The sequence below is a fragment of the Pyrus communis genome, chromosome 4 (genome assembly GCF_041283825.1).
Source record: "Pyrus communis isolate YQ-2024b chromosome 4, ASM4128382v1, whole genome shotgun sequence".
Taxonomy (NCBI): domain Eukaryota; kingdom Viridiplantae; phylum Streptophyta; class Magnoliopsida; order Rosales; family Rosaceae; genus Pyrus; species Pyrus communis.
The window spans coordinates 8,271,133-8,342,969 of NC_142568.1; the positions used below are offsets into that span (position 1 = coordinate 8,271,133).

General features: G+C 38.8%; 4 protein-coding genes, 1 long non-coding RNA gene, 1 other non-coding gene and 1 pseudogene across 8 annotated transcripts; 4 read left to right on the forward strand and 3 right to left on the reverse strand.

Moving 5' to 3' along the window:
• Positions 1-4,777: 4,777 nt before the first annotated feature.
• On the reverse strand, positions 4,778-11,948 carry LOC137723353 (uncharacterized). Its single transcript, XR_015961547.1, has 13 exons — positions 11,770-11,948; positions 11,558-11,657; positions 11,355-11,433; positions 11,181-11,256; positions 10,991-11,074; positions 10,793-10,897; positions 10,371-10,451; positions 10,191-10,255; positions 9,610-9,679; positions 9,453-9,530; positions 8,948-9,045; positions 8,702-8,837; positions 4,778-5,091 (listed from the first exon to the last, which is right to left on the reverse strand). It is a non-coding gene; the product is annotated as an uncharacterized LOC137723353 (transcript).
• A 7,254-nt stretch (positions 11,949-19,202) lies between these two features.
• On the forward strand, positions 19,203-20,816 carry LOC137723322 (putative xyloglucan galactosyltransferase GT19). Its single transcript, XM_068462486.2, has one exon. It carries the CDS (start codon positions 19,283-19,285, stop codon positions 20,705-20,707), a length of 1,425 nt encoding a protein of 474 aa, XP_068318587.1. The 5' UTR covers positions 19,203-19,282; the 3' UTR covers positions 20,708-20,816.
• A 1,782-nt stretch (positions 20,817-22,598) lies between these two features.
• Positions 22,599-28,814, reverse strand: LOC137723347 (beta-ketoacyl-[acyl-carrier-protein] synthase III, chloroplastic-like; annotated as a pseudogene). The gene is made up of 9 exons (XR_015961548.1): positions 28,255-28,814; positions 27,105-27,252; position 26,789; positions 24,843-24,979; positions 24,026-24,142; positions 23,839-23,955; positions 23,519-23,583; positions 23,197-23,428; positions 22,599-22,977 (listed from the first exon to the last, which is right to left on the reverse strand). The product of XR_015961548.1 is annotated as a beta-ketoacyl-[acyl-carrier-protein] synthase III, chloroplastic-like (transcript).
• Positions 28,815-41,715: 12,901 nt separating this feature from the next.
• On the forward strand, positions 41,716-54,840 carry LOC148697394 (pentatricopeptide repeat-containing protein At4g18975, chloroplastic-like). The gene is made up of 6 exons (XM_088691914.1): positions 41,716-41,862; positions 42,944-42,980; positions 47,965-48,047; positions 53,969-54,112; positions 54,283-54,495; positions 54,640-54,840. The coding sequence occupies exons 1-6, from the start codon at positions 41,716-41,718 to the stop codon at positions 54,838-54,840; spliced, it is 825 nt and encodes a 274-aa protein (XP_088548040.1).
• On the forward strand, positions 43,372-44,952 carry LOC148697395 (uncharacterized). Its single transcript, XM_088692443.1, has 2 exons — positions 43,372-44,461; positions 44,782-44,952. The coding sequence occupies exons 1-2, from the start codon at positions 43,372-43,374 to the stop codon at positions 44,808-44,810; spliced, it is 1,119 nt and encodes a 372-aa protein (XP_088548569.1). The 3' UTR covers positions 44,811-44,952.
• A 1,406-nt stretch (positions 54,841-56,246) lies between the features above and the next one.
• On the forward strand, positions 56,247-57,541 carry LOC148697396 (uncharacterized). Its single transcript, XR_015961549.1, has 2 exons — positions 56,247-56,503; positions 56,694-57,541. It is a non-coding gene; the product is annotated as an uncharacterized LOC148697396 (long non-coding RNA).
• Positions 57,054-60,784, reverse strand: LOC137722822 (flavin-containing monooxygenase FMO GS-OX-like 3). Of its 2 annotated transcripts, XM_068461921.2 has the most exons (7): positions 59,991-60,784; positions 59,180-59,250; positions 58,867-59,019; positions 58,651-58,733; positions 58,415-58,550; positions 58,143-58,316; positions 57,054-57,526 (listed from the first exon to the last, which is right to left on the reverse strand). In XM_068461921.2, the coding sequence occupies exons 1-7, from the start codon at positions 60,571-60,573 to the stop codon at positions 57,320-57,322; spliced, it is 1,407 nt and encodes a 468-aa protein (XP_068318022.1). In that variant the 5' UTR covers positions 60,574-60,784; the 3' UTR covers positions 57,054-57,319. The 2 variants fall into 2 exon arrangements, with proteins under 2 accessions (XP_068318022.1, XP_068318023.1); XM_068461922.2 differs by lacking the exon at positions 58,867-59,019 and having other exon boundaries at positions 59,991-60,696.
• Between the last annotated feature and the right edge of the window lie 11,053 nt (positions 60,785-71,837).

A 71,837-nucleotide genomic window follows, 5' to 3' on the forward strand; every position in this document is an offset into this window, starting at 1 on the left:
TATTATTTCAAACTAATAACGCTATGTCATGTAAGTTTTTGGCTCAAATAAAAACATATGCAAAAATTTAAATCCTTGTGATTGGTTGTTCAAACATGAAATAAACATAGACTTGAGAAATTGGGAATCATGTCAAGGACACTGTTGAATTAGTAATTACTAAACAAAAGAAATATATTTTTATAAGAAAAATTTGAACAATATCTACGTTAAGAGGGAGGGAGTGGGCTTAGCCTCGTAATGGGCTAGCAATAATATGGTTTAGACTCGCCTTTGGCGAGAATTAAACCTAAGACATCTCACTTACAAGCGAAGAAGAATACAATTAGTAACTACATTCATTTTCATTTTCATAGACTTGAGAAAATATATGTAAAAACTGGAATTGAAAGATTTCTTTTTGGGTTGACTGGTTGATGTGTTGACTTTGAAGTCTTGACTTCTTATCGAGAAATTGTAGTCTCCTCACTCCTCACTGAAATTTTTGAAGTCAATAACGTAGTTTAGATTCGCCTTTTATCTATACTATCTGCAAGCTTTTATAGCTATGAACATGTGGCTCATTGGTTAATAGGAGTTTTGCAATTCCATTTGGCCCTGGTTTGAGACGTGCTGGCGTATGCCAACATCTTCCAAAATCTTTTTTTTTTTTTTATTTTTTATTTTAACTGGAAGGAATGAAAAGAGTTTAGGCTAAGTTTTTTTTAACAAAAAACCATGCTATAACTTTATTTAATGAAAAGAATTAAAACTTACTGAAAAATCCTTAAATTTTAATAAAAATGATAAAAGAACTTAAATTTTAATGAAAATGACACAATTTTGATATAAAAAAAATTAAAAGAAAAAAGACTTGACGTGCAAGACCGGTGCGTCCATCATTGACACTGTTTATGAAACTGAATGATACTACACTATTTATTGGTCCAGTTTCATAAATATTGTCTAGTTCTTGGTCATGTTTCATAAATAGTGCCTAGTTATTGGGTCCAATTTCATATAGTGTATAATATTTGGTACAATTTCATATATAGTGTCTCTTTTGTGGTCTGGTTTCATAAATAATGCCTAGTTATTGGTATGGTTTCATAAATAGTGCCTAGTTCTTGGTCATATTTCATAAATAGTGTTTAGTTTTTGGTCCTGTTTCATAAATAGTGTATAGTCCAGTTTCATAAATAGTTTCCACCAATATCATGAAAAGGGATTAGGCTAAGTTTAATTTAACCAAAAACCATGTTATAACCTCTCCGACTACTTCACCAATAGAAGACTCAAAAGTAAAGGCAAGCAAGTTTTCCGAAGAAATACAGAAGGTCTCAAAGTCTTTATCAGAAACTCAAAGTCAGACAGCCGCCCAAAGAGATGGTCTACATAACCCAGCTTGTAGAAATCGGATTGACTCTGAGTAAGCGAAGCCTCAAACCCAATCTTCTCACCCTTCAACTGCTCATTCTCCTCGAGCAAACAAGCACGGACCCGCTGTAGCTCATTCATTTCTTTCTTCAGACTGTCATTGATCTTCAAAGCACCTTGGAGTTCCAACACTTGAGGCTCAAGCCTAACAACGACCTTCTTGAAGTGGATCACTTAGTTGTAACCAACAATCAGTTCTTCATCCTTTGCATAAGTAGCGAAGTGGAATTCAGATATGGCACACTCAAGATCTTGAGTATGTAACACCCGATCTCCTTCTCTGCACTTCCATACTTTACTTGGATTGCGTCAAGCCTAGTCTTTAAATCCATGATCTCTTGGCGAGCAGTCTCAAGCTATAAAGAAATGGAGGCAGAAATATTAGAGCCCTTCAAAGCAGCAAGCTCGGATTCCAACTTCTTAACTTTCTTGGCTAAGGAATAAGCTTCGGTTGCCATAGTTCTTGCCACCTCCTTGGTAACCTTGGTATCCTCTTGTTCAAGGAACATACACTCGCCTGCCAGAATCACCGTTTCTACATCATGGCCAACAGAGCAGTCCTCCTATACTCAGTTATATGTTTTGCGAAGGAACTTGGGCCAACAACCCCTTTGATGCCATTGACAAATTTGGTGAACCATACTTAGCCCCAGACAGACGTTTTAGCACAAATTTCGGCACTGGAGGCACGGAGGAACTTTTACGCTAAGCAATCCTGTCAGCAATCGAACTAGTAGCCTTCGGAACAGCAGGCATCACCGGCACAGATCTAGTAGCCTCCACTTTCTCGCCCTTGGAGGAAGTCAAGTCAATTACGAGCTTAGGGGCAACCGATGATTTAGAAGCAGCCAACAAACCTTCACGAGTAACGGAATAAGTCTTAGGTTTTTTTTCTCAACCGGCATCTCTTAGGCAGGCGGGTAAGATCTCTTTTTCCCACCTTTATTTGCAGCAGGCTCCACAACGGTGATCGAGCGAGCCAACGCTTCTACCTTTATTTTTTTTATCCTTTCTCTTGGGGGTAGCCCACCATTCTCCCTACGAAGAAGACTAAACAGCTAACGCCACTCTCGGTACTTAGAAGGGATACCCAGAGCAACATGCACTTTCTTCATGCCGGAGAAGTCTTAAGAGTTGAGCAAAACTCCGAATCTACAAAAGCAGCGGGAAACAATCAGAAAATTAGAAGGCAACTTAGCGCAAAATACAAAGTAGCCGAGAGATTAAGCAGCTTACTTACCAGATATGAAGACTGTTGGAACACGTAGCTCGGGGGAAGAATCAGACTCCCATTCTCCACTTATCTTTAAAGTCTCCTTGGCCCAGTCATGATCTCCCTTGCTCGAATTGTCAAAAAGCCTATGGCGGGATCGCAGCTGCCTAACTCCCTCAATGTGGCCTATATCAAAAAAGTACCAAAACTCGTTGACAGTTAGATCCAAGTCAAAGAATTGGCTTAGATTGTGAAACCCTACCATCACATGGACCACGTTCGGAGAACATTGAGCGGGAGTACACTTCATGGAATAGAGTACTTCTTGGAAGAAACACGGCATAGGAAAAGTGAACCCCAACACAAAATAGTAGAGGTGAAACTTGATGAAAAAAAAAAAAAAAAAGGGAGGTGCGGCAAACCAGGCCCCTCGGCCTAAGATAGCAATAAGGGGACATGCCCCTCAGCCTAGCAACTCTTGGCCTTTCTCTCTTTCCTTACACACACAAGCTTAAGCCTAGTGAAAAAAAAAAAAAAAAAAAAAAAAGAAAAAGGAAGTAACTGTCGGCCCAAGACAAATCAGGCGGGCTAAGCCCAACTACTCGCAGCCCACTCTCTCTCCTTTCAAGAAAAGGCTTGAGCCCTACAGAAAAAAAATATATAGATATATAGCAGAAATGAGGCCCGAGCCTCGTCGGCCTAGACCACTGCGCTAGGACCAACAGCGATTAGCCACCCACAGCAGCCTTGCTTTGGCCGCCTCCCACCTACTTTTGCACATCCTCAACCCCTGTTGAGCCAAGTTGCAAGCCCCGAGGCTCCCAAAAAATTAAGAAGGTAAGAAAAATTATTTTTTTCTTACCTTGAAGTGGCGTGAAGACGAAGCAAGCAACGAAAGACGATCCTTTGCACGGGTAAGATTTAGAAGATTGCTAGAGGATGGGAACAAATATCCTCTAAGCTTTCTCTCTCTTGTAGGAAAAATAAATCGTTTTCCAAAGTTGATTTAATAGTCCACTTAAGGTAGACTTAAATAGGCTTTGAGAGAAATTTATTTCATTTTCCTAGAAGGATTTAATTTCCAATTAAAGAGGGAATCTAAATCAAAATAGGAAACAATCTATATATCCTAAAGCAAGAAAATCTATACACCTACTGCCCTTTCCTGCGAGCAGCCCAACAGGTGTGGGGGCATTTGTGGAGCTAAAAATAATCAAGAAAAATATGAAGGTGACGCATGGATTCTAGGGTAAAAAGGATAAAATTACCCTTGAGGAATACCGGAACTCCTACGTGCGAGCAATAGACAATCATGATTCAATCAAGGTCAAAAGTACTCAAAATAGGTAATTATTCAAAACCTATTTCATCCATCCTCATCAAATCCCCCCATCCCAATTTCATCGTGGGTGCATGAGGCTCTTGATCTTGACTTGTCCAAGAACAAGAAGGAAGAAATTTGCATCCACATGCATGAATTAGTTGCAACAACTTGAAAGAATCCTAAGTTGTGTGCTCGACACCCAAAATCTGTGGTTTATGCCACTTAGTAATACAATCTAATGGTATTCCTTCACTTATAGTGTGAGGTCTTCGGTTTTAGCGAGAATTTAACCACATTATTGCTAGCCCATTGTGACTCTAAGCCCACCTCCTCCCTTAGTGTAGATAATATCATTCAATCAAAAAAAAAATCTATGGTTTCCCCACGATTTGTGACTCATGCAACTCCGCCGAGGGAAAATTCCAAGCCCCAAAGGAAGACAACTGGATGTACACATTTTGGTGACCCCAAGCATAACGGTGATATGTGCTTCATGTGCTTCAAACTTCATGATGATGGGATGATCATAATGCAAGGGTAAAGGGGAGAAAAACCTCCAGTTTGACCTGCCTTCGCATCTCTTGCAATTCCTTGGTAACTCAACCGTTAAAGGATGGTTTAGGCAAGCCACTGGAATCGGCCCAATGGTGAGGGTGGGCGTAGGGTAATGGATAAGAGTAGGCTAACTTCAAGGTTTAAAACCCGTCATTGTGTCCGAAAAAAGATTGTATAGATGACCACATGAGCAACATGGTTTTGTTAAAAAATAAATAAAAATAAATAAAACAAGGACCAACTTCATGGGCATTATCATCTCATGAGAATAAGATTTAATTCGCATTTTTATGATAAAATAAAGCGTTTTTTGTGAGATTTAAGTGTTGTTGGGATAAACGTAAAACTGTACAAGAGAGGAAAAACAAAAGCTAAACCGGTATTTCCCTCTTTTTCCACGAAAGGCAGGATCCGCTTAGCAACAGAAGAAAGAACTTCATACATTTGGGGGTGGCCAAATCTTCTCAAACAACTCCTCAACGCGATTTGCTTGATTAGCATAACCGTCCAGTCCACTGGCCAGAAGTTCCACGGCCGCAGGTCCCACAGATGATGCAAAGCTTAATTGATCCCACTTGGTAAGCTGGACACAAGGAAAAGATTAGTTAACAAATGCAAAACTAAACGAACTTTGATAGTCTGTTCAAATTATATTTTCCACCAGAGAGGCATCTAACTGACAAAGATTATTCAAAACCCACTCCAGAACTTAAATTCTAATAACAGAAACCAGAATTTTGTTGAGCATTGAGAAATTATTCTTCAAAGTATGAGAAGCTTCTTATTCACCACTTTGCACTTTTTCAGAAAGGCTATAACAAGAAACGTGTCCATGCAAGCTGATCTAAGCTCCAGCAATCCAATCAACGATAATTACCTTCTACGTGAAAGCAGAAAGCATGCACCACACATATTGTCTTCAGCACAACTATGGTGGTGCTACTAAAGGGTCATCTGTATTCGGTGGTAACGTAGAAAACAAAGACATAGAATACAAAACATATGTTGAAGTGGTTCCAGTGGCAAAAGCGGTTTTACCAACGAGTGACCAGCCGGTGACAGAAATAGTGGTCTGCCTGGTGGCAAACATGGATAATAAATTTCATTCTATTGAGTAAATAAGTGCATGTAATCATAGAAGAAAATGCTCCACATCATTTTTGCACCAGAAGGATATGATGAGAACACCAGTTGGTGCACTAAAAATATTTTCATTTGCTCACTTGTTCCCTATTAAAGGAGGAGAACACCAAGAGGAATGGAACCAAGAAGTAGAATCCAAAGAGTGAAGAGAATCACCAAACACAACACCCACATGTAGAATCCTTCAACACCAAAGCTGAAGATTACTCACCACTTGACACTTCTCTTGGTCTTGACGTGTTCAAGGTCATCGCTTGACAGCTATTGGCCATACCCCAATTCCAATTCAAGAACAAGTGCTTGCCACCCTTGAATCAAACTCAAAACCGGAGATCACAAATCTGGCACGCCTGGCGGGACAGCTCTGCCTCTTTTCTCTTCCTGCAGTTCAAAATTGAAGGGTCCCAAGAAAAGTCAAGCCATTCCCTCGACCATGGACAGGAACATGAGTGCCTCCACCACGAGCAAAGACTATGACGGTGTTATCACTCATAACAAGGCAAAGGCATCATCCTCAACTCAACATATCAACTCCTCGCCAATTCGGCCTGAGTCATAAAGCATGGACCAAAAGCACAGACCAGTCATCCATCGAGCTTTGTAGGGGGCAGATAGCATGCCTTTAAAAAGAACTGGATGAGTTTGCATGAAAATAAGAAGGGTTTAAAGAACTCAACGCACCGATCACTCTCACCAATTTCAGAATCCAGACTTAAGCACAGGGCCATACCATGAATCACTGACTGATGACCAAATTAGGGAGTTTCCCTTGATACCCCTGGTATCAATTGGAGGTTCAGATTCCAGGCTATACAGCAGTTTATGTTGACAGGGTTCATTTCTGTTGAAGAACAACTAGCCAAGAAGAAGGAGATGATTGCCAAATTAGCAAAGAAGCTCGAGGAAAAAGATATCAAGATCTAGAGAAGTGTGTGCTGAATTACTCTGAATCCAGTAAGAAAGAGTCACACCAAGAAACTGAACCTAGCAAGAAATTGAAGTTAAAGGCCGAGACTTCCCCAGTGGGTTCCTTATCTGTCCAACAAATTCAGGACGTGACTATGAACAACATTAAGGAGAACGGGTTTCCCTCTCAAGACATGGAGCCTAAGTCTAAATCTCGCTTCCATAGCACTCAAGGGTACTGTAAGCATGATGGAGCTTGTGAATACAAAATAGTGGGAGGATGAACTGGTCATGGATTGCATCTAATGATGGTACTCATTAAGCAATAAATGTAAACACAGGCTTTGCAAAGTGTCAGCGGTTGAGATGTGCAGGCAAGGTATGCATTGGGATTACTCAACATCCTCTAAGGGAATAAGCCCCAGACTTTGAAGAGCTGGCCACTCATGTGCTTGACATGGAGTTGAGCATCGCCATCCATGGCAGGAAGAAATACTGTATCACCAACCATTGTAAAGAGACAAGGTTCTCAGACATAAAACGGAAAAATACATGAAGAAGCTTACCAAAGAAGCACTGACTATCAATAAAGTTGTTTTCACAATTTTTATTTCTTCTAATCAAAACAAGAATGCTCTCTGTGGTTTATTCTTTTACAAGAAAACCAAAGAGGAAGGGGACCATGAAGTAGAAGTCAAAGAGAGAAAGAAGAGGGGGAAAATAAGAAAGAGAAGAACTTCAAAAGAAGGAAATCCCAAAGTGTACCCAAACCAAACACAAAACACCCAAAAAGAAACCTCTTGTATTGTGTTCTTCATCAAGCTTGCGGAGAATCACCAAGCACAACACAGGGCTGCTGATTCCTTCACCACCAAAGCCGAATATGACTCTCCACTTGATACTTCTCATGCTCCCGACGGGTTCAAAGTCAATCCTCAACGACCCCTGACCATACCCCAATTCCTATTGAAGAACAAGTGCTTCCCACACTTGAATTGAACTCAAGACTGGAGATCGAATCAAATGAGTATTCTTGTAAAAGAAAGAATAGACCACAGAGGTCGAAACTCACAAATGATTTTAAGTACACAAATTATTTTTGTACATGTGTTCCTGTTTGATTTGAAGTAGGAAAATCATGTCCGCAATAGTGACATTCCTATCTATGGGAAGGACGATGATGGTGCAGCCATAAATTGGTGATTCTAGAGGTTTCGAGTTATTCCATCTGCACGTTCATTCTATTTCTAGTAATAACAATAAAATACCGTCTGAGCTGTAGAGCTTGCCTCCAAAATGAAAGACTTTAAAATTTAAAGATACCGTCATGGGTAACTAAGCATTCTCTGTTGTGATTCTCTATTTTGATCTGGTGTTGTGATAAAATTGAAGAACAAGGAATTGAAGAGATTAACAATGGAGGAATTTCGAAAGGATTGTTGCTCTCTGCAAAATCTAGCGGGGCATATTCTATTGCTTCTCTCTCTTCAAAACTCACACACTCGGTGCTTACATAACCGTTAGAGTGGATTCTCACTGAATACAAAAACAATCTCAGCCCTTCATCTAGCTAGTTGCTAGAATTACAACACCTGGCATTATTTGCCTTACTATCATATAACTTCTACTTTGTATTTTAACTCAAGTGCATACACACATTAATACACAACTTATTCCTAATCAGCTATAGACTTATAATTCAACATTCTCATCATCAATTGGCAAGGTTTATTAAAACTGACAGCTCAAGAAGAAAAGAGGTTCAACAACAACAACAAAGCATTTTCCCACTAAGTGGGGTCGGCTGTATGAATATTTACTACTTTTGACACTCAACATCTACTTCTCAAAGGAAATAGAGTCGCTCATAATCTTACCACTATTTGGTTTTTTATATTTAGCTCTATCAAAAACGGCGCCATTTTGGCCTTCTCACATGAAATAAGAGACTGATATACAGGCAACAGCAATACACACAACACGCAGGTGAGCCTATTAACCTTATTCATCCTTTGCTTCACGTATATTATAGAGGAACCTTGTAAAATTCATTTAATTTTGTCATGTACTACCCCCCACCAATAGGTTAGAATGAGAAACTCCTGACGCAGAATTAATAAACCGAGCACAGGGAGAAAGCATACCTCTTCTTCATTGAACTTGTAGGTGGCAGCGGTTTGTGGAGATAGCCTCCTGATGAAAGAGTACTTCTCTTCAGGGGTAGTAACTGATTCTTTGAGTGCCTGCAATACCTTCAACGGTGCAATGATGTAGTCAACCCTGAACACATAACAGACAACATGAGCAGGAAGTTCATGCCTTACGTTGATTTTTGTAAGACCTCATAGCTACATAAAAATACAAAATTAAAAAGTGGGTATATAAATTACCCCAAGAGACTGAATAGATCCTGCTTATTCCGAACTGCTGCTGCCATCAACTTAGATTTATGTCCATATTTGTGAATGTAGTTATATGCCTTTGTCACCTGCAAAACCAGAAAACATCTTATTATTATATAGGAACAGTTTATATCCAATATCTTCCTTCACAAAAGCTCCATTGTCACATGAGTAATTCTTGGCAAATATTCTTTAGGCTCATTGCTAATTGGGGAAAGAGAGTTCAATCAGTGATGCAGAAAGAAAGTTTGAATAAATTCTTTACGCTCAATGCTAATTGGTTATGACTTATGAGATATAAGGATATGAAACTATAACTTGAAAAACACAAAAGTACACACCAGTTTATATTTGGCAATCAGTTGTAACTGAGATGAATATAAAGGTCAAAAATGAGAGATCGAAATAAAAGTTTATTCGTTTAAGGACCATGACAAATAACAGTGCACAATAAAATATAAAAAAACCACAACATGAGAAGTTTCCAACTTACCAAAGCTAACCCAGGATCCTCCCCTCTTTTGAGAGCAGCTTCTATCTCAGGGTCACCAGAATGGTTGCGAGACCAATCCTGAATGATAAATTTGACCTTTAGAAACTAAAAGTTGAACTAAAAAAAATTCCATTATGCAATTGTGATTGAACATTACCCTAAGACGGCCAACAAAAATCTGGATAACAGAAGCACCAGCTTGGGCTGCAGCTGCTGCTTGAGCAAAGCTGATGAAAAATGACCCAAACCATCACCAAACACAACTTAAGAATTAAAATTGAATTCATCTTAGAAGACCATAATGTGTGTTTAAAGAGCAAGGGTAATGGCAAAGTCGCCTTACACAAAGTAACTTTAATAAACAAAATAACAAGGCAGCATTCTGATTTTGTTTTCATCATCAGAACCTAATAGCTTCTGCTATAGAATTTTAGATTGACATTCACGCAATTTTTATTGCCACAATAAGAAAACATGTCATCCACATAATAACAATAATGGCACCTTTAGACATCACCAATGGTTTTGGACCATTTTCAACACATTGGCAAGCTATTTTGTCTCCCAACCAAAGAGGAAGAGAGGCAGAAAGGGAGGGAGAAGGTAGCATGAAAAATTATATCCGCTAAAACTGTATAAAATCGTGCCTTTATAGAATTTGGTAACTTGGTACAACACCAAGCATAATATTTCAAACAGGTTCTTCAAGCTTACACCAGTTAATTGTAAGAAGCTTACCTGTACACAAATGTCAAATGTGTCTGTATGCCCTCAGATTCTAGTAATCTTGAAGCCTCTATTCACTGTACAGAAACCCAACAACCAATGAGCAACAAAAAAATGCAAAACAATCGTGGCCTTATTGTATCGTGTCAACACAGAATGTTCACTACAGGCATAATTTTATCTAACACTTACTTGCCAAGTTGAAGGAATTTTGAACAGCAAACGCTCTGGAGGAACGTTAACTTGATTGTACAACTTCAGCAAGTCATGCACCTGCATATTATAGAAACCAATTGTAACAGACTGCAACGAAAAGATACAAAATAGTCTAAACAGTGCTCTGAAATGAAAAAGTCATCTAGTTACAAACTATCAAATCTAAGCATTTTATAGGAGTTCTGAAACTTCAATGCAAAACAATTGCAACAACCATTATCACTAACAAGTCATAAAGCTGCTCTAGATACAACTAAGAATGAGCTGAATGCATACACGATTAAGATAGAAACCAAAAAATTATACTTGAACATGCGCGATTAATTATACAATATGATTAATTTCCCAATAATGTGTTGGTTGAAAATAATAGATTGCTCACCAGGAAGAACGAATACCTTTTGGATAATTCCATGCATGTCATAAGCAAGACGTGCATCCACCTCAGTAGACACTCGGCCAGGAACTAGTTTTGCCAAATCACCACCAACATTCACTAAAGCCTACACACCCAGGACTAAAGTTTAAACCCTATGATCAATCTAATAAGGCATATGCAAGTTAAATTGTTAATGAATAATATAGAGAAAACCAACCTTGTTGAAAAAACATGACAATCTCACTTTGGAGTTTTCATGCAGATTACACTCCGAATCTGCCAACGCCGTATCCACAGCATTCTATAGCAAAGAAAAATTAATCAGAAAATACTACATGTCTAATGTCTTCCCATATTAGCATTAAAAAGTAACTTGAAGTTTCCTAATTTTTCAATTGAATGCTTACTCTAAAGATGGTATCGGGGAGGCTATAAATACCCAAGAGTAGGGAAGAGCTCACTGTTGCAGCAGTTGGAGGAAATCTATATACAAATAATCAGCCAAAAAATTCAAAAACACTAAATTAAAAAGAAGAAAATCCTTCATGTAATTCAGCTAGATGGAGATGATTCACATGTACCTCTCAAAATCATCGAAAATCACGGTGTCTGGAACGATCTCGCTATAGCTAGAAACAGCGTCCAATTCAGTGGTTGAACCTGACAAGCCAATTAATTCAACAACAAATCATTGTCAAAACAATATCTGAAACAACAAAAAAATAAAAAATAAAAAATAAAAAAGGAAAGCTGAGGAGTGAGTGAGTGAGTGAGTGAGAGTTACCAGTGTCGAGAGTGGAGGCGCGAATGAGAGGAAAGGATCGCTGCGGGTTGAAGTGTAAATTGATACGTGGGGATCCATTGGAGAACCTCAGCCTCGTCCGCTGCCGTGATTTAATTTACAGTTCGTGCAGTAGTTAGTCAGCTAGCAATAAGAAAATCTGAGAATCTAGAGAGAGAGAGAGAGAGAGAAAGTGTGGAGTTGGTGAAGCTTACCTGGAAGGAGGACGAGACGGCTGAGGAGGGCGGAGATTGCAAAGAGATTGACATTGTTTTTGTTTTGGTTTGGCAGAAAATCGGTTGCAGTTGGAAGTTAATTGGGCGGAGGATCAACGAGGTTCTCCTTTTATAGAGACAGACAGACACCTCGTTTTGGTCATTTATCGCAACTCTCAGCTTTAATGAATGTCTTTTATATGGCAACGTTTTCACGAATTCTTCTCGTCTATGCTAAATTTTTTATTGTGAGGGAAATATAGGTAGTAAATCACGTATTTTTATGTAAATTATTGAAATTTTTATTTTTTAAGGTATTAATTTTTCAATACACAAATTCCACCATTTGTATAGTAACACGTAGTGTATCACCTCATGTGTCAGTCACATTGAAAAATCTCCCTCCTAACTGGATATTTGTCCAAACTAAGGTTATAAGTAAGGGTGGTTTCGGTACTATTACCGTATCAAAATTCTCGTACCAATTATCGTGCTAAACTTTCGGTTTTACAAAATCTATTATCATTACCGTACTAAACTTTCAGTACACCGAAGTTCGGTATTGCCAAATAGTTTGATTGGCATGGCATGACAATGGTAATTGCCACTTTGTTTTGGAACAAAATCTGTTTTTATTTTTTTAACCCAATTCAAGGGCAAAGTTTTTTTCTCTACCTTTATCTCATACATTAATTCAAACACACATACACATTAATTCAATTCAAGGGAAAAATCTGTTTTTATTGTTTTGTAGCCTAAAATCATCTATTATTCATCATTCACAATTCACACACACATACACATTAATTCAAATGATGCGTCAAGATTCATGATGAAAATTAAGCTTATAATCCAAATAGAAGTTACGAATCAAAACAAATAGAAGTTAACAATCCAAATAGAAGTTAAAGTTTCAAACCCAAATAAAAATCGGAACTAAACTTCAAAAAGTAAAATTCATTGATCAATTCTTCAAACTTGAGATGTTGAAGCTTTTGTAGGAGTTTACTTCATCCGCCCTAAGCCAATCACTAGTACACACTAGTGCTTCTACCATTTTAGGATTCAAGGATGCCCTAAAAGGATCCACAACCCTCCTCCCTAATCTAAATGCATTTTCACTAGCAACAGTAGAAGTGGTGATTGCAAAGATATCCTTGGCTATTTGTGAAGGAATTGGGAACTCTTTTATGTTTGATTTCCACCAACTCAAGAGATCAAAGTCACCAACAACAATGCTAATATAATTAGGGTTTTTTTTCTTTCCAAATTATTAGAATATTATAAAAATATACATAAATACATATATATATACATACATATATATATATATATATATTACATGTCACATCCCGGCCCGGGTGGGACCATTTTCCGGGCTCGCTCCACCACCGTAGCACGATATTGTCCGCTTTGGGCCCCGACCATGCCCTCACGGTTTTGTTTTTGGGAACTCACGAGCAACTTCCCAGTGGGTCACCCATCATAGGATTGCTCTAGCCCCCTTTTCGCTTAACTTCGGAGTTCCTACAGAACCGAAGCCAGTGAGCTCCCAAAAGGCCTCGTGCTAGGTAGGGATGGGAATATACATATAAGGATCACTCATCTGGGCGATGTGGGATGTCACATTACAAATATGTGTTATATAATTATATATTATATAATTTATGAATTATGAATTATATTATATTTTTTGTACGATACTGTAATACCATGGTAATGGTATCAATTACCAATATCGTATCATGAAATTTTGGTACGGTACAATATTGTACCATTACTAATTGGTACAAAAAAAAATGACACAAAATTGGTATGGCACGGTTGGCAATTCTGTTAGCACAGCAATTTGGCAAAAAAAAAAAAAAAATTCCACCCCTAGTTATAAGACGTTACGCAATAATCAGGCAGTGGCCTGGTGTTTAGCACTTAGACAGCTTGACGAGGCCTAGACGAACTAGGTGGGATTTAGGCTGATTTAAGTAAATTTATTATTTATTGTACAAATAAGTGCATGCTTATACGTAAAAATTACAAATAAGTACAAAATAAAATGACATATTGATTATAAAGTATTAGAACATAATACAAAATATAAAAATTCTTTATTTTCTGTCTAAGTGAGAGTCGCGGCCTAGACGAGTCTAGGCGGGGACCTAAGCAGGTCTAAGTGCCGATTTTTAATTTTCAAACATCTAGGGACCAGTTGAGGCGGTGGTTAGCCGCTTAGTGCTAACCGAAATCTAATGGTTGTGATTTGCTGAGCTCACGGTTGTAATTAAATTTTATTTTATTTATTGGATATGTTTTTATCGGAGAGAAAGAGAGAGGCATGAAGTTGGAGGATTATTCACCCGTTGAAGAGGGAAAGAGAGGCAAAGAGAGGGAGCTGGGGTGAGAAATCGATTTCAAGTGGATTGAAGCTCCGTTGTGACTGTGACCTGGTAATCTTATACCTTTAATTTGTTTTAGTTCACTAGGTGTGCTTTTGTCGGCAAGAGGGGGAAAGATTAGGGTTGTCTTCGTGAGAAAAAAAGAGGCAGAGAGGGGTTGGTGAGGGTAGGAGCGTTCGATTTTCAGGTGGATTGATCGCGACCTAGTAAATCCTATACCTTTATTTATTTATTTATTTATTTTGTTCACTGGGTGTGTTTTGTCGAAGAGAGAGGGATAGCTAATGGCTGTATTCGCAAGGAAAAAGAGGCAGAGAGAAGAAGCTAATGAAGGGTGTGAACGCTCAATTTCATGGGGATTGAAGTTGTGCTTGGATTGGAGTTTACAATGGTGGTTTATTCATAACCTCTAAATAAACCTAGATTGTGAAGGTCAATTTCTGAAGAAATCCAAAACCTTTGTTATAATCCATTACCATTCCATTTTGGTTTTTATAATTCTGGGAATTAAATCCATAATGGTGGGTGGTTGCCACTAGACTTGGTTGAAATCGTGAAATTGGATTTTAGATATATAGGTGTAAAACTTGTGCTCGGTTGTCATAAGTTGTTTTGTAGTTGAGTAGATTTGTGGCAGGTAGACATTGAAGTGTAATTCAATGGGGGATGAGTTAGAAATAGAAAAAATTATGGTGGAATGAAAGGATGTAGATGCAAGGGATCAATTTGGTGCAAGGAAAGTTGAATTTGTGCTACCAACGGTAGATAATGAGTTGAAACCCAAATTGAAAATAGGGTTTATTCGTTAAGTGAAGGATATAACTTTTTACAACAATTATGCACTTGCAGCGGGATTGGGGATTTAGAAGCGTAGTAGTAAAAAGTCCAATGGTGGTGATTGTTGGTTAAGGAAAGAATTTGTTTGTTTCAAACAAGGCAAAAAGAGGGTGGGTGCTAATCCCAAACCAATTAGAATCATAGGAGGGGTGATGCTAAAACTTAGTGTAAGGCAAAACTTGTGCTGGATAAGGGAATTGGTTGTGAAAATTTGGTTGTAATAGTTTTCAACAATGACAGAACCACCATATGTCAAGTGCCTCACACTTAATTAGATTTCGAAGGTAAAGAAGGCGATGATTAATCAATGTATGTAGCCAAACATTTCCATACATAAACAAGCGGGTTTATTAGAGGTGCAAAGTGGAGGAATTGAAAATATTGGTTGTAGCCCATGGATATGAACAATGCCGAACAACAATTGCGAGTTCATCTAATCGGTCATGATGAGAAAGAGAAAAAAAATCATTCTATTTCAAATTGAAGATTGGTAAAGGTGGAATACTCGGCAATTTCATTTTGGTGGATGCTAAGTCATGACATAGTTATGACCATTTTGGTGATGTGATTGTGTTTGACACCACTTTCAACACTAATATGTACTGGATGATGTTTGCTCCTTTGTTAAGAGTTAATAACCATGGTCAAACCACAATATTTGGTTGTGTATACTTGAAAAATAAAAAAACCGAGAGCTTTGTGTATACTTTCATACAAATTGAGTTCCGACATTTTGTAAGCACAGTTTTTCCGTCGGAATGTCGAATAGTCAATGTGTGAAGCGTTCTCATATCTTTTTCAAACAATATTTGCATAGAAAGTGCTTTTTGACTGAATTCATTATTTGGTTTAATCGAGCCCTTGGACGGCAACATTAGAAAGAGGTGATTGCGACTATAATAATGAAAATTGTGCACCTCCTTTGCAGCTTCACACTTCAATGGAAGTTCAAATGGGCAAATTCTACGGTAAGCATTTTCTTACCATATGCAGTATATATATTTTGGAAACTATACTTGTTTTACGGCAAGGGGTAATTATGTTTTTTAAAAAGTTTTTACAAAGCTTTATTTTTAGGCCTACTCACCCTTGTTTTTCGCTCCTCCAGGTTTTAGTGGCTAAGCTTTCATGTCGACAAGGATTTCTGGTAAACTGTTGTTATGAGAATACTACCGATAATATAATTCCTCATTTATCTTTGATGTACTTTACTTATACTCTAACATCACGTGTGAAATGGGTTCATTCCTGCTCACAAGCGCACTCTTATACTTAGGCACTTTTAGGTTTAAATTTATTCACATTTTCCACATCGCTACACTTTATGGCTTTGTCACCCTCCTGGTGTCGACCAGCACAACTTGATTTAGACATTCCAGGTCGGGGTGTGTCAACTAACCTCTTCATCTCTGTCACCCTTGCAGCCTTCTCAAGTACTTTGTACACTGTCTTATTCCCATTCCCTGACTTTTCCCTCAAGAAACAAGTCACACTCTTCAATTCCTCCACTTTAAACTTTTCGAACATAAACTGAGTGTACCTGCATGTAACAACCCGTCCATAATTTTACGATTTTATTCATTTTAAAGGAGTGAATTGACCATAATACCCTTAAAAGAAAGCTTGTTGACTTTCTTTGACCGTCTCTTCGTGACCCGCATGAGCTATTATTTTACTGTATTCTCCGAAGTACCTAATGGTACAAACGCATAAGAGCAAGCGAAACTGAATTTGGAGTTACGATGAAGATTTTACAAACTTACAAACGTGAAGGGTGATTTGGTAATTTCATGTGAGATATTTTGTGGCTTGTTTTGTGAGCCACGTGGGGCCCACGCCCCATTCCTCCACCTCTCTCCTGTGTCCCCCCCCCCCCCCCCCCATCATTTTTGGGAGCTCTCTTTTGTTGTTAGGACTCTCTCTTTCCCTCTCATCTCACATTTCTCATCTTTCATTTCAAACCCTTTCTTTTTACACTTTATGTACAACACAAAATAGTCGATCCTCATCGCCATTTTCCACTTTCTCCGACAAGCCCAATTGAACCAACTGTTACTGCAGACCTCGTAACAAGTCAGCATCAACATGGATGCTCCATCAACAACTCATCTTCTCTCTACTCTTTAACCCTTCCTTCTCTGTAAACCAGCAAACTATCCATCTTTAAGCTCTTTAAGCCTCAAGATTATATAAATCACTTCCCTTTTGTTGTTGGATCTAATGATGACCTTGAATACATGTTTTGGTGAAGTTTAACAAGAATTTGACTCGATGAAGAATTTTCCCAGAACTCTGGAAATCTGGATCGTGACCATCAGGCCCCTTTTAGGCCGTTCTCCAGGCCAACTTTAGCTACAATTGGACCCCAAACTGGTATAAACCTCTTCCTCACATTCCTAGCTTCTAATTGGCTTTTGAATCATTACATTTGGTTGAAAATCGAGCTTGAAATGAGCTCTAAAAGTAGAGGGGAAAACTTGAAAAAATCTGGAGATCATGGTGACGGCGCATGGACGCGCGTGGCTGCCTAAGCATATACTCTTTACATTTATGCACATTTATCAATGCTCTAACATTGCATGCACATTTATCAATGCTCTAACACTGCATGCATTGTAAAAAGAGTGTATCCCACATTGCGCACTCTTAGTTTAATATATTTTGATACGAAAAAAGACAGTTACATTAGTAAGGGGAATAAACATTACCCCATACAAAACAAAAAAAATAAAATAATAAATACAGGAAATGAGGGGGGTGCATAAACCTTACCCTTCTTGCAAAAGAAAATACAATAAAAAAAAAAAGGGACAAGGTAATATACAGTGAGAGAGAGAGATAGAGAACTCGAGATCAGAGAGCGAGAAAACGTGAGGATTGAGAGGAAGAAAAGCGTTTATGAGACAGGGATGGAAAAGGATGGAAGACTCGAGAAGACCAACGCAGCGACATCCTATGGAAGCAGACGGACGCGTAGCCCTGGGAAAAATTGAGAATTTACTGTACAAAAAAAGAAATAGAATGACAAAGAAAGGAGAAGCCGAGGGCATTTTCGTCAAGTAAAACAGATGAGTGATGCGTGGAATGAAAAGGCTAAATGGTACAAAAAAAAAAAATCAGAATACAATAAAGTCGAAGGCCATTTATGTCCCTGCACTATTAAAGAAAGGGTAAAACGGTAAAAAAAATTGAAAACATAGAGGAACTAGAGGGTAGTTCCGTCTGTGCACTGTTAATGAACAATGTTTTTTCACTTGGGTTTTAGTATAGGTATAATATGGTTTGAAAATGAGAGAGAGAGAGAGAGTGTGTGTGTGTGTGTTCCAGAAAAGTGGGAGACACGAGAGTGAGGGGAGGAGTGGTGTGGGCCCTACTTGGCACACAGTTCAAAGTCACCAATGAAAATACAGGAAAAAATAGCTCTCGTCGTGAATTTACCAAAACATCCTCACACTCTGTAATTTGTAAAATCTTCGTTGTAACTCCGATTCTAGTTCTGCTTGCGCCTAAACGTTCGTATCGTTGAGTACATCGAGAATACGATAAAATAATAGTTCATACGCATCACAAAATAACGGTCAACAATAGTCAACCATCTCGCCTCAAGAGGCTTTTCATCAATTCACTACTTTAAAATTAATAAATCGTAAAATTATGGACGGGTTGTTACATTTTCGTCATTAACTCCGGATGGTACTTGTATAAAATCTCCTAAATTTTAATGTGGAGTATATGGAATACATGTAAAGTGCTAATAAAAAAAACCCTAAATAAATTAAAATTTTTGTTTGGTTAATCATTAACATGTGACAACGTGCTGAAAAAATTTAAAATTCCATCGTTGATGTATTAGCCAAAGCTCCACCCCGCCACCGCCACCGCCACCCCAACTAACACCAACAAACCCCACCGACATAAACGCGTCAAACCCCACGTCCCATGCACTCAAGCAGTTTTAAAAAAAAACAACCTCATCATTTTTTCTCTCTACACAACAACATTTTTGTTTTCTTGTTGGATTTCCATTTTTCAACCCAAAAAAATAAATAAAACAAATAAAAAAAATGCAGTTTTAACAGACAAAACTAATCTTCCTCCCAAACTGGACAGATAAACAGTAAAAGATAAAACAAACAAAATTACCATAACAAAACAGAAAAATACCCAAAACCCCTTAAAACCATTTCAAAAGTTTAAAGAATTTAACTGTAAAAATATCCCCATAAATAACCCCATTTCTCTCTCTCTCCTCCCAACATCTCTCTCTCTCTGAGTCTCCTCCAATGGCCTCCTCCAAGTCCACTTTACTAATCACCACCTCCTTCCTCCTCTTCTTCTTCTCCTCCACCACCACCACCACCATTCGATTAAGCTCCGCCCAAGTACCCAGAAACAATCTCGACCCAAGTCAATCCGACTCCGACTGCACTGGTCGTTGGATCCACATCCGACGCCTCCCGCCGGCTTTCAACCTCGATCTCCTCTCCAACTGCTCCGGCTACCCTCTGTTCGACGACTTCTGCCCTTACTTGGCCAACCATGGCCTCGGCCAGAAAACCCATAATGTTTCTCACAGCTGGTACCGAACCGACCCCTTGATGCTCGAGCTTATTTTCCACCGTCGGATGCTCGAATACCCATGTCTCACCTCAGATCCCCAGTCCGCCGACGCCGTCTACCTCCCCTACTACGCCGGCATCGACGCCCTCCGCTACCTCTACGGTCCCGATTACAATTCCAGCTCCGAGCAGGGCCTCAATTTGTTCGAATTTTTGACCCGGGACGACCCGGAATTGTGGAATCGGAATATGGGTCACGATCACTTCTTGGTTTTGGCCCGACCCGCTCTGGATTTCTCTCAGCCGCTGAGGAACGATCCGCGGCTGTGGGGAACTTCGCTGCTCGAATTGCCGCAGTTCTTCAATGTCACCGCTCTGACGGTGGAGGCGCGTGCCTGGCCGTGGCAGGAGCACGCTGTGCCTTATCCGTCGTCATTTCACCCGCCCAATTTGTCTTTATTAGAGGCGTGGGTGCAGCGGGCGAGGCGGTCCCGGCGGACAACGCTTATGATGTTCGCCGGCGGTGGCGGTGTCGGAAATAATCCGAACATTAGGAAGAGTATTAGGAACGAGTGTGAAAACACCACCATAGAAAACAATGTGACGTCAAACAACAACAATTTGGGGATGTTTGGAAGTGGGGTTGCCGATTACACAAAGCCTTGTGACTTTGTGGATTGCTCGAATGGTATATGTGAGCATGACCCAATTAGGTTCATGAGGCCAATGTTGCAAGCTAATTTTTGCTTGCAACCGCCGGGCGACACCCCGACAAGGCGGTCCACGTTCGACAGCATTGTGGCCGGCTGCATCCCCGTATTCTTCGAGTCCTCGTCCGCCAAAGTGCAGTACGGGTGGCACCTGCCGGAGGATCAGTACGGGGATTTCTCGGTGTTTATACCCAAGGAGGATGTGGTGTTCAAGGAGACTAGGATTTTGGATGTGCTTAGGAGCATTCCTAGGGCTAGAGTGAGGAGGATGAGGGAGAGAGTGTTGGAGATGATACCAAGAGTTATGTATAGAAGGCATGGAAGCTCAATGGGATTGAGAGCCAAGAAAGATGCTTTTGATCTTGCAATTGAGGGTGCTTTGAAGAAGATTAAATCTTGGGTTCAAGTTCAACCTAGAGGTCAAGCTTTTGCTCAATGACCTACTTTAATTTTTCTTTTCTTGGCATTTAAGTTACTGTAATTATTAATTACGTTAAACTTGTATTTAGCTATTTATCAATGTGCTCCGCCGTCTGTTCCCGAGTTCAGATTTTTATTTTCGTGGTTTAGATTTATGTTATGTAATTATCTTATCACTTGTAAAAAATAAAAATTTAGAAAAATTATCATTTCAAACATGAGATTCAGAGTATTAGAATTTTTTTAGCATTGACTGGTGGCTCAAGAAAAATAAAAATAAATAAATTATTGGGCGGGAGAAAAAGAAAACAATTTTACTGAGGTCACCTCCAATCCTAGGCTATGGGCTAAACTTTCCCCCAAACTCAATCCAACACAAGGGAAAACTTTGGGCTAAATGCTAAATGGGGAACTAAGGCCAGATTCCGTCCAAAATTTAGCCCAAAAGTCGGTGTGGACCCCACCGAAGGGATTGCTTTTCAATGTTTGGCCGCCAAACGCAGCCCACGATGACGTCTAACGTGCGAGGCTTCCGACTGCCAGGGACCCACCCACGTGGGCCTGCCGGCCATATTCCGCATGAGCCCCAACGACTCCTTCCATCCAACGGTTGTGATTATCAGGCCGTTGGTTAATCCAACAACCTAGATTCAATTTTTTTTTTTATATTTTATATTATTGAATCCAACAGTTGAGATCGAATATAATAAAATCTAACGGTAAAATAAAAGATATAACGACCCAAATTTAAATCCAACGGCTAAAATAATTAAAAAAAAAATTTAACTCAAAATCGAGACTTGCTATCATGCCAGGGAAGCCTCTTTTGTCTGCCTTGCGTAGTAGCCTCTTCGAGTCTTCACGATTTGGCTTGTGGAGGTATATGGCTCCATATATGACTTGAATTGCCTAATAAAAGCGCTTCATATTCTCAATAGTAGTACTCTCCGCAATTCGGCAATACTCGTCAATTAAGTGTGCAGAGCACCCATTAGCTAGCATCTGAAATGCAGATGTGAGCTTCTGATGAGATGATAGACTTTGGCGGCCAACAACATCTACCTTTCTTGCAAAGTAGTGGTCATGATTGACAATTGCGTTCAAGATGCTTTCAAGTAGCTCTTTCCCTCATCCGAAACTGCCTCCGAAAATCATGAGCAGGAAATCTCGGACGCTCGATGAAATAATCTTTCATCATTCGGTCATGACACTGTTCTCTATCACGCTGCACAAATGAATGTCCCGTGACATAACAACGATGACTAGATTCGCCATGGTGCTCATATTGCATAAGCAAGTTTACAAGTTCAGCTTCGACGTTCATCAATTTTGCATCCTCAATGTCAAGCCTTGCTTGGTATTGTGCCATCTGTATTGCCCTGCTATGCCTTCTTCTATCACCCATTGATGAGATATTGAGGATTTTTTGGAAACAAAAACTCTTTGAAAGTTGAAAGATTGGTGAATATAAAGGATGATTGAAGGTTGAAAGATTGTGTGATCAACTAATATTGAACCTGTGTTTATATAGAAGATGATTGATGAAGGTTGAAAGTTTGGTGTTGAACGGTTGGTCAAAGTTAGTGAAAGTTGAAAGTTTGGTTGGTGAAAGTTAAAGGCTTGCTTTGTGAATATTTATCAGAATTTAAATATTTTTAGATTAAAATGTTTATTAAATTAATTTACAATAGTCTACATATTTATTATTTATTTTTTAAAATTAATTTAAGAAAAAAATTAGCCTAAGTTCATTCTTTAATAATTCCGGGCTAAAATTTTAGGGTTAGAGCAGAAAAACTGTTTTTGGGCTAAAAACTAAATTTGCCAGGCTAAAAAATTTGGTTTTTAGCCCATGGGTTGGAGATGGTATGAGGGTGCCAAAAAACTAAAGGAAGAAAAAAGCAGAGACAAACAAACAAAAAGGGAGCTGATGGAGATTATGATGCAACAATATCTAATACATTGGAATTTGAGGCGAGTATTGCAAAACTGCGTTTCAGTGTGCATCGCCTCAGGTTTCGGAGCAGGTCTTATTCTGTCTTGGCCGGAGGCGATGAGGTTTCAAGTTCAACCCCATCTGAAAATGGTAGAAGCCCAAGTAAGACCTGCTGCGAAACCGGGAGTTGCGATAGTATGGCCTGGTTTCACCTTCCCACTTCTCACATCTTCGTCCAACGCCAAAGGTATGGAAGCAGCGCTCGTGTTTCCATAGTTTGCCAAGTTCGAAATCACCTGCTCTGAAGGGATTTGCATGCGAGTAGAAACCGCATCGAGGATCCTCTGGTTTGCCTGTGTTATTGATTTGTTTTTGTTATAACCCATCACCATTATCAAAACAAGAAGTACCCCCGTCGCTTGTTTGCTAGGATAACCTTAAGTCGTTAAGAAGCTACCGTAAAGAGCTATTTTCATTCAAACTTCCCATTACAAAGAATGACAGTAGAGCAGAGCAATCATTTTAATCAGTAAACCCGGGGTAAACTTTCCGAACGATATCATTCGTCATACATGATGGAGCAGTAACCAATCAATGCTAGATTGAGGGAGACCGGCTTTTGCAAGAGAAGACTCAAGTGACTGTGGCACGGTACGCACAGCAAAGCGAAAGGCCTCTTTACCATTCATTCGAAGGCAGGAATATGAAGGGGGTCTTGGAGGGAAGCCTAGGACTGAACCATTAGAACCATTAGAACCCAATTCATCATCTGTTTCATTTCCTTCGAAGGCAGCAGTGAGATGTCTGCAAAGAACGCAATAGGTCAGTATCAGAAAAATGCTGTACTTGCTAAAAAGGTGCATAAAACAAACATAGAATCGAGAAATCACAAACCTGTTTCCTTCACCATCACTATGCACATCAAAAGAAAGCAAAGCATCATCCTCACCGTCGCAGGCCTACACAGTTACGGAAATTTAAGCTGTGGACTGAAATGTTTAGAAAGAAATCTTTACTCATAATTCATTTGATCAATTCTGGAAATGACGAGATTAAGATAGTATTATATGAGTTTCTAAAAAAAAGGGGACAAAAATTGCTGCCAAATAAAGCAGAGTCCAAAGTTAGAAGCTGAGAGGGACTTCAATGCCCCTATATAGAAAACTAGAGCTTAGATATATGCCAAAAATATTCATTAAGCAACATAAACGCACCTGAACTAATACAGCCCCAGCAGCATCCCCGAAGAGAATACACGTTCCTCTATCAGTCCAGTCGACAATCCGAGAAATAGCATCAGCCCCAATAACTAGAATTTTTGAATCCACTGGCTGTAGTTTGCGCAATATAGTTAAATCAATTAAACATGGAAAATAACGTGGTGTACTGAGTAAAGTTAACTAAGTCATTACCTTTAATGTGACAAGAAGCTTATACAAGACCCAAAATAAATCCGCTACAAGCAGCTGTAATATCATAAGCTAAAGGGTTCCTTCGGCAGCCAAGTGCTTTCTGAACCTGAAATTACAATATAACACAAATTCAAAATGTAAGCATTTACTGTATTAATAAAACAGCATAAGTACTAAGAGAGTAATATTCAGTCTTTCTTTGATTATATTATGGGTGATCGATATAGTTCAGTATTTGGTCAAAGTTCGTGCCATGGAAAAAGCATAAAACTATTTAAGCACAACAAACTTAATCAACAAAATAACCTGCTAGAAATCTAAAGACGAGACCTGAAAAAGCCACAGTTTTCAAAAGTTGGCCAGCAGTAGTCTGACCAAATACCGAACAAAACAAAAAAGCATGCCATATTTAGTACAAAACTCCAGTCCGGTCAAGATGAATCACGATAATGGGAACTCTTCTATAGTTCTTAGACATAGATGCCCCAAGGAGGCAAGAATCTACTTTTGTCCGAAATAGGACCCCCTTATAAATTAAGGCAGCTAGCAATGATCTGTTCCTTTTTATTTTTCTAATAAGAAATGGTCTTTTCATTAGTCGTAACAAATAAATACATACCTAGATAGATGAAATTTTGTTCATCACTTAAAGATTTATAAACCCCTCAAAACATGAAGAATCAAATATAATAGAAATCAATATTGGCATAACAATCATATAATGCACACCACTGTGAAGCTCAATCCCTATTTCTTTTTTTAAATCCCAACGACTTAATCCAGATACCACCTAGTGACCTATATACCTGAGGAGCACAGCCAAAGACATCATCAGGCGTAGATGTGCACATCAAGATTAGGTCCACATCATCAACATCAACCTGTGACATCTCAAGTGCTTTATGCGCTGCCTCAACTGCTAACGTTGTCAGGCTCTCTTTGCCTGTAATTTTACAAGGAAGTCATTCAAATATCCTGTAATTTTAGAAATGATAGCATAAAATATCCAGTACACCTAGAAATGAGGACCAGAGAAGAGACAGATAGTTGTATAAAATAAGTGTTCAAATAAAAGGTAGAAGCATCCAAACATCCAGTACAACTATAAGAAAGCCCCCTTAGGCTCTTACACATCTTACACTACCAACATCAATGAGGTCAAACCCCGCCATATGCTTATCGTTTCAGTTGTCTGAATAGAATGGTGAAGCCACAGTGACTATGTAACAAATATTGTTCAATAGGGGCAGAGAAAAAGGGTCATGTATAAGCAGCTAGCTGACAAAACTAATCCTAGGTAAGATTCAAATCGTCAACCTGAGAGGTCCAACAGATAGTTTCCTCTTGTAACGCAGTGCATGAGACTATGAAGCTGAATTTCCCAAGTTAAACTCATTGCATGTGATTTAAAACATCAGGCTAAGTCACGACTAATTGTTTACCAAATTTATGACACGTCGATTATGAATTCCAGTGTGAACAGCTATCCATTCATCGTTAGTATCTACTACTTTTGCGAGATCGTCATTTGAAATCTTAAGACTGGGTATTGCTGAGCCGCATCCAATTAACTAGTAGCCTTTACTGACAAGCCTGAAATAATAGAGATTAATTAAGATCAGTCAGATTATATTTTACAACAGCTGTAATATCATAAGCTAAAGGGTTCCTTCGGCAGCCAAGTGCTTTCTGAACCTGAAATTACTATATAACACAAATTCAAAATGTAAGCATTTACTGTATTAATAAAACAGCATAAGTACTAAGAGAGTAATATTCAGTCGTTCTTTGATTATATTACGGGTGATCGATATAGTTCAGTATTTGGTCAAAGTTCGTGCCATGGAAAAAGCATAAAACTATTTAAGCACAACAAACTTAATCAACAAAATAACCTACTAGAAATCTAAAGACGAGACCTGAAAAAGCCACAGTTTTCAAAAGTTGGCCAGCAGTAGTCTGACCAAATACCGAACAAAACAAAAAAGCATGCCATATTTAGTACAAAACTCCAGTCCGGTCAAGATGAATCACGATAATGGGAACTCTTCTATAGTTCTTAGACATAGATGCCCCAAGGAGGCAAGAATCTACTTTTGTCCGAAATAGGACCCCCTTATAAATTAAGGCAGCTAGCAATGATCTGTTCCCTTTTATTTTTCTAATAAGAAATGGTCTTTTCATTATTCGTAACAAATAAATACATACCTAGATAGATGAAATTTTGTTCATCACTTAAAGATTTATAAACCCCTAAAAACATGAAGAATCAAATATAATAGAAATCAATATTGGCATAACAATCATATAATGCACACCACTGTGAAGCTCAATCCCTATTTCTTTTTTTAAATCCCGACGACTTAATCCAGATACCACCTAGTGACCTATATACCTGAGGAGCACAGCCAAAGACATCATCAGGTGTAGATGTGCACATCAAGATTAGGTCCACATCATCAACATCAACCTGTGCCATCTCCAGTGCTTTATGCGCTGCCTCAACTGCTAAAGTTGTCAGGCTCTCTTGCCTGTAATTTTACAAGGAAGTCATTCAAATATCCTGTAATTTTAGAAATGATAGCATAAAATATCCAGTACACCTAGAAATGAGGACCAGAGAAGAGACAGATAGTTGTATAAAATAAGTGTTCAAATAAAAGGTAGAAGCATCCAAACATCCAGTACAACTATAAGAAAGCCCCCTTAGGCTCTTACACATCTTACACTACCAACATCAATGAGGTCAAACCCTGCCATATGCTTATCGTTTCAGTTGTCTGAAGAGAGTGGTGAAGCCACAGTGACTATGTAACAGATATTGTTCAATAGGGGCAGAAAAAAAGGGTCATCTATAAGCAGGTAGCTGACAAAACTAATCCTAGGTAAGATTCAAATCGTCAACCTGAGAGGTCCAACAGATAGTTTCCTCTTGTAACGCAGTGCATGAGACTATGAAGCTGAATTTCCCAAGTTAAACTCATTGCATGTGATTTAAAACATCAGGCTAAGTCACGACTAATTGTTTACCAAATTTATGACATTATCATGCACAGAAAAGTACAAACTGACCTGAAAGATCGATTACGAATCCCAGTGCGAACAGGTATCCATTCATCGTTAGTATCTACTACTTTTGCGAGATCGTCATTTGAAATCTTAAGACTGGGTATTGCTGAGCCGCATCCAATTAACTTGCAGCCTTTACTGACAAGCCTGAAATAATAGAGATTAATTAAGATCAGTCAGATTATATTTTACCAGCTTGTATTCATACCCCTATTTAGCCAAAATGCAATCTCAGTACTGACAGTGGCTCGTGGCAAAGGGACTCTGCTTATTACATCAAACACACAGCACTGGCTACGGTCCAACCCAGGATAACTTTAAAAAAGAACAATTATAATTAGACGCAGGAGACAATTTTAAAAGATCCGTCCTAAGCCATGAGCCATTGGTAGGAATTGCTTTTTAAATTTTATAAAAACACAAATAAAATAACCAACTCATTCAGGACAAAGTTCAATAACACACTAGGCATTTAATAAAGGGATACGGCAATTTGGTAATGTTCTACATTTAGCACTCTTTATCATAAAAAGGAAATTTGATGTTTTTGCCAAAAAATGATTCACCTAAGCTCGTACCTGCAATCCGACTTACATCAATGAAAATGCTTCTAACTTAGTTGCATCCTCTAGTTAGTCGTAAAAATGGTTTGTTAGACGGTTACTTTACTGTGCCTTAAACATCTATGTATATGTATACTTCCCTCACTTTGAGGCTTAAATTGATTGTAATTACTAGAAAATTCGGCTTCATTGATTCGGATAGATTGTAGTCGGCTTCATTGCTTAAGCCTAGTAAATCCTACTCCAATGGAGATGAATAACATCACCTAATTCTCAACTCCTAGTGATTATAGCCAAACCGAAATTTAAAAACTTTGTGCAATAGAAGTTTAAATATGGGAATTTAAACTCCTTCCCTTTCATATATAGAAGCTGGCTATGCAATGACATGCCAACCATAACTACAATCATATTAAAACAAATCGAGCCGATACAAGTAAATCCAGAAAACTAAACAACTTTATGACAAAATGCACATCATGAAGCTTTCTAACAAAGATGATAAATCAAATTCAAAATCCAACATACAAAATAATGAAGGGGCAAAAAAAACCAAAACGAATGAAAGAACGGAAATTGAACTCACTTGGGTGCTCGAGATTCAGAAGCGGATGCTCCAACATGCTTCTCTGCGCCTTCAAAAATGCTGGAGCTGAATACCCTCTTGGAGATTCCCTCTGGGGAACGGAACCCAGATCCAAAAATGCGTATTGAAGGTTGAATCTTCCTCCTCGGGGTCGGAACTGTAGGAGAAGTGAAGAACCCAGATGCATTGGTTGCCATTTATTTAAACCCACAAAACAAAATTTCAGACCCAAAAAAAAAAAATCCAGAGCCCCATTGAGATTGAATTCAGGTAATATTTGAAAACCAGAAGCATGCAATGAATGGCGTAAACGAAACCATGAGAGGGATAGATCAACAGCTATGGCGGAGGAGGGACCCTTCTTTCTTCGGAGGATCCAAAGCAAGACAGACAGAAAGAAAAAAGATGAAATTTTTACGAAATCAATAGGCTTTAGGCAATTACGTCAAACCCAAATGAGCAAACTCCAATGCTTTCAATTTTCTCTCTCTAAAAGTTATTAACAGGTGCAGGGGAGGAGAGAGAGAGGCAGTCAGTTACTCATATGCCATGCTATGCTCCTTTCCCAGATGTTATTGTTCTCCAGCAAAATTTAAAGGGCGGTTAAGGTTTTTAACACAACCAAAGTAAGTGGTAGAAAGTTTATAGAGAATTTTTGGGAAAAAAAGAAATTTTTTTTTTTTTTATAGAGAATGACTTACATGAAACAAAATAATTTCACTGTTATTGTGACTTTTCAATTTAATAAAATTGATATTTTTTAGAATAAATGATATTATCAACATTAAGGTGGTGGAAAGTGTGTTAAGTCTCACAATGAACTAGTAATAATGCGGTTTAAATTTACCTTTACCGAAAATCAAACTAAGTCTCACATGATGTTATATATAAGTTTTTCTTAACATAAAACTATTTTATATAAGTTGTTCTATAAAATTGATTTCTCTTGACATGATTTTATAAGACTGAATTCAAACGCCACGTCATGGCATACTCATTTTATATAAATTGTTATCAGAATCTATAACATTGATTAGTCTTCATTGGTCCTGTGGCTTAATTTGGTGGTCCAAGTTTGACATTCTAATGCGTTGGATTGTAGGGGAGTGGGGACCCTCTCCCAACTTCCACCTATAAAAAAAAAAAAAAAAAAAAAAGGAAAATATTCCAAAATAGGATAATTTTTTTATCTTGGGACAAAAATAGGACAAACCGGCCATGGACAAATCATGCACACCATGTACAAAACCGAAATTACTAAAATACCCATATATAAATACTAAAAATCATTAGCCCATTGCATCACTGTTCTCATTTGGAAGAGAGAGTTGTCAAGAAAGCTCTATGAGCTTTGAGTTTCTAGGTTGAGCTTAGATCTCTAAGCTCCCATTTCGAAAAGAAGGAAGTCCAAAGAGAGGCAAGAAGAGTGAGCTAGGTTTTGGGTTGACTTCATACCTCTGATTTCGAACAAAGGGATGCAAGAGAGAGGTGAGAAAAGTGAGTTGAGTTTTGTACCATATTTTTTATTTTGGCTGGAAAATTCTATTTTTTCCAACAAATAAAGATTCGGTAAGCATAGTAATGTAAGGTGTTTAGTTCCAAGTTCCTTCATCAATGATTTATGGATAAATGGGTTGTTTGTAAGATGATTTAATACTTGAAGTTAAATTAGAGTTTATGTTTCATGTTGGGGTGTATGGGTTGTGGAATAAAATTCAAGTTTTGACATGCTAGAAACTAGAATAAACAATTTCTGGTTCAAGTGTCCAATTGCAAATATTTGTAAAAAAATTCCGTAATATGCATGTTGTGTGCAAATGGTGTGCATGGCTACATATTAAATATGAGAAGATGAAATGTTCACTAGTTATGATGCATGCATGTTGTGCCCCAAAATTTAGCGAGTATGACAACAATCTAGTTGGCCGAGGTGAAAAACAAAATTAAAAAAAAAAGGGCTTAGAGGACGTTAAGAGTCATGCGTGTCCATGAAATAAGGATAACGAGTATTACGTTTTCTATGTGCACAGTTAAGTGGTAGTTGATATACGTAACAAGACTTTTCAAACTGTTACTGTAACTTTATATACGTAACAATTATGTTTTAATTGTATCCACTATACCAATATATTTCCATTAAAGTTTCTCCCGCTTTGTGCATATCATGTGCATGTATTGTACATATTATTTGCATGTGGTGTGCATATAGTGTATATGGTGCGTATTTACATCTTTGATACTCTTCACATTTACGGAATTTACTACTTTTTCCTTTGAATCAAAGGCAAACCCTGCAAATACGAAAAAAGTGAACGAGTTCGTGAAACAATTTTTTTTTATTCAATTGGGTTCTTTCGTGCCCATTCAAACTACAATTTTCAAATCCTTGAAATATTTGAACCCAATCAAATTTGATACCAAATTCAAATAATGAATCTTTGATTCTTCATATAAAGTTTAGGGTCATTTATATGATTGTGTCATTTTTTCTAATTTTGAAGAGAGAGCAATGAGTTATGAGTTTTTGGGTTGAACTCAGATTTGTGCGCATAAGATGTGCATATCATGTGCACGTTGTGGTACATACAGTGTATGAGTGAGCTTAATACAAAGAGAGCGAATGAGTACGCGAAACAATTTCGTTCATATCCTTCTCTCTTCCTTCTTTCCACTATGATTTCTCTCTTTTCCCTCAAATTTATCTCTTCTCCAAAAGGCAACTGACCTTTAATACATTTTTTCATTTAATTGCAGTAAAAGCCAAACCCTCTTTTATTGCTTGTAAATTTGGATCGAGAGAGAGAGAGAGAGAGAGAGAGAGAGAGAGAGAGAGAGAGAGCAGAGGGGGGGAAGACAGAAGAAATAAAAACCCTCGTATAAATCAGAGAAATAATAAAAAAAAAATAAAAAACCATAAATGAAGGATTTGGGTGTCCTCCAAGAAATACAAAACCAATTACTTCAACCCCAAAAATCCATCAATCAAAAAGCAAAATTAAGTAAATCCAGTTCACAAAACCTACAAATGAAAAGATAAAAATTGAAGAAGATGGGTGGTTTAGAGAGAGCTCTTGTGCATATTCGAAATATAGAGAGATGAGAGAGAGAGAGGGTGAAAGAAAGAAAGAAAGAAAGAAAGAGAGAAAGCTTGGATGAAGAAGATGGGTGGGTTAGAGAGAGCTCTTGGATGAAGAAGATGAGTGGGTTAGGATTCTTCGAATTGGAATTGGACAAGAGAGATTATCTCTTTCTCCTCATTGTTTCACTCTCTACAAAATGAGAAATGAAAGCTATAATTTCTGGATAACTCATTTATATGTGAGGACAATTTGGTAGTTTCAAGGTGTGGGAAAAATCTTATTTTTGTCCGATTGTTGTGCATGGCGTGTGCATATTCGAAATGTCCTATTTTTGTCCCTAGATTAAGAAATTGTCCCATTTTGGCGTATTTCCCTAAAAAAAAGCCTCTCCCAACAACATACATGTAGAGCCTAAAATAATCCCACAAATTCTAGAGGCAAAATGTGAACTTTTGCTCAAGAAAGACAAGATTGCCCTCATTAAATGAGCATGCTCCTCAGATACTCCCACGCGCAACTCACACCCCTGAAGGTCCCAGCAGCTGAATACTAGCTACTGTCCATAGCTCACCTGCTTTTGGCAAGGAAAAGTCAAAGCATTAAAGATAAGGATTAAGTACTTATATTTTATCTTCAATATATTCCCAAATGAAGATTGACTCCATTCAAGTAAGTAATCCCTATTTAAATCAATTAGGAATAATTACTCCATTATCTCAAAATATTATTTCCTATTTAATATCTTGAAAATATTTCTGCTTTAAAACCTTGGCCAATAGGATGCCGCCATATGTAGGGTAAAACCCTAACACTATGGCTGGCCCTCTCATCCTATATATACCCCATATTCTACCAAATTTCGATAAGCTTTTGCTACCCCTAAAAGCCCTCAATACTTTACACTTCTCAGAGAAACTAACTTAGGCATCGGAGATCCATTGGCCTAACCCCCCCTCACCTCGTGGGTGCGTGAGGCTTAGGTCTTTGATTAAAGGTGTTGATTGTTTTGCATTAGCATTTTCATCAAAGCTAGAGACTGCGGAAATTTGCATTGACAATAAAGTTAAACTATTTTCTCAAGTCAAGAAAAAGGAAACCCATTTTTTTTATCAGAAAACCAATTTGTTGTTACTTAGTACTACAGTTTAGCGGTATTCCTCTTCACTTGTAAGTGAGAATGATGTGATATAAACTAACACACAAATTAAACCCTCTTTTTGATTGTTGTAGTATGTGAAAGTAGGGATTGTTCTAGGCCGGAGATTATAAGGGATGCTAATCAACACAAACTAGACTTAAAAACACAAAACTAGACTCTAATGACTCAAAACTGACCAAATTAACTCAAAACAACACAAAACAAGCAAATTGACTCAAAACAGGAACTAAAGGATGATTTGGACGAATTCTAAACTTATGTTGACTCAAAACACTAAAAAGAAACCCATTTAAACAAATTCTAACTAAAAGACATGAAATATAAGGGGGGAAGTGGTTTTTGACGAATTTAAAGTAAAAGCAAACAGATTTAAAGACTCTGAACAACTTTGGATGAAATTGGGTGTTTGAATGGGTGAATGGCTAGCTAAAGTGTTCATCTCCACACATGACATATATGCATACAAATCAATTTTCAGTTATTATTCCTATAAACCATGAATGACAATGCCCCAAGTTAACCGTGAATTGCACAAATTAACTCTCAGATTTGCCTAATTTCATTGAATTGGACTCAGCGACGCAATCAAATTATTCTTATCAAGTTCTCTATATGAATTACATAATAGAGATACATATCAAAGATCATTAAGTTCTATGAAAATCATAAGCATTGACATGACATTCGTAACTATGAACTGCATGATACTCCTGCCATAGATTTACTTAACACAATCATGACTAGTGACTTCTGCTACTTATAAATATAAGTTCATAACGATTAGGTGAAATTCCCTTATATTTTAGCATCAAATTCATGCATGCAAACTAAGTAGGCCTCCTTAATCAATATACAAGAATAAGTTACCAATCAAACAGATAAGTATATCGCATTCATGTTTTACGAAACAATAACTGGAGGAAATCAATTCATAATAAACATATGTTCATGGCTTCAAATTCACCTCTAGCTAAAAGGAAATTAATTCCACATGTTCATCATAATTGAAAACCAAATTAAAATAAACATCGAACTAAAACTAAGGATAGAATACACCTAGAAACGCTCCAGCAATCCCAAAGGTCTTGAATGGCAGGCACGGCTCTAAGCTTCTTTGTCTCCTTCCTTCCTTGTTGCTTCAAGTATCACCTTCCAATCAATTTTATGCAATCAATTTCATCTTGTTATTTGTTATGCAATCAACTTCATCTTGTTATTTGTTATGCAATCAATTTTATGCTTTGAATGAAACGGGCATGAGTTATAGTATTTGGATCTATAATGATGAAAACGCATTCTAAGTAGCAACCGAGCAAAGAAATAATGAGATCATGCAACGACTTTAGAAAACAAAAACATCACAGATTAATAACTCTCAAAATAAAGTTTAGGCTCAAGTCTCTTAGGGTTGTAGCGTTAGTTTGAGTTTCTTCCTTCAAGCATGTTACAAAAACTGATTTTTTTTCTTTTTATGTGATTACATGTGAATTCGTAAACAACAACTACAACTAAGTATAAACCAAAGAGCATATCAAACTTCCACCAATGTTTGTAACTTTCTTTAACAGTCATGCAATTAAAAACCAAATCCTCATCATTGTGTTGGAAGGTACCCTAAGGCACAAACACACAAAAACGACTCTAAAAACAACTCTTTTTGGTTTTTTTTTCAAAACTTTTCGATTTTTTTTTTTCAAATTTTCGTATTTTCCTTTCAAAACACATTAACACACTTCAAAACAAAATAAAAACACTTAAAAACAATGAGTAACAACTTTAGAAGTTATAGGTGATAAAATTCGAAAATAAATCATGAAAAGCATCTATTTACCCCCCCCCCCCCACACTTAAACCAAACATTGTCCTCAATGTTTCAAAAGTAGACTCACATGCAAACAATCAAACAACGCAACTAACAAACATGACAATTATGGCAAAGTAAAAGCAATAAAGAGTAGGGTTAAGGAATGCAAATCTAGTTGTGGAGCCGGAGATTCCTAGGTCTTCTTTATTTAAACGCATGGGTTGCCTCCCAAGAAGCGCTTGCTTTAACGTCTTCCAGCTGGATGATACCTTCTTTTAAGTTCCCCTAGGGTCCACGGCATGGAATTGATCTTTGAATGGAAGGTGATACTTGAAATGATCCGGGAATGGTTTAAATTCTAAAGTGGGTGCCTGAATCATCAACAACTTGTTAGTAGAAAACGAAATTGAAATCCGATGAGGTGGCTTACCTGTGTGCCCCGACAAGAACTCAAGGATAAACACCACTTTTTTGAAAGTTCCAAGAACTTTGCACTCAGCCAGATTTGGTGTGAGGGTTTGACTTGTCCTGTGTCATAAAATCCAACTTCTTTGGGGTTGGTTGTCTCAAGTACATCCTCTTTGATAAATTCTCGATATTCCCCAGCCACTTCTTTCTCTTGAATCATTCTTCTTGTTGTACAAAGTTATTTGAACAATTCAACACATTCTGGAACTTGATTTGTTGTACCAAGAATTAGGATATTACTTTGCACCTTTGGAAGGGCTTCCAAGATTTCTTTTTCACTCTCTTCTTCCTTGGAAATCATGAACTTGCAAGGAATAGGACATTTGGTGGAATGGGGTTAGAAAGATTTGAATTTGGAACAACCTTACTTGAATTGGATGGCGTAGGAGCCTTAGAAGGCTGCGGCAAGGGATGTTCTTCCATTGTCGTGGCCTTGTCCACCTCTTCTTCTTGTTGCAACACGTTCTGGCTGTGTTTGGACATTTTTGGGTCAGCTCCAACCTCTATACTACTTCCCAAGGTGATAGCTTCAACGATTTCAAATCTCCCGTTGGATTTACAATAGTTGAGTTGGAGAGTTCACTTTGTTCTTGAATTTGCCCCATGAATTCTGCGATCTCTCTAAGTTGATTTTTCAATTCGCTTATCTCCTTAGCTTGGTTTTGCATCTCCTTGGTTTGATTTTGTAAACCTTGAGTCAAAGAAGTGAGTATTGGAAGAATTTTATCATAATCCAATGACGAACCTGAATTTGGTTGGGATTGTTGTGGGGGAGGCTGTGGTGGCTACGTAGGTCTTGAATAGAACTCCTCATATGGCTGCCAATATCCTTCTTGTTGAGGTTCGCTCCACATAAAATTTGAATGATCACTCCCACTTGGATTGTAAGTGTTGGAAAACAAGTTGAATGATCGCTCCACATAAAATTTGAATGACCGCCTTGATAACCCCAAGCATTGACATTATCCTAACCTCCATTCTCAATTAATTGAGGATGTTGATTAGTTTGATATCCTTGCCTATAGGACACACCAAATGTACCAACGCTTTGCATTCGGGACCTTTCAATATACTATGACAAAAAAGAAGTAAGATTCGCTATTTGAGAACACTAACAATTGTCATGTCTTGCTTCTCTAGTTCCTAAAATCAAAGAAAGAAAACTAGATCAAATATCACAAGTAAAATAAACAAAAAACAAAGGGATTAGCAATTTTACTAATCCCCGACAACGACGCCAAAATTTGATGTGATATAAACTAACACACAAATTAAACCCTCTTTTTGATAGTTGTAGTATGTGAACAGGGATCGTTCTAGGTCGGGGATTAGAAAAGATGCTAATCAACACAAACTAGACTTAAAAACACGAAATTAGACTTTAATGTCTCAAAACTGACCAAGTTAACTCAAAACAGCACAAAACAAACAAATTGACTCAAAACAAGAACTAAAGGATGATTTGGACGAATTCTAGACTTATGTTGACTCAAAACACTAAGAAGAAATCAATTTAAATAGATTCTAACTAAAAGACATGAAATATAAAGGGGGAAGTGGTTTTTGACGAATTTAAATAAAAGCAAACAGATTTAAAGACTAAACAACTTTGGACGAAATTGGGTGTTTTAATGGGTGAATGGCTAGCTAGAGGGTTCATCTCCACACATGACACATATGCATACAAATCGATTTCCAGTTATTATTCCTATAAACCATGAATAACAATGCCCCAAGTTAACCATGAACTGCACAAATTAACTCTCAGATTTTCCTAATTTCATTGAATTGGACTCAACGACGCAATCAAATTATTCTTATCAAGTTCCTTATATGAACTTCATAATAGAGATACATATCAAAGATCATGAAGTTCTATGAAAATCATAAGCATTGACATGACATTCGTAACTATGAAATGCATGATACTCCTGTCATGGATTTACTTAACACAATCATGACTAGTGACTTCCACTACTTATAAATATAAGTTCATAACGATTAGGTGAAATTCCCTTATATTTTAGCATCAAATTCATGCATGCAAACTAAGTAGGCCTCCTTATTCAACATACAAGAATAAGTTATCAATCAAACATATAAGTGAATCGCATTCATGTTTTACAAAACAATAACTGGAGGAAATCAATTCATAATAAACATATGTTCATGGCTTCAAATTCACCTCTAGCTAAAAAGAAATTAATTCCACATGTTCATCATAATTGAAAACCAAATTAAAATAAACATTGAACTAAAACTAAGGATAAAATACACCTAGAAACGCTCCAGTAATCCCAAAGGTCTTTAATGGCAGGCACGGCTTCAAGCTTCTTCTTCTCCTTCCTTCCTTGTTGCGGCACTCTTTGTATTTTTCTCGAAAATTCTCTCTTAAGCTCTTGTGTGTGGTGATCTGAATGGTGCAACTGATGTGGGTATTTATAGGGCTAGGGGGGCATAGCAAGGTTGTTTTGGAGAAAGAGTTTGCACTCCAAAGGTTGTGTTGGAAAAGGATTGCACAACACAAACCAACAGGGACAAGGATCCAAGGTGTGGCAAATTTCTAGGTTTCTAGAAAGGGTGCTGCATCATAGATTTAGGGGAAATGATAGGGCTTCTAGAATAAGATATTTAGGTGATTTAATGTGCCCTTTGCAGCTGGAATTAAGGTAGCAAAAGAGTAAGATAGGATAAGATAAGGTAATTTGGATAATGTTTCCTTCTTCTTAGCTGATTCCTTATCTTCAATGATTAATTCTTCCAGATGTTAAGCACATTCTTAGCCCTTCTTGAACTTCAAATTCATCCATCCACCTTACTCCATACTTATGTTATCCATTTCAAGCCCAAAACTGCTCCAAATAGCTCCAAAATGCCATTTCTTGCCAACTTTGCCATTTGGACCTACAAACACACGAAAATAGCTTAAAACACTATAATAAATAGAAACTAACTAAGTAAATGCAAGGAAATAGGCTAACAAAGTCGCATAAATATGCTCCTATCAGAGAGGTCTTAAGTTCGATTTTCCCCAAAAGCGAAGTTGAACCATGTTATTACGGCAAGCCCATTGTAAGGCTTAATCCATTTTCTCACCCGTTAATGTAGATATTTGTTCATAAAAAATTATTAATTTATTATGACAAGTTAATTGTGTGGTTATAAGTCTAAAGTTTATACTTTCGAGGTAAATATATTAGAAAAATAACTTAATTTATAATATCATTCATGTTGCACCATAAAATTTAACCGAAGATAACAATATGAGCCTTCACAAAAGTATGATATTGATGCAGATGACGTTTTACCGTAGCTAAAAAAAAAAATCATGTTTATGCACCTTGGTACTAGTTTGATTCCCACTTATTTCTCTTCTCTTAAAACAACATTATTTTAAGACATCTTTAAACGTAGGCTAATAACATAGTTTGATTAAATTTTGTCATACCATGTCTCATATCGTGCATGTACTTTTGTAAAGCAGTGAACATACACTAAATTAGTTCATCAAATCTATGCCCAAAATGATGACGTATATTCTATACCATATAAATTTTTATTACAACTTGAATTAAAACACAAATTTAATTGATGTCAGATCATTTGATGCACAAATTTAGTACATAAATTTGGTGTGCCTAGCATTGTTCATTTTTGCATGTAATACATAAACAAGTAACACACCATCCTTTAAAAAGCAACATTTCTTTCTATCTTTCTTTTTTCTTTTGGGTTTTTGTCACATAAGGTCCCTAAGATTGTTCAAACTCGTCATTTTGGTCCCTCACTTTCAAAATCAATCAATGTCGTCCCTGACATTCACTATCGCCCATCAATTTGGTCCTTTCGTTAAGATTCCGTCAACTATTCTGTTAGTTTGTATGTGGAACCCACAACTCCAATGAAATGGTGACACGTAGATTACACAAAATAAGGGTTTTTTTTTTATCGCAAATGGTCCTTGACATTGATCTAACTCCTCATTTTGGTCCTTGAGTTTCAAAATTTGATAAATTTGGTCTTTGACTTTCAATATGGAACGTCAGTTTAATCCTTTCATTAAAGTTTCATCAATATCTTTTGTCCCACTAATTCAATCATATGACGCCACGTGAATTCACAATAATAAATTTTTTTTTTTAAGATTTAAAACTAAAAGTAAAATAAGAAACTAAAAACCAAAATTAAAAGAAAAAAAGTCATCGTCGTCTCCATTAGGGTATGCTAAAAAAGAAAGGGAAGGCCCCATGACACCATTAAAGTATTTGGCCTTATGAACTCACTCCTCGTTCTCTTTAGTTGGTTATAATCCTGTCACATTTGAATTGAATTTGGATTCGATTTTATCGAATTTAGATTGAATTTTTTTCCAATTAGGGTTATGGGATATGAGAAAAATGTCAGATCGGAATACTCGTCCGTTGGTTCACTCTTAAAAAAATTAGTTTGGTATAGTTAATCCATGCGGAGCTATATGATTGGATTCATGGGACCACATTAGCACATAAAAGAAAAATATTGATGAAATTTTGACAGAATGACTAAATTGATGTGCAGTAGTGAAAGCCAAGAACCAACTTTATAGATTTTTGAAACTCATGGACCAAAATGAGGAGTTGGATCAATGTCGGGGACCATTTGCAATGAAAACCCTTATTTTGTGTATCCACGTGTCATCATTTCAATGGATTTGTGGGTCCCACATACAAACAAACAAAATAGTTGATGAAATCTTAATGGAATGACCAAATTAATGTGCGATAGTGAATGTCAGAGACAACATTGATTGATTTTGAAAGGGAGGAGCCAAAATGATAAGTTTGACCAATCTCAGGGACCAAATGTGATAAAAACCCTTTTCTTTTTCTTTCTTATAAGGAAAATGTGTATCACCGTTGGTTGAGGAGTAGTAGTTTAATGCTATCTTTTTTTATTTTTTATTTTTTAAGACAAATCCTCATTTTTTTCGACTTCTTCCTGCTCCAAGCTTTTTCATTTCGTGCATGTTCTTCTCTTCCTTCGGCTTCGCTTCCTACTCATGTTGCTTTGTTTTTTTTTTTTTTCTTGTCAAATAATAGATTTTGTTAGATTAGCCACCGATGGGGTTCGAACCCACACTAACATGCAAGGGCTTAAACAACTTTCCACCACTACAATAAAGGGCCACTTGCCTCCTGTTGCTTTGTTGAAAAAAGAAGTTTCGCAAAATTTTGTTTTGTTTTGTTTTTTTTATCAAGCAACATGCATAAGACCATCTCCAAAGGAGATTTCAAAGATTACCATATAGACATATAATGGTAACAAATGACGTACCATTTACTCCAACCAGGATGTCAAAGATGACATGGAAAATAAAGCTAAGCTAACATGGACAAAGAGATGTCAAATTTGAAGCTGCCTTCAAATTTTATTTTTGCTATTTCCAAAGACATTCCATTTGCCTTACCTTAAATGCTACCATATGTAATTATTATATTTTTATTTTTAAACCAACAACAACCCAACTTTTATTATTTTGACTTTTTAGCCAAAATGATCCATGAGATTTGCATAACTCCTCAACTTGGCTCTGAGATTTGAAATCAATAGAATTAGTCCATGAGTTTGTCCACAATGAATCATTTTGGTCATTCCATGAAAAATCTTCATAAAATAAGGATTAAAATGACAAAAATACCCTCAAAATTTGTCAAATCATTTGGTCTATTGTTTATTATATTGAGGGTAATATTGTCATTTAGATCCTTATTTAACATAATTTTTACCGATGGACCAATTGATAGTGGACAATCTCAAAGACTACTTCTATTAAATTTTAATTCTCAGGGACCAAAGTGATGAGTAAAGCAAATCTCAAGGATCATTTTGGCTAAAAGCCTATTCTTTTTGTTTGAAAAAAATTGGAGATGCTCTAATTAACCTTAAACACGAAATTAATTATTCAAATATAACCGAAATAACAAAATTTATTTCTAGGGTTCCAAATTTTCAAACTCACCAAATTTCAAATTGACTTTGGGAAAGGAAGTATGACGTCAAGTACTGGGGAAGCAAGGACTTTGGGCCCAACTCGAATCAAGCAAGGACTATGTCCTTTCTGTGGAACCGACTGGACAACCTCAAACTAAACTGGCCTAATTTTCTAAACAGTTGTGTGGAAGTGTAGTGAAGCCGGAGATGAAAAACATATTACAACTACGACTAAGTTTCGAACAACAAGAAAATTTTCGAACGGGAACAACGTTTTTGACGAGAAGGAAGTTTGAAATCACTCGCCGGAGATGGAAAGTTTTGGCCGTTAAGAAGGTAACTGCTGTTGGGGAGAGGGAGTTTAAATCCAAAAAAATTTATAACAATTGTCAAGTACTGTTGTGAATTAATGACGAGTCATTTATGACCCTGTTTCACCCTAAACTCATTTTGATGAATATGTTTTCAGCTATTTGAATTTGGTCTAACAGGTATAATTCAATCCACACATAAGGTCCACCTTATAAAACCCAAGAAAATAATGCTTAGCTCATGCCACTTAGTATTACAGTCTAGTGATATTCCTCTTCACTGGTAAGCGAGAGATCTTAGGTTCGATTCTCGCCAAAGGCGAATTTGAACCATATTAGTGCTACTCCATTGTGAAGTTTATTTTACTTCCCCACCCGTTTAGTGTAGATAATATCGTTTGTTCAAAAAATTTTTTTGCCCACCCCTAGATTAAACCCAACCCAACCCTGTAAACACAAGCCGATATTAAGTAAGTTTGATAAAGGGTTAATTGTAGTTCATTGGTGGTCAAACTAATATTGAATTCCAACCAATGTGCCCAAATGAACGCCTTCTTGTTAACAAGATTAGTTTCGGTTTAGGAACTAGAACTCGACGATCTAAAATCTGTTTAGTAGGGAAAAAAAAATAGAACTGCAAAAGGTTAACTTGAAAAAGCTCGATGACGGATGTCAGTAATTTGTTATCTAATCCAGGTTGGCCAGTTGACTAGGCTTGGAGTTACTAGGGCCCAAATTCTGGATTTTACGTACAGTACCGTGGTGCAAGCTCAAATATGTAACCAAAGAGCTGCAAAGAATATGGTGGCCTTGGAGGTATCTTAGACCTATTTTTTCAAATTGCTCGAGGTAACTTAGTGGGATAAAACTTTACTGTTGTTTTTCTCGTGCACATGTATTGAAAATGCTTTATAAACTTCTTATTTCACCCCTTGCCTGAAATCAAAGTATTCAAACTTTGATGCGAGAGATTCACGAACAAAATAAAATGAAAAAACTATGACCTTGTTAGTTCCTTTGTCATTCTTTCTGTACATAAAAAGAATAAATAAATAAATAGATAAGATATTGTTGCTTCTATTTCCATTGTCCAATATGGTTGGCCCATGTTGATGTATGAGTATTAGAATAAAGGGAGATGAAAGAAAAGGATGGCTAGATTGGTGCGGAGACAGAGTGAAGGCTTTCCCAAATCAATGGATGTTTTAGTCTTTTAGTCTCTAGGTTTTAGTATTTTAATATTTAGGGTTTTAGTCGCTTGACTTCCTACTTTTATGAGGACTAAGATTATTTCTAGTTGATTAGGATTAGACTGCAAAATTCTTGGTGAAAGTCCAAGAACGGGTGTGATGCCCCCCGAGTCATTCTATTTGTCTTTTATTATTGTTTTCCATTAATTTTATGTGTTTTTCATTAAGCTACATCATAGATGACACACACACACATATGCACGCGAGCGCGCGTGCGTACACACATATATATACAAGTCTTTTAAAGGAAGAGATTCTCATTTTTCAAAAAAAAAAAATAGAGACAACTTCTTAACCATTATATTTGACTTTAATGAAATTCTGTGATTGAGATTAAATCACAGATCACAGAATCTCAACTACAAAATTTCATTAAAACCAAATCTAACGGTCAAGAGGTTGTTTCTAATTTTTTTTGAAAAATAGGGATCCATTTCCTTGAAGGCTTCCTATATATACGGGAAATTATTATTAGCACTCCAAAAATCTTATTTGACACTTCAAACTTTCTATTATTAGAAAGAAAAATACACTTGTGAAAAAGTGTAGATTTTTGAAATGCTAATAACAATTCCATATATATATTTGTCGAGGACACCAAATTGATATTCATTAAATGATTGGCTAATTGATTTGCAATGATCCAGGATCAACACAACCACCATGGTAACAGTTATATTGACAGTATGGACAATATGGAATAATGGACAGTATGGTATACTGTCAGTATGGCAGGGAATATTGCAGTCAGTATGGAAGGGCACGTGAAAAAGGAATGTTGTATTATTCCTTGACAGCTAGTCAGTATGGTTGCTGCATTATTTTTCTCTAGTTGCTGCATTATGGACAGCAAGCACAACACACTGCATTGCATTTGTTTATTGCATGCGTATGTGTGCATGCGTGTATGTAAAATATGTATAAAACACTGCTGCCGTTGCAGCAGTTTAATCAGAAAAGAACAACAAGTTGAAACCAAAATCGTAAGATGGTATCAGAGCAGGAACCATAGGGTCCTGCCTCTGTTGTTTATTCTTCTAGCCTGTTCTTCTTCCTCTGTTCATCATTTGTTGTGATGGCAGAAGATATCCCATCTAGTTCTGAGGCTACAAGTTCCCCAACCCTAACACCAGCCAACATGATACACGGGGAGAGCAACCCACGACTGTGCACCGTGTTGTTGAATGAGCTCAACTACTTGCCATGGTCACGAGCTATATCTCTTGCTCTAGGAGGAAGATCGAAACTAGGGTACGTAAATGGAACCATCAAGCCTCCAGATTCTTCCTCAGCTAACTTTGATGCATGGCACTCAAATGACCAGCTTGTTATGTCCTGGATACTTAACTCAATGGAGCCCAAGTTGTCCGAGATCTTCAGCTACTCAGATTCTTCACACATCTTATGGGAATCGATCAAAGAAATGTACGGCAGTCAACACAATGCTGCCCGTGTGTTTGAACTGAAGAAAAGCCTCGCTGGACTTAAGCAAGGTAATCAAACTTTCATTCAGCATCTTGGAAGCATGAAATCTATGTGGAATGAACTTGATCTATACCGTCCACACACCACTGAATCCGCTGCACTCTTGAAAAGGGCTGATGAAGATAAAGTGTTCCAACTATTGGCAAGCTTGGGAGTTGAGTATGAAGACTTGCGTAGCCACTTACTAATGACTCCTGAGCTACCATCGTTCGTCAACGTGTGTCATGCAGTCCAAAGAGAGGAAACTCGAAGGAAAGTAATGCATGTTGAGCCTCGGTCTAGCCCAGAAGCTAGGGCTTTCACCAGTAACCACAACTTCACTAGTGAAAGGTTTTTTAATGGAAAGAAAGCTGACTGGAAATGCACATACTGCAACACCAAGGGGCACGTAAGGGAAAAATGCTGGATTTTACACCCTGAGTTAAAACCTAAGTTTAACAAGGAAGGAAAAATGATCAGGGATGGGAAAGGGTTTACGCCTAAAGCCTTCCAATCTAAAGAGATGTCAAACTTCACCTCAAGCCCTTTCTCCCTGATCAATGAGTTTGCCGCCTTTCTCCAAAAGAAGAGTGATATCGCTGAGGGTAACAATGTCACCACGGAAAATTCCACAGAAATGCTTGGAAAATTTGCTGGTTTTTTGGCAAATTCAAACACCACTACATCCGGCAATATCCCAGGTATCATTTGTGCACTTTCCACGGCTCTCAATCTCACACACGATTTTTGGATTGTAGACTCAGGTGCCACTGACCATATAACCAACAACCAAGCTTGTCTCCATGAGTTTCAAAAATTACCTAATCCTACTCATGTGTCTGTAGCAAATGGGAAAGGGGAACCAGTCCTAGGAAAAGGAAAAATTAAATTGATGGGGAGTGATGTAGAGTCTACGGCACTATATGTACCCTCATTTCCATTTCAGCTTCTGTCCATAGGAAACATCACACATACTTTGAACTGTCTTGCTATTTTTTCTCCTCACACAGTTGTGTTTCAGGATCGAGTCACTCAGAAGAAGATTGGTGAGGGTTTTTTCTTAAATGGTCTGTACTACATCTCAAAGGAGTTCAATCAAATTAAGGAACCCATTGCCACCCTAAGCCATGTCCAGAAGCATCAACTTTGGCACCAACGTCTCGCTCATCCCTCCGAACCAGTAATGTCTAAATTATTTCCAAATTATTGTACCAACACACATGAGTGTGAGATCTGTCAAATGTCAAAAGCCACTAGGCTACCTTTTGTACCCTCTAAATCTAGAACCAGTAAACTCTTTGAAGTTGTACACTCAGATATTTGGGGACCTACCCGTGTTGAGTCATTTGATGGGTACAAGTATTTTGTTACATTCATAGATGACTACTCTAGGGTTACCTGGTTATATCTCTTAAAGTCTAAAAGTGAATTTTTTACAGCTTTTCAAGACTTTCATAAGCTAATAACCAACCAATTCTCCTCAAAAATATATACCTTACGGTCAGATAATGGCACCGAGTATACCTCCAATAATCTGTCAAACTACTTGAGCAGTCATGGTATCTTGCATCAAACTAGTTGTGTGGGTACACCACAACAAAATGGTGTTGCCGAACGCAAGAATAGGGATTTATTGGAGAAAACTAGGTCTCTTATGTTTCAGATGCAAGTTCCCAAGAGATTCTGGTCCCAAGCACTCCTCACTGCAGCCTATATCATTAACAGACTTCCCACTCGTGTCCTGAATTCCAAATCACCCTTTGAAGTTATGAAGGGAAGAACTGCTGATTTAACTCATTTCAGGATTTTTGGATGCACTTGTTATGTTCACGTTCAAGCAAATCATCGTGATAAACTCGAACCTCGAGCTATCAAGTGTGTGTTTATGGGGTACTCGAGTTCTCAAAAGGGATACAAATGTTATAACCCACACACTGGGAAGCTGGTTGTTTCTAGGGATGTACGGTTTGATGAACTAGTTCCTTTCTTCAACAATCACTCCCCGAATAGTTCTCAGGGGGAGAGTCTAATGGATATTTTTCCACTACCAACTCTTGCTGAAATCCATACAGACACCCCCCCATACCACCCTATAAGTGATTCCCCAGTTGATGAGATGGTCAGTGAAGATATACCTCGTGCCCCAGCACCAGTTGTTGCCACACAACCAATTGTAGCAGCACCAAAAAGGAACCCAACTCGCGATCGCAATCCTCCTCTACGGCTGCAAGAGTACATCACTTACAGTGCAAGGCATCCCATTTCTGAAGCTCTTACTTATCACAAACTGTCAGCATCTCATGCATCCTTCCTAAGTCAGGTGACAAATAATGTTGAGCCTAAAAACTTTCAAGAAGCAGTATGTATGCCCGTGTGGAGAAAAGCCATGCATAATGAGCTCAAAGCACTGAACGAAAATCAAACCTGGAGTATGGTAGACCTTCCCAAAGGGAAGAAAGCCGTAGGGAGTAGATGGATTTACAAGACCAAATTCAATTCCAATGGTACCATTGAAAGACACAAGGCACGATTGGTTGCACGGGGGTTCACTCAAACCTACGGTATTGATTACAAAGAGACTTTTGCTCCCGTCGCCAAAATGAACACAGTAAGGGTGTTGTTATCAGTAGCAGTCAACCACGACTGGCCCTTGTTTCAAATGGATGTTAAAAACGCATTTCTTCACGGTGAGCTTCAAGAAGAGGTGTACATGAAGCTACCTCCAGGACACCCTCAAGAACAAGAACCTACCAAAGTCTGCAAGCTTCATAAAGCTATATATGGACTTAAACAGTCTCCTCGAGCTTGGTACGCCAAACTGAGCTCCGTTCTTGAAGTGGCAGGGTTCAAAAGGAGTCATGCTGACTCCTCTCTCTTTGTTCGAAGTGGTGTCCAAGGGAAGCTCATAGTTCTTATATATGTTGACGACCTTATCATCACGGGGGACAACATGGATGAACTCGAGGCTCTTAAACGGTCGCTTCACCAACAGTTTGCCATTAAAGACTTGGGAACCTTGAAATATTTTCTGGGAATTGAGATGGCTACCTCTTCCAAGGGTCTATTCTTGAATCAAAGGAGGTATGTTCTTGACCTTCTTAAAGAAGCACATATGGTCAACTGCAAACCTGCTCGCACCCCACTTGCTAGCAAACTTCAATTGGATGCTCCAGGTAAACCCCTATCAAATCCTAATGTGTATCAACGCATGGTTGGGAAACTCATTTACCTCACTATCACAAGGCCTGATATTGCTTACTCCGTTAGCCTTATCAGTCAGTTTATGCATTCTCCTACATTGGTTCATTGGGAAATTGTCAAGAGAATCCTCCGATATCTCAAGGGCTCGATCGGCAGAGGCATACTCATGCAGAAAAATGAGTCTAACAACATTCTGGCCTATACCGATGCTGACTGGGCTGGTAATTCCCTTGATCGAAAATCCACCACAGGTTTTTGTACCTTTGTAGGTGGAAACCTTGTCACCTGGAAAAGTAAAAAACAAACAGTGGTTGCACGGTCCAGTGCGGAAGCTGAATATCGGGCCATGGCAGCAACAGCTTCTGAACTCATCTGGTTGAAGAGTCTCCTTCTTGATCTTGGCTTCACCAGCAAGGAACCCATGTCCTTATTCTGTGACAACCAGGCTGCAATGCATATTGCATCCAATCCTGTCTTCCATGAACGGACTAAACACATTGAAGTTGACTGCCACTTCATCCGCACTCAAGTTCAATCCAAAGTCATCGAAACTGTGTACACTAGAAGTCATGATCAACTTGCGGACCTTTTCACGAAAGCTCTCGATTTTACACAGTTTCAACGGTTATTGTTCAAGCTTGGATCAATCAACCCCCTTGATCCAGCTTGAGGGGGAGTATTGACAGTATGGACAATATGGAATAATGGACAGTATGGTATACTGTCAGTATGGCAGGGAATATTGCAGTCAGTATGGAAGGGCACGTGAAAAAGGAATGTTGTATTATTCCTTGACAGCTAGTCAGTATGGTTGCTGCATTATTTTTCTCTAGTTGCTGCATTATGGACAGCAAGCACAACACACTGCATTGCATTTGTTTATTGCATGCGTATGTGTGCATGCGTGTATGTAAAATATGTATAAAACACTGCTGCCGTTGCAGCAGTTTAATCAGAAAAGAACAACAAGTTGAAACCAAAATCGTAAGAAGTTACTATCCAGAGGGGAATGCTGATGGCGAGAAAAGGGACCGAATAAGATGGAATGTTCCTCGAAAGGATAAGGTTAACTTTCTTGTAAAAACTGTAAGTATACATATCTCAACCCTTTCCGATCATTTAAGTTTATTTAACATTGTATTCTTAGTTGAACGTTTGTAATAGAGTGAAAATTTGTGGATGTTAGTAGCCAACTGATACTGGATTTAATCAAAAGCTCAAGTTTATAACTCTTTTTTTTTTTTTTTTTTTTTTTTTTTTGCATTCGAAAAGATAGGTAATCAGTTCTACGGACATGTCTCAAAGAGAAATATCTAAAATAGGTAATCAGTTCCAAATATCGTACACAACATGATTCTTTAAAAATTTGTGCACAATGATTATATACGTCTGTGTTCGTTTTTTGTATTTACTTTTCTAAATCCTACGTGTGTGAATAAGTTTCCAAAATACACTAGGATCTGGATTGTCTGTCCTCCCCATCCAATACCCTTCCCATCCTCTCTTATTTCTGTGATCACGGTTAACCCACATCAACATTTTATATTGCAATTGCTTTTTGTTTTATTATTTATATAAAAAAATCAATATAAAATGTTGACGTAGCTTAACCGTGACCACATAATATAAGAGGGGATGGGAAGGGTATGAGATGGGGAGGGCAGACAATCCAAGTCGTATACATTATAAACTTCTCGACTTTTAAGGTTCTAGAGATGTGTTCATCATGTTTGGATTGGACTTCCTTAACTGGTTACTTGCCAGTGGGTGACAACCCTGTCTTATACTCAAGGTTCTAACAGACTAGGCGAGAGTCGGGCAACAGGCTGGAGCTTAGAGTCTAGGCGGATTAAGCGGATTTAAGTGAATTTATTATTTATTGTGTAAATAGGTGCCTATTTATACTTTAAAAAAACATAATTTATACATAAACTGAAAATAAAATGACATATATATTATTGTTAATATTTGAGCTACGTTTGAGCTAAATTTCTCTATGTATTTGTAATCAATTCAACAAGTAATTGAAATGGATTCAAAGATTGAATATCAGAGATGAAGTTTTGAGGAAGAAGGAGTACGTTGCTCCTCGAATCTACATTGGATTCGATCCTCCAAAGTCGGCTTACATGGTGGGCTTTATAGCCGTTGCATACCCACACTTGCACACACTTGCAACGTGACTATGATCACATGCTCAACACATGTTTTCATTTAACTTCTAACAAACTAGACACATGGCAGAGATGATATAATCCTGTTCGTTTATTACATTATTTGAACTTTAGCTATTCTAACACTTAGAACCTTTCGAACTCCATTTCTTCTTTCCGTTCTTCAACTACAATGCTGTGTGATCCAGCTTCCAGGCTTATCCACCAACACTCCCTTCTAAGCTGGTAGCTAGTTTAACTCCAAGCTTCTCTGTGTTTGTGTAGAATCGATATTTTAGCAGGGCCTTGGTGAAAATATTTGCAAGTTGATCTTCAGACTTGCAATAGATTAACTTTATCATGTTTGGCTGCAATGCTTCTCGAATGTAATGATATCTTCTTCCAATATGCTTTGTTCTTTGATGGAACACACGATTTCTTGTCATAGCAATGGCAGATGTATTGTCACAATAGAAAGGAGTAGCTTCAGTTTGTTCTTCACCAAAATCTTGAAGCACAAATATCAACCACACAACTTGAGTGGTTGCTTCAGTTGCACTCATGTACTCAGCTTCAACTGTTGATAGAGCAACATTATGTTGTTTAACCAAGGCCCAAGAGTAAACCCCACTTCCAAAAGAGAAAGCATATCCAAATGTGCTTTTCATATCAATTTCATCCCCACCCTAATCATTGTCACAATAGCATATGATAATTGATTCTTTGTCTTTCTCATACTCAATCCCATAGTCTAATGTGCCTTGTATATATCTGAGAACTCTCTTTGCTGCTCCCAAATGCTTTTTTGATGGTCCATGCATGAAGCTAGCACGTAGGCTAGCTATAAACATAATGCTTGGTCTTGTTGCAGTTAAGTAAAACATACTCCCAACCAGTTGCCCATATACATTCTCATCTGTTTTCTCACATTCATCCTCTTTCTTCAATTTGTCACTCACAACCAATGGAGTGCTAACAGGTTTACGGTTCTTCAATCCAAATTTCTGCAGCAAACTAACTGCATATTTTCTTTGATTAATGAACATCCCAGATTCAGATTGTAATATTCCCATGCCAAGAAAGTGATATAACAGACCCAAATCTGTCATTTCATATCTATTCACCATGTCACACTTGAACTCTTCCAACAACTTAGTGTTGCTAAGTGTGTAGATAATGTCATCTACATAGATAAAGACAATATTACTTTCATATTCTCCCCTTGACTTTATATACAAGGTTGCCTCACTTGGACTTCTGGTGAATCCACAATTGTGCAGATGAGCATCAATTTCTTCATACCATGCATTTGGAGCTTGCTTTAACCCATACAAGGTCTTTTTCAATTTATAGACTTTGTCTTCTGCACCTTACACTACAAATCCCTCAGGTTGGTCAATGTAAACTTTCTCTTGCAACACTCTATTAAGAAAAGTTGATTTCACATCAAGTTTAAATATCTTCCACTTCTTTTAAGCTGCTAAGGCAATGAGAGTTTTTATGTTATCCAAACTTGCAACAGAAGAAAATATTTCATTGAAATCAACACCAGGCTTCTGTGTATAACCCTTGGCAACAACTTTTGCCTTGTGCTTCTAAATCGTCCCATCCATATTTAATTTGGTCTTGTATATCCACTTCACTCCAACAATAGGTTTGCCTGATAGTCTATCAACCAATTCCCAGGTCTTGTTTTTCTCTATCATCTCAATTTCAGCATATATTACTTTCTTCCAAGCTACTTTAGTGGCTGCATCAGTGTAGCATTGCATCTAGCATATATTTCACTTAGTGACTTTTCTTTAACTGGTGTGGTGTTAGCAGAACTAGATTCACCACTCTCAGTTTGAGAATCAGTGACCTTTTGAGTTTACAATCACTTCCTTCTGGTTGAATGTCATCTCTCAATGGTAATGGATCAATCTTAGGTAAGTTCAGATTGACAAGAAATGATAGTTTCTCACCATTTTCTACATTCCAACTCCAAGCACCATTCTCATCAAATACAACACTTCTAGACAAAAATATCTTCTTGGTACTCAAGCTGTAGATCCTATATCCTTTCTCTATCTTCCTATATCCAACAAAAAATACCTTTCATAGAGGATTCATCAAGTTTCTGTCTTAATTGTCTAGGTATGTGCCCATAACAGATACACCCAAACACCTTTAACTGTTGAATACCTAGCTTCCTGCCACTGAAAGCTTCAAATGGAGTTCTGTGTTCCACAACCTTGGTTGGACGCCTATTAAGTAAGTACACAGTTGTGTTATTAGCTTCTCATTGTGTTCCTTCCAAGTACAATATATGGTTAGTATAATGGCACAAGTAAGGGTGTCAAACCACATGGACTGATTAGACCTTTATAAATTACTAGCCTTCAAAAAACCCTAACTTAACAATGAAAATAGCAAATTGAATGTAGGTTTTGTGCTGTTAATGAGAATAACTACAAATGCAAGAAAAAAATGTAACAACGAATGATATGTTAATTGAGAAACGATGAGGATGGGTCTAGGGATTTCGAGTTCACCATTACAAAATCAATTCCATGTTTATAAAGTTAAACCGTATTTAATTACCAACCTATTTCTAGAGTTCATTTTACATATATATGATCAACCATATGATGTGTGATTTTGATCAAATTCTCCTAATCTACAACCTAATTGGGATGTTCAACTTCGGTTCCAAATTAAAAGTCTTTAGCATGCAAGAAAACGTTAAAGAACTAAAGAAAATACATGGCAGGATGTTTGCATAGCATTCTCTTCATTCATTCACATGTTTACCAAGATTAAGCATGATGTTTACTATAATCTTGATCAAATGATATGTAAGAAATCCTAATGGTAATCAATCATTAAAATTAACAAACAAATTTAACAAAAGATTCAGTGAATGAAACAAGAGACAGATTGATGAATTTAATATTTTAACATAAAAACTTGGATCCATTGTGCAAGGTTATATCAAAATCCCTAGCTATGAATTTAGTTACACATCATGTTCACAGAGATGAAATTGGAAATATACAACATGAGTGAAAATAAATCAAAGAGAGAGGAAAACCTTGAAGCAATTTTGATGTTAAAGTTCTCCAAGAATAACCTATCAGGATGAGTCTTCGGTGATGCTGGAATGTATATAATGGGTGGAGTTTTGAGTGTGGATGAAAAGAGAGAAAAATAGTGACTGGAGTTGTGAAATTCGCTCAGAATGAAAGGTCTGTGTAAAAGTGGCTGAAAGGCTAGGTTTTATGATGTTAAAGAGGCTATTGTTTTGTTTTGTTTTGAATACTAAGACTGCTAAATGTCTTATCACTCACTTCCTCATCTTCAATATGTCTTTTCAACCTCTGCTCAAATCCTTTTAGAGTTGCAACGACCTCATTTGGAATCTCATCCAATTTCTTAGTTCCCTCAATGACAGAACAATGTTATCATATGCAGGAGTTTGACTAATTAACATTTTCTCAACTAGTCTCTTGTTTGGAGAAGTTTCACCAAATATCTTCATCTTATTCACAAGACCAGATAATCTAGTTGGATTATCAGAGATAGATTCATTATTTCTCATCGTAGCATATTCAAAATCACGGCGAATACCTTGTAATTTCACAACCACGACTTGAGCATCACCCTTGAATTCTTGCTTAAGAACATCCCAAGCATCCTTTGTAGTCTCTTGATTTGCGATTCTGGGAAAGATCTCATCACTACAGTTCCTTGTGTCAATCCCAACGCCTTTGCATATATGAAGATGAGACCTTGATCAGTAAGGATTTGCTTCTCATTTGTCTTCTTCCCTTGCTTCGATAATGTAAAGCCATCTTCAATAAAGCTCCACAGATTGTGAGACTTGAATATGGTTTTCATTCTGATACACCAAAATTCATAATTGACTCTCATGAATATTGGTGCACGAAGATCGGTGCCAGATCTAGCCATTTTTATGCTTCTGAGTTCTTCATTGAAAATCCAGACGAACTCTCACATATTCACTCTCAGATTCAAATCTAACTTGGCTTTAAGGCCATGTTAATGTTTGAGCTACTTTTGAGCTAAATTTCTCTATGTATTTGTAATAAATTCAACAAGTAATTGAAATGGATTCAAATATTGAATATTAGAGATGAAGTTTTGAGGAAGAATAATTACATTGCTCCTCGAATCTACGTTGGATTCAATCCTCCAAAGTCGGCTTACATGGTGGGGTTTATAGTCGTTGCATACCCACACTTGCAAACACTTGCAACGTGACCATGATCACATGCTCAACTTATGTTATCATTTAACTTATAACAAACTAGACACATGGCAGAATATACACCCTAGAGATGATATAATCATGTCCGTTCATTACATTATTTGAACTTTAGCTATTCTAACACTTAGAACCTTTCGAACTTCATTTCTTCCTTCCATTCTTCAGTAAGCTTATCCATCAACAATTATAAAGCATTAGAACATATTGAAAATTGGGGAACAAGCATATAATAAGTGTTCATCCTAGTATTGAACAAGTCTTTTACATTTTATTGAAAACATAAAAATCAAAATGAAAGTTATCGATTTTCTAGCTAAGTAAGAGTCGCAACCTAGGCGGGTGCCTAGGCATGTTTAGGCGGGTTAGGCGCACTTTCTTAATTTTCAAACGCCTAAGAACTAATCGGGGCGGTAGCTAGCCAACGAGTGCCTAGAAGGGGATTTTTAGAACAGTGCTTGTACTAGAATGATATGCTACTTTTAATACCTATAATTATTGCCTAAAAGGTTGAGTGTGATGTTTTTGTTTGATTCGCGTTTCAAACCCAACTCGGGAAAGTTGTTAAATAACTCCCACTTTTGCAGCTTCTATATCATAGTGACAGTGAAGAGGTTGTTTACGGTGCTCTTGATGGATGGGTTGCATGGGAGGAAGATTTTCCCTTTGGAAAAATTAGGATGGCGTTGATTGCTCTTGAGAAGGGACAACAATGGCATAGAATAGTTCAGGTATAATCAATTCTATCTTTCTCCATGGCTTAAACAATTGCAAGGACACTTCTACACAAACTATTCGATTTGGGAATACTTTTCCTAGAAAAAAGTTTCCATCATGTATTGAAGTGCTTGCATAAGGATACGTGGAATAAGACTTTGTTGTTGTTGTTTAGCCCTTTTAGGTAATCAAATGGATGCTAAGCAAGGGACAAGGAAACGCAATGAGAACATATGGGCAACTGATCCGAGCTTTAGATATGGACCAGAGATCCGAAGAAGCACACAAGTTTTGGGAGAAGAAGATTGGCATGGATTTGCGTGCAGTTCCATGGCAGTTATGCAAAAGTCTGATAACTATATACTATCGAAACAACAGGTTGACGAATCTTGTAAAGGTATAGTTTATTTCATCAAGACTTGGTTAATCAATGTTCTAGAGTCGGTCGATGCTTGGGCGTTTCAATTTTATGTCTTTTTGATTCAACTACTTTATATATTAGACTAGGCTAACCTGCCATAATCATGCTTGCATTCCAAAGCTTTTCGAGGGCCTGGAAGCTTTTGATCGCAAGCCTCCAGAGAAATCAATAGTTCGAAGAGTGGTAGATGTATATGAGATGTTAGGCAGGCTTGAAGACAAAGAGAGGGTATTGCAGAAGTACAACTATCTTTTCACAGACAATGTAGCACTCAAGAAATCCAGAATGGCCTTGTCTAAGAAAAAGAAGAAACTCGGTTAGAACTTTCGATTGTTGTTTAAACTAGTCGGCCAATCTGTATGCCAAATTGATACTACTGTATATGCGGTTTTGAGAAAAAGGCAAACAAAACTGTGTAAGTTGTTAAATGAAAAACTCTTTTGGGAATTTGGGTGGTTGAACCTTTGTTGGTGTGATGATTCTTTTCTCTAAGACGATCTCAATTCTTAACTCGCTAGTTTTAGCTCGTTTGGTTTGATTTTTGTTCCAAATATGCGTTTCATTTGTAAAGTTTGATTATGAATGCATCTGAAGATGTACGAATCAGTCATTTTGCACCTTATTGCAAGTGAACTTTACACAGCACAACATTCGTGACTTGAATCTTTATGTTTCGGGCATGACCAGGTCTTGAACCACTTGCTTGTTGGCCATGTTGATCAACTGCAGCCATTGCTTGCACTACACAGCGGGTATGTGCGTCTCTCTACCTTCTTCTTCGGCACCTCTCCTTCTTTGTGCTTCATTCTCTCCCTCATGGAGAATGTAACCCTCCTCATGTTAGACATTGAAAGAACTCATCTTTTTAAAATCCAAGAATTGAAGAGCAAAGAGGACAAACATGATTGGTGTGAATACATGAGGTAGTTTTAAGGGTTTTTATTGAGAAATAAGATGAAATTAAAAATGCAAATAAGGACACATGGTGCCGTGACGAGACTGGTTGAAATTCTTATCGAAAATCTGAACAAAGATTCTTAATGAATAGTGACATGTGATGCGCCGAGAGTGGGTGAAAATTTTATAAAAATTCTAGGGCAATAATGATACGTGGATGATAAGATCAAATACAAAATATTAATGCAGTGTCTAGGAGGATAAATATTGTCATTGTTTAAAATTAATAAGCTTATTACAGACGAAGATAAAACATCACTAAACTGTAGTAATAACTACAAAACTTTAGAAAAATAGAGAATCAACTAAAACTTTAGTGAATTAGCTACATTCCTCAGGCAAAAACTAAGAACAATACAATGCACCAAATGTATTCTAGATATTAACAACCATGAGCTCAATTACATTACAAGTTACTACTAGGGGTGGGTTGGAAAAATCAAAAACCGAAAAAAATCGGACCGAAAACCAAACCGAGCCCGAAAAAATTCAAACTAAACCGAAACTATAAGACTGAATCTGGTTGGTTCGGTTTCGGTTTTGGAAGTTCGAAAACCGAACCGGACCAAATCAAACCGACATATGTAAATCATATATAAATACTCAAAGCCTGGTGGTGTGAGGATTCGAACCATTTCCCTAATGGTTGAGAGTAGCTGTTTCAAGCTAACCTGACTGTAGGCATTGTGTTGCTATAATTGTACAAGTATAACATTTATAGGTATTTGAATTTTTAATTCTTTATAAACTTTCTAAAGCTTACAAACCCTAGCCGTCCCATTTCACGTCTTTAGTTTTCTCAAACACTCTCTCTGCCCTCCTCTGCGTTCTTCATGTCTGGTCTCTGCTTCCTCAGTCTCTCTCTCTCCTTCCTCTTTTCCTCCAAATCACTTTCTCTCCACTCTCCAGTCTTCTCCTATCCTCCTTGCTGATTCCTTCTTTCAAACCATGATTTTCCCTCGCCCCTTTCGAATCGGCATCCCTCCAAACTGGAAGATTCTAATCCGGGTTTTCCGATCTCTCATAGGTAATTTTTGAATCAAAACGAATATGATTTATATTGTGGTTTTGCTGAATTAAAATGGGTTTTTCTTTTAATTATTTTGTTGGGGTTTTGCATATCATATTTTGGGGTTTTCCATATTGACATCTGATTGGGTTATGCTGCACCTGTTTTGCTTTTCTTGATTGCGCATGCCTCCCCCTCTGAATGGCAGATCTTGAAGCTGCAGGGTCCATTAAAATCTGAAATTTTATGTACCCAAAATTGCAGTGATGCAGATTAGAGCAATGCAGGAGTGTTCAGAGCAAAGAAGAATCTTAAAATGCAGAAAAATCCCCTTTTTTTTTTATCTTGATGTAAAATCCAAGGTTCCCAAATCAAAAATCCCAAACTTTTATAAAATCCAAATCAATGCATGTATGTAAACGGCGTCTTCGTCTGCACTGAACCGGAAAAACCGAACTGAAAAAAATCGAAAAAAAATTGAACTGAACCGAACCGAAATTTCGGTTTTGGCAAAAAACCGAACCGTTTTGAACCGAACCCAGTCCTATTTCCTACACTAGATATTGACTTACTTTCTGATTTCACACTTCTTATTACAAAGTAACATTTGCATTATAGTACAATACCTAAATATCTTGGGACATTGCCCGGAACTCGAATTCAGTTGAGTGAACGAAGTAAATCTGTGTGATTGTGATTTGATTTGAATGCCAACAACATTACTAAATTACATACATTTGTGATTTGAACCTTCTAAGGAACAGCAACAGGTCAAGGTTTCCTTGTTTGTTTTCGCATGTTTCAACTCCATCTGGGCAGGACAGAGTTCGGATATCACTTATCCACGACCCCAACTCCATTTACGGTGTAGTTTGTGAAGTCCTGATGCGCTTGCAATACTAAATGGTGATCTTCCAACTCATCCCGGTAGGTCTCTGGTTGTTTAGGCAGGTTCTCTAGAGCTGCAATGTACATTTGTTTTCTCCATTCTTCAAAGCCTGGACACCCACACTGAGCTGCAAGCCACTCATCATACCCAAACTGCAGGAAACAAAAGACAAATATTTCATCGGTTCATGACATAAAGATACAAGTGTGGAGACCAGCAAAATTTAATAGAAAAAATTTGTTGAATAGTGAATGAGGACTACTGGCATTAGCTAAGAAATCATTGTTCATATACTACACATAAAGCAGATGTTTCAATCAGAGAAAACCATGTACCACACCTAGACAACACAAGATGTACGCTTTTGAAAACGAGTGTGAGTGAACATTACGGTGTTTGACTAGCAAGAGTCCGCAAATAATGATAATACCAAAAAAACAAAACCAGCAGCAACAGAGATTATATAATCCATTCCCAATAGACAGATGAAGTTGCATTCTGCTGAAGGCCAAGAACCACAATAATTGGTAGTTAAAGATCTCAAATATTATATTTAGACAGCATAGACACGCTTAAAGTACGTTATCTGCATAAATTTATCATGTGCGGATCCAGTCAAGAAAATATGAAACAAATCTTCTGTCATCAATTACCCCAAAGCCAGTAGTCTCAGGTCTCAACCTCTATGATGAATCAACTTCTGGTGAGGTCATGAGGGTTGGGAGACTAGATAACAACTTAGGCAGGAAACAAAGATATTGAATTTACCTTGTAACCAAAAACATTGTGAGTGTAATGCTTACGGATGCCCAAAGTTTCAAGCGAAGAATGGAAAGCCTTGACATCCTCCATCATCTCCTCTTGTGATGGAAGTGCAATACGGTTAGACAAAATGCCTGCTATCCATTTGCTTTGAAATTCAAACATGGGGAAAGGCGCAATCTAGCACATGATATTCAACGATTTACTTCAACCATCAATAGAAGAGCGAACCAAAAGAAGCGCAAAAATATGGAAAATAATTTATAGAAGAGAAATACCATCCATGGTAACCCAACAAAGGAAAGTGATGGAGCCAAAGCAGGTGGGAAGATGTGCTTGTACAGTGGGCCAACACAGTTATCATCGACGGTCACAATGTCATTGGTTTTAAGGAATGGGAAATGATATTTGTACCTTGAAAAGTAAAACAAATATTACCACTTGCTGCTCTTTCATTCAATACAGAAATTTACATGATAGCTTGAAGTCCTAAAATTAAACAAAGTAAGTATACCCTGTGCAGTAAAGAATGATATCAGCAACGACGAAGCTCCCATCTCGGAAAACAAGACTACCATCTTCATGGACACCTTTGATCTGCATTTGTTCAAACAATATCAGCAACTTAGGATATAGCGATCTCCAGCATCCGGCTTAAACAAAATTGAAAACTCCATTGATAAACTTCTCATCATAGCACCCAATTATTACCCTGGGTGAAGTCTATTACCATAGAATGAAGCCACAAGTTATCATAGCCGGGCTGCTTTTCATTGGTTTCATCAGGGAGAGATCTAGACGCAATGTGAACTTCTTTTGCTATTCTAGCTATTTCCCGGGAAATATCAATAGCACTAGTTGCGCTCCCAATCAAAACTACAACCTATGCACAGCATGGAATGAATATGTTAAGCTAAAGGACTGTATAGAGTCTATAGACTATAAATGTAATAGAAAACAAAAAACACGTGTTTTATTGTTATGATTTCCTAAATAAGTTCTAGATGTTCCTTCAGAGTATACAGGATGTGACATGTACAGACCTGGTTTTGAAATGGCGCAGGGGTACGATAATTGTGGCTGTGAATTTGCTTCCCTTTCCATGTGTTGATGCCTGCAAATAATGTACATGATGTAAATGGAAAGGAGTTAACCAACGTTTTTTTTTTTTTACTTTCGATTTTTTCAATCCTGCGATTTCAGTCCATTCGCATAGACTCCAAATTTAGAGAAAATCCTTTACAAGTGGTTTTCGATTTTCCTATACAAATACATATCAAGGCAGGAATTGTAATTTCTTCTCCACCTTTACCACCATTTCTATGCAAGGACTTTACAAATGCAATTCAAGTTTGGAACCTCGAAAACTCATTTCAAGACGACAATCTCAAATTGCACCTCTAGTAGTCTTTCGAAAGTACTTTTAGCTTGATGTTCAAGAGCGTTTACCTTTACACCCGTATTCTCATTCCTTGGTTTGAAATTCGAAAACCACCTCCCCAATCTTGATTCTTGGATGATAAAGGTAAATTCATCCCCTCGATCAATACAAGATATACAATGCAGAATCAACTTAGGTAACTAAACCAGCTCAAAATGTGCAAACTTCGAATAAATTCTAATTCGCCAAATGCTACTTTAAAAATGTAAAAATTTTAAAAACGACAAAGTTGCAAGTGGTCATTTAGCACAGTGATAATGTGTTGAGTCATTGCATAACTGTATGAGTTCAAAAATCTAGATAACGAATCTAACATCTAAATCGAACAAAATCTATCGTTTAACCAAAAAAAAAAAGAAAAAAAACAAACAAACAAACAAATTTGAAAGCTGTAAAAAGAGATAAGTTCATACCTTGAATTTGGGGAAGACGAGGTTCAGTATGATGACCAGAACACACAACCACGGCATCATAAATCTCATCTTCCACATCCCCACCTCCCTTACTCCTCGACTTCACCTTCCACTTCCCGCCCGCCGCCGCATCCACCAGCACCACCTCCGTCTCCAACCTCACAATCTCCGATATCCCAAACTCTCCGGCGAAGTCCTTCAAGTACATTAGCACCTCTCTGTGAACCGGAAACCTTCTCGGGTCTCTCTCTTCGTCTCCTTTTTTGGCCACAAATGGGTAGTCCCGAAACCCCATGGCCTCTCTCGGCAGGTTTGTCCTCAGCGACTCGTACATGCTCGAGTGGACCAGGGTCCGATTTGGGTGGACTCCGATTGGGTCGGACTCCACATTCGGATTGTACACCCACGTGCCTCCCAATTGGTCTCCTCGCTCGAAAACAATCACTTTGTGACCTTCTCTCCGGAGCTCACGTGCGGCGACCAGGCCGGCTGCGCCGGCTCCGATCACTGCCACGTGGCGGGAGGCCAGATGATGAGATTGGGGTTTGTGGAAAAATGAGTTTGAGTATCCACTCATTATCATTTAGGTTTGCTTGGATTCATGAGATTAACAGAACCAAGCTTGCCAAGAAGATGCTAGAAGTGAGCAGTAACCAAGGCCTTGATAAACAATTCAGCCAATTGGTCATGTACGAGTAAAAACTATTTGAATAATCTTGGATTGAACTTGTGCTCACACATAACAGTAATCCACCTTAATATTCTTGGTGTGTTCATGGAAGACCGGATTTGACTCAATGTGTATCTATTTGGGCCTAAAATAATATTGTTGGGCCGAGTATAGGTTTATGCTCGGTCCAAAGCTGTTTCAAATATACTATGGGTTGCTTGGTGATCCCGGGTCATTCAGTAAGGATAGTTGAGTCCTATCACAAGAAGGAGTAATTCGGATAAGCAATGGGGTCGAAGAAGTCCTAGTGTAATTTGGATTTTCGACCAACAATAAATATAGCCTCAAAAAGAGGGTGAGTTCAAAGTCCTAATAGGGGCAGGATTGGTCGAAGTAGAGTTGGAACAGAACAAGAAGTTCCAATCTAGATATGATTTTGACTCGATCTCAAGGAGGATTTGGTGCTATAAATACAAGACATTATGCAACAATTGGAGGACCTCCAATTCAACACACAACTGCCTTGCGCAAACCCTCTCAAACATTTTGAGATTTTTTATTTTCTTTTTCCCGTCGACACATCTTCAGTTTGGATAAACAGCACTGTCGTCGTAGAATCAGCCGACTGAGGAGCACCTTCAGTTTAGATAAACAGCACAAGTCAAGGCCGACTGGTTACCTATCCAAGTCTCGGTCGAGAAGGGTTTCCAAATCCTTATTGGCATAGGTCATCTTATTAGCCTTCATGGCTAAGTAAGATGTTACGAGTTACGATATTTGGCGTATTGAACGCTGAGTGATTTTATGATTGGATACTCACAAGTGAGTTTCAGAGTTCAACATTCTGACGGCCAACTACATTTACCATCAAGACATACATCACCTTTGAATACTTATGTCCGTACAGTCTGGTGTCGATTAGACGTGCTTATACTCTCATGAATATAATTACTGTGACCGAATCCGGCGCCGACGATTTGTGAACTTCGCAGAACTAGCAGTCTTGTCTTCAGGCTCGAGAATCCAAAGGCCGAGATTTGTTTCTTTCTCGGCCGCAGTCGCAAGATAAAGAAGTCAGCAACGTGCTCAACGCAACGTCAACAAATTTTACTCCTCAACCGAGCTCGCCCGACAAGTTGGCACGCCCCGCATTCAACTGAAGGACGTAGTTAGCTTATTAGTTACTTGGCCTGCGCGCTACATAGGCTTTGTAATTTTTAGGGTCAACATTTTGGCACGCCCAATGGGAACTTGTGCTAGACCTTCGGAGTTCATAACCATTGAGACACGGTCCGTAAAGAAGAAAACAATCATGGGAAAGTCAACAACTGACTTACCAGTGCAAGGCCCTGGACAAGATTTGTCTCAGGTACACAATCCCATCATTGTTGCACCACCCGAGGCTACAAGTGCGACATGCTGAGAAAAGGAAATTTGTCTCGGCGGACAGCCTCGCAACCTAGAAATTCCCAACCAAACGGCAGGCATTTTTGTCGAAGGGATAGTGGAAGATTGAGACGAAGATGGTGGGGAAGGTTCTGATCAGCCAACTAGGTCGTTTCTTTGAAGACGACTATAATCTCAGCCGGTCGAGTAGTCGATTGGCTAGAAAATGAATGATTTACTTGACGCAATACGAAGCAATAGTGATACATAGACCATGATGCTTGAACTATTGGTGAATAAAGCCTTCGAAGATGGCCACGTCGGCCAACCTCGACAGCCTCCTTTTAAGAATGTTCCATTACAAGCCGAAAGAGGATCTGCTCGGCTACAACCAATTAACTTGGAAAAAAGAGGTGGATCAAGCAATAGATCTGATGGAATTGACCAGGGAGTAGAAGTAGCATCCGTCAATATGACCGAGGTTCAAAGAATGATCAACTCGACCTTAAAAAAAGGGTCGAAGTTCCCAAAATTCATCCATCCGTACCCGGCTTATGTGGAAAAGTTCGAATACCCTAAAGGCTTCAAGATCCCCAACTTTAGTCTGTTCGCTGGAGAATCGTCCTTATCCTCGTTAGAACATGTAGCTCGGTTCACGGCGCAATGTGGGGACGTCAATAGTGACTTCCATAAACTATGGCTATTCAACTTTTCACTGACGGGCTCAGTTTTTGCTTGGTACATTAATCTCCCATCAAACTCCGTCTAGAGTTGGGAGGAATTGGTCGAGAAGTTCCATGAACAATTCTATCGACCAGGGATGGAAATGTCTGTTTCATCATTGGCTAGGATGGCTCAAGCTTCAGACGAATTGCCAATGAAATACTTAACAAGGTTCAAGTCGGCCAGGAATTGGTGCCGAGTACCTCTCCTTAAAGTTGAATTCGTCAGAATTGCCTTAAACGGCCTGGACGTGGAATACAAAAAGAAATTCCTGGGGGCAAATATTTGAGATATGTACGAACTTGCTCAACATATTGAGCAGTATGATTATTTGCTCCGAAAGGAAAAAATATCGAAGTCCCTATCCTGGGGAACAATATACAAGAATTCAACGGTCAGCTACGCATTGGCCGAAAGCGAGGACCCCCAATACTCCAGTGTGGATGCGGCTGAAATAGTGATAGATAAATCATACGTTTGCAAGGCATTGGCTCAAATCAGTTCCAAAGATGCCAAGATCCGCTCGGCCTCCGAGGAGATGATTAAAACATCAAAAGTTTACATTTTTGATATTACCAAAGCTGATGCAATTTTCGACCAGTTGTTGGTAGCAAAAATCATCAAACTTCAGCTAGGACATAACATTCCTAAGGCCGAAGAATTGAAGGGCAAAACATATTGCAAGTACCATAATTCAAACAAACATGCTACCATAATTGCGTGGTGTTCTGTGATGCGATTCAAAGTTGGATTGAGAAGGGTGAGTTAAAATTCTCGAAGAAACAGATGACGGTTGATGTCAATCTCTTCCCCTCGACAACAATTGGTATGGTAGATGCTCATCTCCCTAAAAACAAAGGAAAGAGGAAGGCCGAATTCGTCCCGGTGCAGCATGTCCGTAAGCAGAATGGTCAGCCGAGACTAAAGATTAATTTATTTTCAAATGCAACATCCACGGAGTTTTTAGGGCCGACCATCGTTGAACCCACGTCAGGTTTTAGTTTCGAAGAAACTGATGAATCAATGGTTATATGCGACCACTGTAAAACACGATTTGAACCTAAAAGGATAGTATCTTCGGTGTCAACTTCATGTCTGCCATCCATAGCCGCAGCAAAACCACCAAAGGAACTCGGTGCCGGCCTACAACGACAAGTGTTTGAGAGACTCGGCTCACAGGTACAAGCAAAAGACCCAGCCCCAGTCAGACGACGTCTTGACTTTGACACACCATTCTATAATGACGACTATTACTCGCGCAACTCAAGCAGCTCGAGTTCATCAGTAAGTCGAAAACCTTCAAGCAACCAAAGACACGTGACCAACGTTGGTACAGTTACAATTCTCCAACTGGCCTGTATACGGCGTTATCTAAATCTCAAAAACGTCGTTGCCAGTGGATAGATTGCATGGCTTGATGATAAGAAGCACAAGCTAATTCGACTACCCGGTAGCAGCCAAAAAAGGCAGTAGGAAGCGGCGACGATTGGCCTACCCCGACCATTATGGCCGAATTACTTCAACAGAAAAAGGAAGTTGATCGCGACTTTGAGACCACCATTGAAGAGTCCGAGAAACACATCAAACTCCTTTTTCGACCCAGAGAGATGAGAGCTCGTCTCGAGCATTTTAGACAAGAGGCTGAAAGTAAACTTCCCCCGCTACCACCGTAGGAACCGTTAGTAAAAGTACGGCACAATCTGCACCCTTTATTCGTCAGTGAATCCTTGGAGTACATGCGGGAATTTCATAAGAAATATTCCGCTAATGATTTATACAAACTACCCAAGGCTTGTTAGGAAGCCCTCGACCTAGCACTAACTTGCCCTGATGTTAAGCAAATTATCCAGAAAACTTCTGATCCAGCAATGAAAGCTAGGTTATAGCATATACGTGAGGCTCGAGTCCTCAGCCTTGAGGTCGACCTATACACAGATATAAACACCGCCAAGTTACCCTTTTCACTCGAAGACCTTCAACATTTGCGATATCATTTCGAAGTTTTCTTGGCCGTATCTCTTTTCGGCCTTACGGCCAATGAGGAAAATCATGTGGCACGTTTAGACGCATACCTGGACATAAGGAACACCTGAATCACCTACAAAGAACGAGCATGTAAAGCACTACAAGAACGAAATCAATCTTCGGTAGTACACACGCTCGAGGAAGATGACCAGAATAGAATAGATTCAGTCCACACACCTCAGGAGCAGGTACATACCGAAGCGCTAAATAGTCCAATTGAAGACACTCCAACAACTGATATTACATCTACTACTCTGGAAGACGACGACCAAGACCCAATGGGTCAGTCGATCCTTGAGTATATGGAGATCAGTATGGCCCATGTCCTACCGGTTAAGTTTCAACCGAGAACCCATTAGTCAAATTTTTTGGATGGGAACGTGGTTGCCGAAGAAGCAACACAAGTGGATTTCATCGCTACTGAAGAAGATGGGGAAATCAGCAAAGGCAACAACCTTAAGGCAGCCATGGCTGAACTATTTCCTGCTCTCCTTCTGTTAACCTCTAACATCTAAAGCCGTTATATATCATGGCTCATATTGAAGGATACCTTATTTCCAAGGTGTTTGTTGACTGTGGAGCCACAGTCAACATCATGCCGATTTCCATCATGAAGGCATTACACCGTTTCAATGACGAACTTATACCATCAGGGATAACGATGAGCAGCTTCTCAAACTAAAGGAGTGCTCCTGTTAGAAGTTAGCGTTGCAGGCGTAACCACATGACGACATTCTTTATAATTGACTAAAAAACTGACTATAATGCATTGCTCGACCGCGATTGAATCCATCAAACAAGTTGCATTCCTTCATCGCTATACCAAGTTCTCATCTTTTAGGAAGGCAAATCGGTTGTAGTTCATCCAGCCAATAATCAGCTGTTTGAAACCAACATGATTCAGGCTCGCTATTATGACGATCACGTCGGCTACATCACCCTACAGGGTTTTAACGAGGACGGACGGTCGATTCGAATTTCAGTTCAGAAAGCCATCGAGGTAGGCGCCGAGATTGTACAACAAGATTCGGCGAGACTCGATTTGGCTGATCTAATTACCAATGCCGATGACTGACGCTGCCAAACAAAAAAGGCGTCGGGCCACGGTTTCATCCACCATGGAACGTCTGTTGGCTCATTGGTATGCCATTGCCAAGTAACCACACTCGGGCATAAACTGAATTTTTGGCCGAAGCGAATAACGGCCCCATTTTATCGTTCGACAAAGTTCGGGCCGCACCGGCCGAACTTGAAGACAACCGGCTCCAGGCCAAGGACCATTGGAAGAAATAAATGTTGGCATCGCCAATAAGCCTTGACCGTTATTTATCAGTGCGTTATTGCCACCCCCCATGAAGGTCGAGCTTTGTCAACTGCTCTATGAATTTAAAGATTGTTTTGAATTATCATGAGATGCCAGGCCTTGACCGAAACCTCGTCGAACATGAGTTACGCATCAAAGAAGGGTGTAAGCCTTTTCGACAACCCTTACGCCAGTTCTCGACAGAATTACAGCTCGGCATAAAGGACGAATTAGTTCAGCTTTTGAAAGCCGAGTTTATTCGGACTGCTCGGTACATCAAATGGTTGGCCAATATTGTCCCGGTGTTAAAGAAAAGTGGAGCCATTCGCATCTGCATCAATTTCCATAATTTCAATCTGGCCACTCCCAAGGATGAATACACAATGCCAATCTCGGATTTACTAATTGATGCCGCAACCAATCATGAAATGTTGTCCTTTATGGATGGCCATGCTGGTTACAATTAGATCTTTATCGCTGAAGCTGACGTTCACATGACCGTCTTCCGTTGCCCAGGGGCACTCGATACCTACGAATGGGTCGTTATGCCATTCGGCCTCAAGAATGCCGGCGCCACATATCAGCGAGCTATGAATACGATATTCCATGATTTGATCGATACAGTTGTAGAAGTTTATATCGATGATGTTGTTGTGAAATCGAAACGTCGTCGAACGTACCTGGATGATCTTCGGCAAGCATTCCTTCATATGCGTCAACATAATCTCAAAATGAATCCGGCCAAATGAGCCTTCGGTGTATCGGTCAGTAATTTTTGGGCTTTCTGGTGCACTATCGTGGCATCGAGGTTGACGAAAATAAAGCTCGCGCAATCATTAGTGCTCTACCTCCAACGACCAAGAAGCAACTCTAGTCGTTGCTCAGGAAGATCAATTTTCTCCGCCGTTTCATAGCTAATTCGGCAGGCAAAATGAAAGCATTTTCTACACTCCTCAAACTTAAGGACGCTGACAAGTTTGAGTGGCGTGAAGAACATCAAACGGCTTTCATGCAAATCAAGGTCTCCCTTACCAAGCCACTAGTACTAGTACCGCTTCGTCGCGGTTAGCCGTACATTTCGGCAGCCGACGAGTCCATCGGTTGCCTCCTCGCGTAAGATAACGATGTTGGGCGTGAACAAACTATCTTTTATCTTAGCCGAAATCTAAATTCGCCGGAGATTAATTATTCACCCATCGAGAAACTTTGCTTAGCTTTGTTTTTTGCCGTATCAAAACTTCGGCACTACATGCTCCCATTAGTTACACAGGTGATTGCCTAAACAGATGTTATTCGTTACATGCTTACTCGGCCTATCGTCAAAGGTCGAATTGGGAAATGGACAATGGCTTTATCAGAGTTCAGTTTGCAGTACGTACCCAAAAAAGTCGTCAAAGGACAAGCCCTCGCTAATTTTTTGGCCCAACACCCCTCTTCTTATAGCTTTAGGGGCAGCGAAGTCGACATCGGCTTAGTCAAAACACACGACACCCACTGGACGATGCATTTTGACAGCTCTAGCACCTTAACCTCGGCTGGTGTTGGTATCGCCATTCAATCCCCTGACCACTACCGCTGGTATTTCTCTCTCAAATTAGATTTTGGCTGTACGAATAATCAGGCCGAGTATGAAGCTCTCATTATCGGCCTTCACGTCCTGCACGATTTAAGAACAACTCGTGTTTTCATCCTTGGTGATTAGCCAACTCAACGACGTTTTTTGTTACATGAGTTGTATTTTGGCACCCTATCATATGGTCATCACCTATTTGGCTGAGTCGTTTGAAAGAATTACATTTAAGCACATTTCACGTGTTTGAAACACTGACGTCGACAAGCTCGCCCAAATCGCCTTAGGAGCACAACTCACGGGGGCAAGCTAGGCCGAGTAACACCCACAGTCCTGCGATTTTACCCATCTTTGGTCAATCAGCAAGTTCTTCAGGGCAATCACGTGATACGCACGAGAATGATGTCTTTACCATCGTTACTAGAGCGAGGAGACCCCATAGAAGTATGTGCTGTCGAGACACTACTAGACGATTGGAGAAGGGTGATTTTACGATATCTTGATAACCCCAACAGTAAACACTACCGGAGGACAAGGGTCCATGCCACGAATTACGTGTCATACTAGAATGAATTATATCGAAAGGGTGAGGATGGGTTACTATTACTATGCCTTGGCCCACATGAGGCTGTCCAAGCAATGACCAAAGTACATGAAGGAATTTGTTGAGCTCACCAATCAGGACGCAAAATGCGTTAGTTGCTCTGACGACATGGTTACTTCTGGCTGAGTATATTAAAGGATTGCATCGAATACGCACGGGGATACATATAGTGCTAGATTAATGGACCAGTACAGAGAGCCCTGATCGAATTACTCCACTCAGTTACCAAACCATAGCCGTTTAGAGGATGGGCAATAGATGTAATCGGTAAAGTCACACCATCTTCTAGAGCAGCAAAACACGCATGGATACTAGTGGCAACCAACTACTTCACTAAGTGGGTCGAGGAAAAATCATACGCCGAATTAACAGCCAAAGAAGTTTGCAGTTTCGTAGAGGAAAATATTGTGACCAGATTCGGCGTGCCAGAAACAATCATAACCGACAATGGCACAATCTTCACAGCCGACAGGTTTAAGGAATACATAGCGAGTCTGAATATCCGACTTGAGTAGTCTACGCCGTATTACCCACAAGTGAACGGGCAGGCCGAAGCAAGCAATAAGGTATTATTCGGCATTCTTGAAAAAAGGGTAAGAGAGAGGCCTGAGATGTGGCATTTAAAGCTAAATGAAGCATTATAGGCCTACCGAACTTCACCTTGGTCCGCCACCGGAGCAACTCCTTACGCGATAACTTACGGACATGGCGCTATGTTACCAGTCGAGCTAAGTATAAACTCATTACGAGTGATCGAGCAGAGTAGTTTGTTCAGTGCTAAATATAGTCAAGCCATGAGACAAGAGTTGGAAGACTCGAAAGAAATTCGGCTCGACGTGTGTAATTTATTAGTAGCACAGAAGAAAATTGCCAAGCGAGCTTATAATCAACGCGTCAGACAAAAAACGTTCGGCGAGGGAAAGTTGGATTGGGAAAGACCGTTCATCGCCCACAAAGTTCTCGGCAAGGGGGCATACCACCTTAAAGACCGAACTGGTTTAGTTCATAAACTACCAATCAACGGCAAATTCTTAAAGAAGTACTATTCAGTCACGTGGAAGATACGAGAATAAATATCATTGTATTGAATTCATAAAAGGACGTACAAATACATTTGAAAGACTCCTAAAAATTCTAAAGGTTGAGGGGAGAAAGGTCTCGAGGGCAACCCTCAACTCCAGCCACCTTGCTTCGCTCAAAATGATCTCAGCCTGCCTCGCCTTCTTATTAAGTTGCAATTGCTGGATGTGCTTTACACCTGCAGCAAAAGTCATCAGCCGAGCCTTATTCGCCTCGAAATCCATCTCAAGCTCTGAAGCAGCAACTGACCGTTGTTGTTGAAGCTCAGTGATTTGATGTCGAAGCTCAGAAATCTAGCGATCAAACTCGGTCAGCTGCACTTTTTTTGCTTTTATGGCCTCCACCTCTGACCGATTGGCTTCATGTGCAATCTTTGTTGTCTTCAGGTCGTCCTCGACCGTAGAGCTTGTTCAAAAATGATAAAGTGTTGTCGAGTCTGCTCTAGAAGATCAGACAAATAGGCGATATTCTCTGTGCTCAAGAAACCGCCGTTTGCAAGGTCGTTCAGGCACTCCCCTACGGAGTCAAGACCCTTACATTAGAGGACTTGGGAGGCAAAGAGGGACATAAGCTTTTGCAGCCTAACAAAAGCTTGGGCATCGACCACGGTTTCCACTAGTTCAGCAGAGGCAGCAGAGGAACCAGCTGCGCTGGTGGTGCTCTGAAGAAGAGCATCGAGCTCGACCTCCCATGAAGGCTGCACAGAAAAAGAAAGTTTGTAAGCGGAAGGAAAATTATATAGAATGCATAACAAAGGGAATGTGTTTCTAATCCTGCTGAGAGAAGACTTTGGCCATGTCCTCTAGTTCACTGCTCGAACATAGAGAACTTAATGGCCGAGCCCAGTGTCTAAGACTGCTTCTCAATTCACGCGGCCGATGGAGGTTATCTACATTTGATGGCCATTGAGGTGGCCAGGAAATATAGATAACACCCTTCGGCGCATAGAATTGTCGGTGAAATGAACATTCGGGCACCTAACATTTAATATTTTCCTGGGTTCAGACGCGTCATAATAAAATTAATGAAGAAAATGGGAGCGAGCCTTACAAAAGCCGAGGTAATTTCTTGTGGAGGAATGTCGAGGTTTTCATCTTGGGGATGGAGCAACGTTTCTCCCGTCGCCTCAGGCTCGACCAAGGGTTTTTTCCTGCGATCGGCCGCGGGAGGATGCTGTTGAAAAGCCACCTCAACCACAGGGGAAGGAAAGATTGACGGAAGAAGGGTTGGCTGGTCGAGGGCGACACTCTAGCGGAATTTCGTCACCCTCGTCGCTCTTGTCGTCCTAAAATAAAAAGCTGTTACGACTTGAAAATCTGATAAATGAAGATCATTAGCAATAGAATCATACCCATTCTATAATGGTCGTTGATCGTTTGATGGGGGATGCCTCGACAGGAGCAGTCGTTTCTTCCAAATTAGGTGCAACGGCTGGTTTCGAAGCCACAGATGGAGCGGCAGCTGGCCCAACCATGACCCTAGGTGTCAGTACGGCTGGGTGATAGGATGGCAATGGCAGTTGTTCCGTCAAGGCCTGGACAACCGGAATGGGAGGAGAGACACTAGGAGCAGTCGCTCTTGTGGTCTGGCTAGAGATGACATGAATCTTCCGTTCCCCTTTTTTTGCCAATTTCTTGACGGCTTTTGAAGGTCGAGGAGCGTCATCTCCCGTCTCAGTGTCTTGATGGGGTCGTTTGGTTAGCGGGGTTTGCACAACTGTTTTAATTTTCTTCGAGAAGGGGGTTAGTTTTTTCTTGGCCGCCGCCACGGCGACCACGTCCCCTTGTTTCAATACGCGACCACCTAAGATAGCGAAATCAAGTTAGTAAAATTGAGCAAGTAGTTGAAGTATAAAGGGAGAAATGATAATATACCTTGGGTCGTTTCTTTGGATTGGGCAATAAGAGCTTGTTTGGGTTGGTCGCTGAAGATTTTATTGACCACGTCTTTGGCCGACACACCAAAGAAGTCACGGGTGTACTCTTCCCACTAGTCCCCAAAAGTGTCAGTACCAAAAGATTCAGGAACGGTCGGTCAGAGTAGAATTTTTTTACACTTTTCCTGAAACTCTTTTTCTGTTGCTTTACACTCCCTTTCAGAGAAGCCAGAAATGCATCCTCGACTTAAAAGAGAGCGAGAAGCAAGTAAGGGTACAAGGCAACCTTGGAGGTAGCCGAGCTGCCGGGCAACGAAGTGGGGATGATAGACTTCCCAACTGGCTCGGCGAGCGTCGTAGCTGAGGGGAAGGTCGCGTGTCAACATGAACGACCCCCAATGTTGACGAAGATCAGCATCTTCAGTCTCATCCCATGCTAACTTCGGAAGCTTGACCGAGGTGGGGTATTCTTGATGCCGACATATTAAGAATTCATCGTCAGAAAGGACATCTAGGTCGAAAAAGTGTTTAAAGACTTCATCGTCCCGGTAAAGAGGCGCGGGTTGAGAAGCCAATTGAGGGCCAAGCACTGCGGTAGATTGAAAGACGG

Bases quoted from the DNA above. Each gene is read 5' to 3' on its own strand.
- LOC148697394 (XM_088691914.1), top strand. From the start codon at position 41,716: ATGTCAGTAATTTGTTATCTAATCCAGGTTGGCCAGTTGACTAGGCTT. The intron at 41,863-42,943 runs GTATCTTAGACC...GCAATGATCCAG, and splicing joins AGAATATGGTGGCCTTGGAG to GATCAACACAACCACCATGG. The intron at 54,113-54,282 runs GTATAATCAATT...TAGCCCTTTTAG, and splicing joins AATGGCATAGAATAGTTCAG to GTAATCAAATGGATGCTAAG.
- LOC137723322 (XM_068462486.2), top strand. From the start codon at position 19,283: ATGGCCTCCTCCAAGTCCACTTTACTAATCACCACCTCCTTCCTCCTC.
- LOC148697395 (XM_088692443.1), top strand. From the start codon at position 43,372: ATGGCAGAAGATATCCCATCTAGTTCTGAGGCTACAAGTTCCCCAACC. The intron at 44,462-44,781 runs GTATCATTTGTG...GTTGTGTTTCAG, and splicing joins TACATCCGGCAATATCCCAG to GATCGAGTCACTCAGAAGAA.
- LOC137722822 (XM_068461921.2), bottom strand. From the start codon at position 60,573: ATGATAATGAGTGGATACTCAAACTCATTTTTCCACAAACCCCAATCT. The intron at 59,251-59,990 runs GTATGAACTTAT...CATTATTTGCAG, and splicing joins TCGTCTTCCCCAAATTCAAG to GCATCAACACATGGAAAGGG. The intron at 58,317-58,414 runs GTATTTCTCTTC...ATCATGTGCTAG, and splicing joins TTGTTGGGTTACCATGGATG to ATTGCGCCTTTCCCCATGTT.